The sequence below is a fragment of the Mustela lutreola genome, chromosome X, assembly GCF_030435805.1.
Source record: "Mustela lutreola isolate mMusLut2 chromosome X, mMusLut2.pri, whole genome shotgun sequence".
NCBI classification, from domain to species: domain Eukaryota; kingdom Metazoa; phylum Chordata; class Mammalia; order Carnivora; family Mustelidae; genus Mustela; species Mustela lutreola.
Window position 1 is genome coordinate 88,833,596 of NC_081308.1, and position 72,089 is coordinate 88,905,684.

The following is a 72,089-nucleotide window of genomic DNA, read 5'->3' on the forward strand; positions in this document are numbered from 1 at the left end:
GAATCTTTCCAGAAAGCCCCAACCAGCATCTTCAACCTCCATACCATTTGCCTATGTATAGTCACATGGGCACCCCTGTCTGAAAGGGAGGCTGAGAAATTACATTGTTTCCCATTTGAATACATAGCTACCCCCAACAAAACCAGGTTTTGTCACTTAGAATGAGGAGATAGGTTGTGTGATAGACAACTTGCAATCTCTGGCACTTTTTCCCACTTTTTTTTTCCTTATCTGTATCTTTACCTAGATTGTAAAATCTTGGAAGGTTTAGAGTATGTCACATTCATTTTGTATTTCTAGAGCCTAGCACAGTACAAGACACCCAGTGGTTTACTGTTTATTTCCTTCACTACAATATGAAGGTTTATTCTGTGTAATCTGCCTGGATAGAGAAGAGTCCATGTTTTACCAGAATAAACTTTTTGTGCTTTATGTAGACTTTATTATGTCCTCAATTATTTAAGAAAACAAATCTTCCTTATTTAAGGGCTAAGATTCTTGACAATCACAATACCTTCCATTTATCTTTAAATGTCTTATTGTTCCCTTCATATGAATAGCCAAATATTGTTTCTTAGCACCATCTATCCTATTTTTTAAAAGATTATTTATTTATTTATTTATTTGACAGACAGAGATCCAAGTAGGCAGAGAGGCAGGCAGAGAGAGAGGAAGGGAAGCAGTCTCCCTGCCAAGCAGAGAGCCTGATGTGGGGCTCGATCCCAGGACCCTGGGATTATGATCTGAGCTGAAGCCAGAGGCTTCACCAACTGAGCCACCTAGGCACCCCTCAAGGCCAGTGGTTCTAATTGAGGATGCACATCAGACTTAATGGAGTTCCATTAAAATATGGATTTTTGTACCTGTTCCAGACTTACTAAAACTCTTTATTTGATATTGTTCATATTCCATCAATATGTATTCTCCTGTATGTTTGGTATATTCATAGTATAGAATGTACATTATATCTCTGTATATTATATGCTATATCTTAAGTTTTTTTTCTTTTTAAAATTATTTATTTTAATGAGAGAGAGCATGACCAGGAGAGACAGAGGGAGAGGGCGAGAGAATCTGAAGCAGACTCCATGCTGCATGTGGACCCCAGTTCAGGGGCTCAGTCCCACAACCCTGAGATTACAACCTGAGCTGAAATCAAGAATCAGATACTTAACCAACTGTGCCACCCAAGAGCCTCAAGTTTTTTCCTTTATTAAAGTTATTTTCATTAATTTTTTATAAAGAGGTAATAGTCACCATCTTTATTGAAAATAGGCTCAGTAAAAAAAAAAAAAAAAAAAAAAAAAAAAAAGGAAAGAAAATAGGTTCAGTAATTATCCTTATAGATATTTTGGGAATTGGCTTTATTATTGGGATTGTCTCTGATATCCTATATTTGGGCCCATTGGTTTATCCTGTAGGAAAAAAGATCAGCAGATAATTTAATTCAAGAAAGGAAAAGAAGTTAGGGGTCTCTGATTTGAGAACTGAAACCCTAACTACTTTAGAGGAATTCTGGATTTCTTTTTTCCTCTCCTCAGCCCTCTTGATTTCATGTTTTATAAGAGGTCCAGAAAGTGGAGCAAGTCCTACATGCTGTGGTTCAGAGCATAGCAAGCAGTTTAGACAATACCACTGCAACGGCTGAATGGTAGTGCCTAATGATATTTCCACTTCCTCATCCCTGAAACACGTGACTATTACTTAATACAGCAAAAGAGTGAAAGTTACTATGGGAAACAAAAATGTGAATAAATTAAGGATTTTGAGAGAAGGACCTTATCCTGGATTATCTGGGTGGGCCCTAAGTCCAAAGACAAATGTCCTTATAAATCAGAGACTGGGTAATTGGGAGAACAACCTCATAGCTGACTTGACAGACTCTTTGGATTGGGACTGAGATCTATTCCCTTGGTTTAATATGGGCACTTGGCTCCTGGCTGAGAAGTGAATCACAAAGTGTGGTAAGTAATACACTTAAGCTTTGTTTTATCAGTTGGTTGTGTTGGTGATCTTTGGAGAGCTAATTTTATATATATTTATACATTTTATATATAAAATTTCATATATCTAGATGTAGATATAGATAGGTACAGATATGGATACATACACACACATATACATACATACACATCAATCACATGAAACAATTTACAGGGGTGTTAGAGCATTGGATCAAATCTAATATATTTCTTTTTTTTATCCAATAGTAACCCAAATGACAAAGACTGGTTAGCAGTTCTCAATCTTGTTCAGTCTCCAAAACCCTTTCACAGCCCATCAGCTCTCTGGGAGGTAAATTATGCTTCTGAAGAAGGCAGGTCACCCCAGGTTTCTTTCCAGCCCCAGACCCTCAGAGAAGGTAGGGAACTACTATATCCATGTTTTCAGAGAAATAGAAATTAGGAAAGATCTTGGTGGAGAATGAAAGGGAGGGATGAGTTGGGGAAATACATTCAAACTAGGTACACCCAAGGGACAAACCAAACAAATTAAAGTGGGGCAAGGAGGAAGGATGCACAATAGTCATCAACTCCTAGTGGCTAAAAGCTTGGTAAGATGTATCAGTACATTATTACCTTATATTTAAGTAAACGTTATACACACAGTGCACATACCCTGTTCATTGCTCTCAGTATCTAATTAGTGTTTCTCAATTGAGAAATATACTGGACGGACCTCTTCAAGGAAAAAACATTCTCTTAGACTCAAGCATTTGTGGAAATTCTTTTCATAATATTTCTTAAATGTAAACAAACATAAAACTAAATAGAAACTCTGCTGTTCATAAAGCTCTTATACAAATTTAACATCAAAGTAAATTTAGAAATTGTGCACAAATTTAAAATGTTAATTTAATGTGGTACATGATGTTTGCTGAGAGAAAACTGCTCTTAGAAACCTTAACAAACTACTGACTGGCCAGCATGTGTTCTTGGCTTTCCACATGCCTGTATGTGAGTCTTTTGAGGACCCTGCTACCCCATCAATTTCCTTTTTCCAAATTACCAATCTTCATCTGTATAGTAAGCCATGAAGTAGGGAGGTACACCTAATTTATTTCCTTACTAGCTCATGATAAAGTAGTATTGTTGCCAGCGTGTCAAAAACATGTCCTAACTATGTGGCAGCTGTTAGTTAGCATTGTCAACCAGATACTCCAGGATATGCTTAAAATTAAGTGTAAAAGTAAAACATACTTGTAAAAAACTCACAGACTCTGAGTACCTACATTATTATGCAGCTCTTGAGTATTATTAAAGGGGACTAAGCCACTGCCCATTCAGGCTCCCTGGGAATGGTGCATTGGGGACCAAAAGTCAAACCATCTACACCCTCACGTCGATGATTTTTAAATTAAATGAAAGAAGACAGGCACACTCAACAGTCAGGTAACCAAATAACTGAATCAAGACCATATATACATTTTAAAGAAGTGGTTGAGTTGTTTTCATTATACGTTAAAATGCAGAACATGGCACAGAGATTAAGACTGTTTGGGGCTTGTGTGTGACCCCTCCCCATTTCTCCAGCCTCCTTTCTCCTTCCCTCCTCCTGAGTTTTTTCACCTTTCTCCTTTTTTGCACCTAGTTTAGTTTTAGGTTTCCCTCAAAGTTCAATGTAATTAGTTTTTCCATAAAGCTAAATATATTTAGTGTTTTTATTAAGAGACTATGCCCTTATTATTTTATATGAAAATGTGCTTCCTTTTATAAAGTAGTAGCGGTTTAAAAAAATGGTCTTCATTTGGCAAAATAAGAAATTGGGAATCTTGTATTTTCCTCCAAATATTAAAAAATATTTTACAATTCCAAGATCTGCAACCACTTGTCTGGAAAGCAGAGAAGAGACAGGAGGATAGAATGGAATGTGACCTAGTAAGCTGACTTAAGTTAAACAAGCTATGCGCCATAATATTCTTTCTGCTGAAGCAATGGCAGGAATATGTAAGACTCATTTGGGAGTCAGGGAAGGCTTCACAGAGGAGGTAACATTAGAGCTGGGGCTTTAAGGATTAGCAGGGGAGAACCGGCAGGGCATTCCAAGCAGAATGCATAATGGAAGCTAGAGCACAGAGCACAAAAGAGCACTACGTGTCCAGCAGCTCTGAATAGCTTGGTGGCTGTTATGTAGAATTCTCAGGGTTATAAGATCAAGGGTGAAGCAGGGACTATCTTTTTTCTTACTTGGCCGATTTCCCTTACAGCTCATTGCACAGTGCTGGGCACACACTGCAGGGGCTCAATATAAATACTCACTGAATTGGGACAGGGTGGTCGAGTACGCTGGGAACCAGGGCATCTGGATTCTTTCTCACGCACTCGCAGTGTGACCTTGGCCAAGTCCCTTTTCTTAGGGCTGCCGCTTGCTGCTTATTAATCAGTCGTGGGTAAAAAAAGAGGTGGTTGGCCTAAAGCGCAGGGCCTTTCCAGCGCGAGGAACCCCAGATTCCACCCTTGGAGGGCAGGCGGGCGGCGGTTCAATTCCTCCTCCGCTCCAGCAGGGGGCACAGGGAGCGGCTTCCCACCGCCTTTCTTCCCCAAGCGGGCGCTGGCGGATTGCAGCAGTTGCGAGCGGCGAGCGCGGTGGGCGGGGCGGGCCGGGCGGCGGCGGCGGCGGCGCGGCGCGGCGCTGCGCTGCGCTGCGCTGACTGGGCTGGGCCGGGCAGCGGCGGCGACGGAGAGGGTTTCCGAGGCCACTGAGCCGCTGACGGGGTGGCCAGTCCGTTGCTGTGCCCTCTAGCAGCCTCTTAGCGCGGCCCGGCATTCCCTGGGCGGCATCTGGCCGCGGCGCTCAGCCTGTTAGCGAGCTACGGTGGGCACACCCCGGCTTGGCGGCGGACAGGTTAGAGTGGGGGAAGGGGCAGGCGCGGGAGCAGCCCTGGGCCACAGAGGGAGCCCAAAGCCAGGCCGTCTCCAGCCATGTCCGACGAGACGTCGGCCACCACTTCATACGAGAAGTTTCTAACCCCCGAGGAGCCCTTCCCGCTTCTGGGACCCCCTCGCGGAGTGGGCACCTGCCCGAGCGAGGAGCCAGGCTGCCTGGACATCAGCGACTTCGGCTGCCAGCTTTCCTCTTGTCATCGCACGGATCCACTCCACCGCTTCCACACCAACAGGTATGAACCGTCGCTGAGGGCAGGGGCGAAGTGCCCACACCCCTGCCTCAAAAGGGAGAACGCTGGGTCCCTCCCAAACGCTCCGCCTCGGGTCTGCGCTTCCATTCGTCCCCTCCCCCACCTTCTTCCGACCGGCGCTCCTTCCCTGGCTCCTTCCCTGTCCCCCTCCCTATTTTCACTCCAGCCCTCCGATTTTCCTTTTGGCCAGCATTTTACTTGCTCCCTTTTCCCCATTCATCTTTTGACCATAGCGACGCCTCCCTTACCCCTCCTGCCTCATCTGTGCCGGGAGAATCCCAAATCTGCACCCTCAGTTTTAAGATGCATCCGTGTTTCCATCCACCCGAGAAAGTTTAACGCCTTCCATTTTCCATATGCTCTAGAGATTTCGGATGACCATCTATGGTTCTTTTGAAAGATGGCACTTTGAAAGCTAGAATCTTCAGTTTCCTGATTTTTTAAAAAAAGATTTTATTTATTTATTTGACAGACAGAGATCACAAGTAGGCAGAGAGACAGGAAGAGAGAGAGGAGGAAGCAGGCTTTCTGCCGAGCAGAGAGCCTGAAGTGGGGCTCGATCCCAGGACCCTGGGATCATGACCTGAGCCGAAGGCAGAGGCTTTAACCCACTGAGCCACCCAGGCGCCCCCAGTTTCCTGATTTTTAATCTTCCTCACAGCCCAATTTCCATCCCAACCCCATTTTTTTTTTTTTTTTTTGTGAAGCTCCAGGAAACCAGACAGTCCTTTTTTTTTTCCTCCTCCTTATGAACTCTTTGCTTTATCGCTTTAGGCCATGCCAAAATCTGTAAGCTTAGATCTGGAAGGTTCCTTCATGTAGCTTATCCCTTGGTTTGCTCCCCCAGTGGAGGGATGGAGCTAAGCTTAGGATGGGCTTGCTTATACAAATTTACTCAGAGGGTGCATCTCCTAACTGATTTTATTGGAAACTAGAGTGTTCTGGAGAATTAAGAATCATGTAAGCATTTGAGTGTTACACCAAATGTGGGGGATGTGAAGATGTTGTACACATAGCCCCAACCTAGAATATAGGTGGATATTGGAGAGATATATACCAAGGCCTGGGAGGGTGTGTGGAGAACAAGGGAAGAGATGGGTTCAGCTATGGAAAATAATGGCATTGAATTAAGGAGTCTGGTTCTGATTTCTGATCCACAATATGAGCATGAACAAATCCTTCCACATTTTAATGTCTTTTGCATGCCCTTCCCCACCTCTTAAATCAGCCTACAGATTTACTGAGATTCTACCAGGTACAGGCAGTGTATAAGACATGATTCTTACCTAAAAGAAAGTTAGAGTCTGTAAACCAGGTGTTATAGTTAAATAGACAGAACAGCAGTATAACACATTTGAAAAGGAAGTGGTAGTAAATTTGTTACCACTCTTCCAAATCTTCATTGCAAAAATGAGGAAACTGAGGCCCAGAGAGGAAAGACTAAGTTCAGGGTCATAAAACTGAGTTAGGCACAGCCAAGATTACTTCTTTGGAGCCAGTGATGAAACTTGGAACAGAACTAATGGCTCAGATGTTATAAATGGTTGTTATAGTTTCTTCGACTGACTCACAGAAGCTTACTTAACCCATGATGTGTAATGAGTGTAATGTATTTATGAAATCAAGTGTGCTTAGGATTGTTTGCATTGGAAAACAGTATAAAATAATACTTTTGCAACTGTTATTTAAGTTTTGCAGCATTGGAGCAAGTCTTATACACAGGGAAGTGAAATGATTCCAGAATTAGCCTGCTCCTATGATGAGGGCAGGGTTGTGGGGAAAGAGGCTAAGGGTAAGCACTGCCAAAATTGGTGGGGTGATGAAGAGTGAAGCAAGGAGAAGAATATATTTCTTTTTTTTTTTAAGATTTTATTTATTTATTTGACAGAGAGAGATCACAAGTAGACGGAGAGGCAGGCAGAGAGAGAGAGAGAAGCAGGCTCCCTGCTGAGCAGAGAGCCCTATGAGGGCCTTGATCCCAGGACCCTGAGATCATGACCTGAGCTGAAGGCAGCGGCTCAACCCACTGAGCCACCCAGGCGCCCCGAGAAGAATATATTTCTTACAGCTTGTTCTGTTCCTTTTTCTCCTTCCCATTTTTTTCTCTTGTGTTTTTCTATTCCTTTTCTAAGACCAAGGTAAGGCCAAGGTTGTTTTCCAGAATGGGAAAGTTAAGATGGAGGAGGTTCCTGTTCAACTCAAGTTTTCCCAAGTCAAACATTTTGTCTGCTTTTTAAAAATCTCCATCTCCTACCCTAATTTTCTGAAGGCTTGGAATGGCACTAGAAGGTTTAATGTATTTTGCTTTGTACCCTTTTCAGCAGAGATTAGGGGAAGCAGAAGTAGCAATATTTACATCAGATGGATGTTTTTGCCCTAGGTTACCTTGCTTTTTAAATCTTTTCTCATTCTGGAATCTTCTTTCCTGTCCCTCCTCAAGATGGCATTTGAGAGGACAGTATACTACCAGTCAGTTCTTTTCAGGAAGAAGCAAACAGCTAAGTCATGTATGTACGCAAAGTTTAGTTTACAGAATTCTTTTATTTTGGATTTGCATGTGTCATATCTTTTCTTCACATCACCAGTTCAAGCAGCAATTTAAAAACCAGATCTCTATAGTTAAGTATTGATGTTCTGCTTAGGGTTTTGTCATTATAAAACACATTTTTTTGGAAATAAAAACCTTGTGAGTTGCTAGATACTTGGTTTACCTTTATCTTGCTTCTTCCTTGTTACCTGATAAGAAAACTGTGGAGCTTATTTAATGCCATTGATAAGAGCCTTATGATGATGGCAGTTTTGTGCCTGCTCGTTTACTGGACTCTGGGCTATATTTTAAATCTTTGTTAACCAAGGAATTCAGGGCGCTCCTAATTTATGAGCTCTAAGTTTGAATGTTTATAATGTTCATATCAGAGTCACCTGTGACTTAGGATGACCTATCATTACTCTAGGTTCTGTGGAAAGTTACATGAACACAGTCACCTTCCTAAGAATTCACACATTCCTAGGAGTATCTTTTAGGATTTTATGACCCAGTTGGGTTTGTCTGGAAGTTTGGTAGAACAACATAAATTTTGATAAACCAAGAAACTTATTTTTTAAAGATGTATTTATTTTGTGAAAGAGTGTACACATGCCAGAGGGGGGAAGGAGCAGAAGGAGAGAAGAGAGAAGCTCAAGCAGCCTCTGTGCTGAACCCGATGCAGGACTTGATCTCAACCTGAGATCATGACCTGAGCCAAAACCAAGAGTTGGACACCTAGCCAACTGAGCCACCCAGACGCCCCAATTATTTTTTTAATTTAAATGTTAATATGGAATATATGTGGTGTGTAAGACATTTTTGTTTGGTTTGGAACAGGATGTTTCTGATGTAATTAGGGTTTTCTTTTAGCATTTGTCGATGGAAACCTCCACCATTATCAAAAAAGGAAGTCATTTACTAAATTGAAAAAATTATGATCTTGGTAAGTGCTATAATTAAATTGTGAGATGAAGGAGGTTAATATGAACTACCAGATGTGTTATTCTCTTCATCTTTTAGTAATACATCAGTACTTTCACATTGAATAATTGTGAAAAGTGAAAGGACAGTGTCTCACTTTTTCTTATTTTATTAAAGGTTTTATTTATTTATTTGAGATAGCGAGAATGAGAGAGAGAGAGAGCATGAGAAGGGGCAGGGTCAGAGGGAGAAGCAGACTCCCTGCCAAGCAGAGAGTCTGATGTGGGGACTCACTGGGACTTCAGGATCATGACCTGAGCCGAAGGCAGTCGCTTAACCGATTGAGCCACCCAGGCATCTAGTGTCTCACTTTTGTACACCCTATTGGCAGGATAGGTTTCGTTGTTGTTGTTTGCCTTGTTTAGTTTTATCTTTTCCAAGAATAGAGATTTTTAGCTCTTTAGAAGCAGCGCACAGGAAAGGGAGAAATTGAAAATATGAGAGAGTGTGGGATGATAGGATATGGCTGGGATGAACTCAGAACATGAATGGAATATTTATTCTTAGAAATTACAGGGAATGTTTTTTACTTCCAAGACTATAGAGAGGCTAAGAGGGATGAATAATAATACCAAGACAATTGAGATCACTAGGAGGAGAGGTGAGAATTTGAGTATATATGATTTGTGCCATCTGCTCTGACTTGGGGCCTTGATGGCCTATTGTGCTCCAAAGTTGTAGCAGAGGTTAGGGGTGGCTATATGGGTATTTTGGCAGATAAAATTTGCAGATAAATGTTCTCGGCTTTACTTTTAAACTAAAATTTGGGCAGCAAGCCTAGTTATTGCATTAAACTCCATTTCAATAGGATTCTTTTCAACGTTTTTCTTTTTTAAAGTAGAAAGTCTCCTTTGTGAATAATTTTATAGTTATAGCTAGGATCTTAGCATCAGGTAGCTTTCTCCTACTGGAAAAAGATAGAAGGGCTTTGCAGATTTGAATAGTTCAGTGCTGAGCACATGCTCACAGTGGTCATTTATGACATATTTGAAACCAACAAAACAGTCTAAAAGAATCACTCTTAAATTTTTATTACAAAAGCTCACTTTAGAAAATTGGCATATGCAAGGGCATGTGGGTGGCTCAGTCATTAAGTGTCTGCCTTCAGCTCAGGTCATGATCCCAAGTCCTGGGATCAAGCCCCACATGGGGCTCCCTGCTCAGCAGGGAGTCATCTTCTCCCTCTTCCACTACCCCTGCTTCTTCCTTTTCTCACTATCTCTTTCTCCCTGTCAAGTAAATAAATAAGATCTTGAAAAAAAAGAAAATTGGCATATACAAAACTGCAAAGATCACTCATGACCCTTTCAGTAAAGATAACAACTACCAACATTTTGATGTTACTTTTAATGTTCTTTTTATGTTTATATATATAATTTTTAAAAATCAGGATCAGGTTATATATCATTTGTGACCAGGTTTTTACATTTATATTTTAAGTGTTTTTCTTTTAAAAAAATAGTCTGAAAATAAAATTTTTAATTTAAAATTTTTAAGGATTTTGGGGTGCCTGGGTGGCTCAGTCGTTTAAGCATCTGCCTTTGGCTCAGGTCATGATCCCAGGGTCCTGGCATCAAGCCCCATATCATGCTCCCTGCTCAGTGGGAAGCCTGCTTCTTACTCCTCCCACTCCCCCTGCTTTTGTTCCCTCTCTGGCCTTTTCCCTCTGTCAAATAAATAAATAAAATCCTTAAATTTTTTTTTTTTTTTGAGCGAGAGAACATGAGTTGGGGGCATGAGGGCTCAATCCCAGGACCCTGGGATCCTGACCAGAGCCAAAGGCAGATGCTTAACTGACTGAGCCACCCAGGTGCCCCTGAAAATATAATTTTTTAAAAAAGATTTTATTTATTCTAGAGAGTGCAAGAGAATGTGTGAGTGGGGGGAGAGGCAGAGGGAGAGAATCTCAAGCAATCTCCGCAGTGAGTGAGTGCACAGAACCCCACGGGGTGGGGTGGGGGGAATCGTCCATCTCAGAACCCTGAGATCATAGCCTGAGCCGAAATCAAGAGTCGAGCACCCAATTGACTGAGCCACCCAGGTGCCCCCTGAAAATAGAATTTTTAATGATTAAGAAACACCATTATTTAGATATGTTATTTAATTTCCCCATATTTTTTGGGGGGCATTTCTTTTCCTTTGTTGGCTGCTATAAATGATACTGTTTAGATATGTTTGGGCATACATTTTTTTCCCCAATTTCTATCTGGGGAAGTGATAGATTCCTGAAATGGCAATTACTGAGTCCAGAGGATAACTTTTTTTGAAGCTCTTGATACATACACACACACACACACACACACACACAGAGTACCAAATAATCTCACTGGCAGTGGATAAAAGTACTACCTGCTTTGTTTTTGTTCACATTGCCTTAAAGTCATAATAACAATATTTGGAATTTATAATAGAATTTTTAAAAATCTCTAGTAGCAAAAATATTATTTTTCTATTTTGTAAATGATTGGTTTGAATGATAGTATGAACCCAGTGTTCTTACCACTGTTAATTTAAAAAAAGGAAAAAGAAAAAGAAGCAAAAGTCTAAGAATATTCAGAATCCTGTTAAATCGTTATAAAGTCATGGACCTAGAAAACTGAGAAACATACCGATTTTCCTCTATATTAAGAGCACAAAACCAAGCAAATTCCTGTCTTGTCAGTGATCTAGTCTTTTGAAAAGGAAAGTCATTATTAGTCATGGAGGGAAGCACATTTCTACTGAATTTTTGCAAGCTCAGAAAAAAATTTTCATAAAAAAATTTACCTAACAGCTTTTCCTACCACATAACACAGTACTTGGCCCATGAGACACTAAATGTTTGTTGTCTGGGTGGATGAATAAAGATTGAAAAAGCTCACATGCAATTTGAAGACAAAAGAAAAAAAAATTGCACGGAATACAACATAGATGATGGTTTACTAGGTCTAGAAGAATGATTATCAATTTTTAGCTTTTATATTCTCTTATTGTACACTCTGAAAAAATTTGGTTAATTCCACTAGGTTTGTTGATTTTTTTTAAAAATATGAGGATACTGCCTGCCTAGGAAGCATGTGATCAAACTAGGTATTCTAAGATGTTAGATGAATTTTAGATTTTGCCTATTTAACAAAGCATATTGACATCTGTACTGATAGTTACTAAACCATAATAGTTTAGAGAGTGTGTGTCTGTGTGTGTTTTGATCCTTTAAAATATTCTACATTTAGCTCAAAGGAAAAAGTGCCATAAAAATGTCAAATTGCCTAAATTTTATAAATCAAGAACTTAGAAGTTACGATTAATAGTACAAAATAAGAGGGGGGGGAGTTAAAAAATGAAAAACATGGTTCAAAAAAATGGATTTAATGAGGATGAGAAACAACCTAGTAATAGGTAAGTAACAGGATTTTCTTCAGGAAGTCATTATTTCAATATCTTATCAGTATCAGATATACTAAATAATTATCTTAAGGATTAATTCCCTAATTAATTGCCTAAGCAGTGAAGCAATGAAGATTATCTTGTTAATAGTATGAAGCTAGTGGAAATTCACAAAAGAAAACAGATTTGTAGATTTCAAGACAAAAGTAAGCCTGCAACAAATACCACAAGCAAAGTGTTAATATTCTTAATACATCAAGAACTCATAAAATCAGAAAAGAAAACATTAACACATAGAAAAACACTAGGACAAAATAGCTGATAAACATTTAAAAATTTGATCTTGCCAGTAATTGAAGAAATAAAAGTTGATACAAAAAAATTGTTTTTTCCAGGACGCCTGGGTGGCTCAGTCAGTTAGGCGTCTGCCTTCCGCTCAGGTCATGATCCAGGGTCCTGGGATTGAGTCCTGCGTTGGGCTCCTTGCTCAGTAGGAAGCCTGCTTCTCCCCCAGCCCGTTCTCACTCTCTCTTTAACAAATAAATTAATAGGATCTTTTTAAAAAATGTTTTCTCCCCCTGTCAGATAGGTCAAACTTTAAAAGTTAAAATTGTACTGCTGTTAATGTTGTGGTGAAATGAGCATGTTTTATATACTGCTTCAGGGAGTGTAGTTGGTGCAATGTTTCAGAAGGGCATTTAACGAAGTATGAGAAGACCTTTAGAAGTGGTCATCTCCTTTGACTCAGTACTTTCAAGTAATCTATCCTGAAAGATAATATGTATTTTGATAAATAATTAGAAACAAAAAAGTTCATCTTGGTATTATATGTAATACCAAAAAAGATGGAAACAGCTTAAATATTATTGAAGGAATAAGATTAAGTAAATCATGAGACTTTTTAATTAGTGGAATGTTATATAGGCATCAAAATGTTTTCAAGTTAATAGTCATAGGGAAATGTTTAATATATAATATTAAGTGAAGAAAACAGGCTACTGAAATATGTGTATATGTGTGTGTGTTTGTGCATGCATGTGTGCAGAATGCTGATTCTATAAACGATATATATGCATATACCAAAATACTATGGATTAGTTATTGTTGGGTAATGGAATTGCTGGTTTATCACTCCTTTCTTATTCTAATGTCTTTGCAATGATCTTGTATAGCATTGATACATAAAAGTCATTTAAACATGCTTTGAACTTCTGTATACTTTTTGCTTTTCTCTTGCTCTGCTGTGGCTACCTTCTTCCTTTAGTAATAATAATAATATAACAACAACAACAACAACTAAGGTGTATTGAGCACTTTTTATTCTAAGACTTCTGTATGCATTCCTGTGTAATCTTCATAATAAGTCTTGAAGATGAGAACTCAGGCTTGAAGACACTGTGTTTTGCTTAAGATCAAGCAGCAGTCAAATGACAGCAAAAATTTGAAGTCAGTCTGACTTCAGAGTGTATTCATAATCATCATGCTATATGTGTTGTTTATAGATAAAGATGTTTTATTTTATTCTTAATTTAGACACAGTTTTCTTTTTTAAAAGATTTTATGTATTTGTCAGAGAGACAGAGAGAGAGAGTGCACAAGCAGGGGGAGAGGCAGGCAGAGGGAGAAGCAGACTCCCCATTGAGCCAGAAGGCTGATGCGGGACTCCATCCTAGGACCCTGGGATCATGACCTGAGCTGAAGGGACAATGCACCAACTGAGCCACCCAGGCAGCCCTAGATACAATTTTCTTTTAAAATATTTTATTACACAAATTTTTAGGCAAATACAAGAGTAAAGGGAATAGTGTAATGAACCTCATATATCCATCACCCAGCTTAACAGTTATTCACATATGGCAGTATGTTTTATAGCACTCTTCATTCTTTATTCCCCTTATTATTTTGTGAAAAATCCCAAATATATTTCATTCATAAATGTTTTAGTATACTTCTTTAAAAAATAAGGGCTCCTTTGAAAATAATCACAATATCATTGTCATACCTAAAAATATATTTACATTCTTCATAAATGTCTTGAATGTATCTCCTATTAATATCTTAAAATTGTGTGGATTCTGGAGTTCCTGTTGTGATTTCTTTTGTGTTGTGTTTTTAAGGTGGAATTTAACTTCTTGTGGAACAAGTGTTGCCAGCTCAGAATGCAGTGAGGAGCTATTTTCATCAGTTTCTGTTGGAGATCAAGATGATTGCTATTCTCTGTTAGATGATCAAGACTTCACTTCTTTTGATTTATTCCCTGAGGGGAGTGTCTGCAGTGATGTCTCTTCTTCTATTAGCACATACTGGGATTGGTCAGATAGTGAATTTGAATGGCAGGTAGGTTTGTTTTTTCCCCCTTGTATTACCATTATTACTCCATAAATAGAATAATGAATTTGTATTTTGATATTTTCATCCTGGCAACATTAAGAATTAGATGGAATATGTATCCTTTTTTTTGATAATGTACAATTTAGGCTTCTGATGCTACAGATACCCTTTTGTGGATTTTCATGTGATTTAATACTTGTATAATGTTCCCATTAGTTTATATCATCAGTACTTTTCTACACATGCATCCAAGCAACTGTGTTCTTCCTGCATTTATAGTAAATAGCCTTTGTGTCCTTATGGACACAATATCCTTGCATTAGGGTTATGTTCTATATATCTAAGATCACAAACCACTGTTACCATAAAAGCATAAGCTTTGGTTCTGTTGTCAGAAATATAATTTCTCATTTTGTAATCTCTTCATAGTAGAGCTGTTTTTTGCCCTACAATGTTTTGTGTGTGTGTAGCATATATGCCATGTAAAATGGCATTGTGGCAAATTGTTTGGAAATTCTGCCTTATAATGAGTGCAGTCTATCAGAAAATGGAAATCATGTTATTGCAACATCCATTTTCTGATTGTAAAAGACAGTAACATTTGAGGAAGCTTAACTTGCGTATAGCTAATGTTAATATTCAACAGATACTTGAATGCCTCCTATGTTTGAAAGCCATCCAAATCTTGGAAGTTAAATTCCAAAGAAGGAACCAAATATTATTTTATTTCAAACATTTTCTTACTAAAATAGGAAGACAGACTGGCATGAAGTTAAAAACAGTTCTCCAAGTCCCACTCTGCTCTGGTTACCACTGTTAAGAGCTTGTGCAGATACAAGTATGTTTGCACAGTGTTAAAAACACACAAATGGAATCATATTTCAGCCAGTTTGGCCCTTTGCTTTTTTACAACTAACATCTCATTCTTTTCAATAGCTGTATCACAATTTATTTAATCTATTCTCTAATAATGAATATTTAGATTGGTTTCAGTTTTTTCTTGTTATAAAAATGCAACACTGAAAATTAAGAGTTTTTAAAGAGGAAAACAAATCTAAAACACCTCTTTTTATATTTTATACTACTTCAGATATTTCTGTTTTATGTACGGTTGTAAATATGATTTGCATAAAAAATTAAAATATTTTTAGCTTTTAAAAAATTGAGATAAAATTTGCCATTTTGATAATTTTAAAGTGTATAGTTTAGTGATTTTTAATATATTCACAGTGTTGTACAGCCATCACAACTATCTAATTCAGGTACCTTTCCATCACTCTAAAAAGAAATCCATACCTGTTAGCAGATACTACCAATTCCCCCCTGCCTTCATCACCTCCATCACCTGGCATCCACTAATCTACTTTCTCTATGGGTGTGCATTTTTACATATCATATAAATGTACTCATATAATATGTGTCTGGCTTCTTTTACTTGGCATGTTTTCAAGGTTCATCCATGTTGTAGTGTGTCACAGTACTTCATTTCTGTCTTAGCTTAACCTCTATAGCAAATACTGTAGACTGGGTGGCTTAAACAACAAACATTTATTTCTCACAGCTCTAGAGGCTAAAAGTCCAAGGTCAGAATACCATAATGGTCAGATTCTGGTGAGGATCCTTTTCCTGGTTTGCATATGGCTGCTTTTTGTTTTATCTTCACATGGAGAGGGGAGAGAGAGCAAGCTGTGCTCTCTTCATCCCCTTATAATTATGGTCACCAATCCCATCATGGGGGGTCTACCCTCGTGTAAATGTAATTATCACCCAAATCCCTACCCCCAGATCCTCCAAACTGAGGATTAGGGCTTCAAGATAGGGATTTGGTGGTGGTGGTGGTGTAGGGAGGGTGCACACATTCAGTGCACACTAATTCCTTTTCATTGCTTAATAGAGATGGACACATCACATTTTGTTTATCCATTCATCTGCAGGTGGTTGGTTTCCAGTTTGCAGCTATTATGAATATACTGCTGTGAACATTCAGATATAAGTTTTTATATGGATGTATCTTTTTTATTATTGAAGTATAGTTGACATACTGTGGATGTATATTTGTAATTCTCTTGTACATACACTTAGGAGTGGAATTGCTGAGTCATGTGATAACTTTATGTTTAACTTTTTGAGGAACTTCCAAAGTGTCTTCCAAAGTGGCTATACCATTTTACATTTCTACCAGCAATGTATGAAACTTCTAATTTCTCCATGTCCTTGCCAGAACTTAGTATCGTGTCTTTTTTATGACAACCATGCTACTGTATATAAAGGGGTATTTCATTTTGGTTTTAATTTGCATTTCCCTAATGAGTAATGATGTTGAGCATCTTTTCATGTACTTATTTTTCATATGCTTGCTGGTGATTGGTGTTCTTTTTTGGAAAAATGTCTATTCAAATCCTTAGCCCATTTTTAATTTGTGCTGTCTTTTATTGTTGATTTGGAAGAGTTCTTTATATGTTATGGCTACTAGACCCTTATACATGATTCACAAAAGATCTTTCCTCTCCTGTGGGTTGTCTTTTTACTTGATACTGTCCTTTGACACACAAAAGGTTTTAATTTTAGTAATGTTCAGTTTATTTTTTCTTTCAGTTCTGTGCTTATGACGTCATATTTTAAAAAACCATTGCTTAATCCAAGGTCATACAGATTTTCACCTGTTTCCTTCTTACAGGTTTTTTTTTTTTTTTAAAGATTTTGTTTATTTATTTGTCAGAGAGCGAGTGAGCGAGAGCAAGCACAGGCAGACAGAGTGGAAGGCAGAGTCAGAGGGAGAAGCAGGCTCCCCGCGGAGCAAGGAGCCCGATGCGGGACTCGATCCCAGGACGCTGGGATCATGACCTGAGCCGAAGGCAGCTGCTCAACCAACTGAGCCACCCAGGCGTCCCTCCTTCTTACAGTTTTATAGTTTTAGTTTTTACACCTAGTCTTTGAACTGTTTTGAGTTATTTTTTGTATATGGGAGAAGATGGGGCTACAAATTCATTCTTTTGCATGTAGATATTCAGTTGTCCCAACATGATTTGTTGAAAAGACTATATTCATTGCTTATTGAATGGTCTTGGTACCCTTGTGGAAATGAATTGGTCATAGATGAGTAGGTTTATTCCTGGAGTGTCGATTCTGTCCCATTAATATGTATGTCTCTCCTTATGCCAGTACCATACTGTTTTAATTGCTCAAGCTTTGTAGTAAAGTTTGAAATCAGGAAGCATGAGGTTCTTTGTTCTTCTTTATTAAGATTGTTTTGGCTATTGGGGATCCCTTCTGCAATTCCACATGAGTATTAGAATCAGGCTGTCCATTTCTGCAAAAAGGGCCGTTAGAATTTTGGTAGGGATTGCATCAAATCTGTTATTTTTAGTGTCCAAGCCTTGTACTTCCTTGGTTCAATTTATTCCTACATATTTTATTCCTTTGATGCTGTAGAAAACAGAATTGTTTTCTTAATTTCATTTTTGCATTGTTCATTGCTAGTGTGTAGAAATAAAACTGATTTTTGTATATTGATTTTTTTTTTATCCTACCACTTTGCTGAACTCATTTGTTAGCTTAAATGATTATTTTTCTGTGTGGATTCTTTAGAGTTTCTGTGTTTTAAGTCTTGTCATCTGTGAATAGAGAGATAGGCTTTCTTCTTCCTTTCTAGTCTGGGTAGCTCTTTTTTTCCTTGCTTAGTTCCCCTGGCTAGATGACCAGTGCAGTGTTGAATAGAAGTTGCAGAAATGGGCATCCTTGTCTTTTCTGATCTTAAGAGAGAAGCATTTAGTTTTTCACCATTGAGCACAATGGTTGCTGTAGGTTTTTCATAAATGCCTTTCATCATATTAAGGAATTTCCCTTCTACTCCTAGTTTGTTCGTTATTTTTATCTGAAAGAACTATTTAGATTTTGTCACAATGCTTTTTCTGCATTTATTGAGATGATCATGATGTACTACATTGACTTTTGTATGTTGACCCACCCTATGTTCCTGGAATAAATCTGAATTGGTCATGTTCTATGTTCTTTTTAATATGTTGCTGCATTTCATTTGTTAGTATTTTGTTGAGAATTTTTGCATCTGCACTCATAAGGGATATTGGTCTGTAGCTTTTTTGTGATGTCTTTGTATTGCTTTGGCCTCATAGAATGGGTTAGGAAGTATTCCTTTCTCTTCTGGATAACGTACTGTAATACAGTTTTCTCATTTAACATATAAACTTTTTCATGACCTTCATAATAACTCTTTTAGTGACTGTATAATATTCTTGGTACTATTCCTGGCACTATACTATTCCTGGTGCCAGAAATTGTGAGACCATTCCCCTTTTACATCTGTTTCAAAATTTTTTCTACTATTGGTAACACAGCAATAAACATCTTTGTGTGGTTACCTTTTTATTCTGTGCCTCATTTTTTAAAGTGCACACTTTGTATTTAAAATCAGATTGTGCTGAGTGAAATAAGTCAAGCAGAGAGAGTCAATTATCATATGGGTTCACTTATTTGTGAAGCATAAGGAATGACATGGAGGACATTGGGAGATGGAGAGGAGAAGGGAGTTGGGGGAAATTGGAGGGGGAGATGAATCATGAGAGACTGTGAACTCTGAAAAACAATCTGAGGGTTTTGGAGGGGCGGGGAGTGGGAGGTTGGGTGAGCCTGGCGGTGGGTACTATGGAGGGCGCATATTGCATGGCGCACTGGGTGTGGTGCATAAACAATGAATTCTGGAACACTGAAAAGAAACTAAAAAAAAAATAAATAAAAATTAAAAATAAATAAAACAGAGTACTACAAAGATTTTTTTTTTAGTCCAAGATTATCCACACTTGGAAGTTATAATTAGGAATCAGATAATTGACCCTGATGGTTGCAATTTTTTTAAATAAACATATAATGCATTTTTATCCCCAGGGGTACAGGCCTGTGAAACACCAGGTTTACACACTTCACAGCACTCACCATAGCACATAACCCTCCCCAATGTCCATAACCCCACCTCCCTCTCCCTCCCTCCCTCCCCCCAGCAACCCTCAGTTTGTTTTGTGAGATTAAGAGTCACTTAAGGGAGTTGGGGGAAATTGGAAGGGGAGATGAACCATGAGAGACTATGGACTCTGAAAAACAATCTGAGGGTTTTGAAGGGGCGGGGGGTGGGAGGTTGGTGTACCAGGTGGTGGGTATTATAGAGGGCACGGATTGCATGAAGCACTGGGTGTGGTGCAAAAATAATGAATACTGTTATGCTGAAAATAAATTTTAAAAAATTAAAAATAAAATAGTAAAAAAAAAAGAGTCACTTATGGTTTGTCTCCCTCCCAATCCCATCTTGTTTCATTTATTCACAAAGATTCTTAATAAAGATAATTGGATGGAGTTCTGATAATTTTGAGAATTATTTTTTGATTATTTTCTTTGATTTAGAGTTATCTATAATATTACAAAGTGGCAGATTTTTTAAAATTTTAATTGCTGATTTCTTTACTCATTTCATGAATAGTTAGAGTGGAAAACTATCCCCAACCACTCACTATTAATGCACTTCACTGACTAGAACATTGGAATAAAAACGAGGCCTGCCTTAGTAATGTATTTCCCCACTTCTGAAAGTGGAGTGTGGGTACTCTGTTACCATGGATATTTGCTATTTAAATATTCTGAAAGGTTTAAAATGATCTGTCTTTGTGGGACCTTGTAATGATGTGCAGTAAATTATCCAAGAAGATAGTTACAAATTATGTGTTAGGATTAATATAGATTAAAATCGTTAACTATAACTTAAAAATTCCCAGTACCTCTGTTGTGATTAAAAACTACATTTAAATCTTTTTAACAAATGTTCCGGTTACTACTAAAGTAAATACAAAGGATTCATGGATTCTCTGGGAAGAGAAATACTAACTACTTGATAAAGCAGGATTTTAACCTTACAGTGAAGTAGAATCAAAGCATTTAGCTTTTTTAATAGTCTTTGCTTGCGGTTCTTTTATTATTAAAGCTCTATTTGACTAGTGTTAGAGCTTGAGAAATTATTTTACTGTTGAGCAGGGAATTATAGAAAATTTAAAGAGTGAGTAATTCAGCTGTCACACTTGAAACCTAAAGGTGCAACTTGAAACTACACATCAGTTGTTACAGAAATTAGCTTACTCATAAAATTTTGCTGCATACTGCAGAAGATATGGCACAGGTTTGATTTAATTTTCCCTACTTGTTACAATTACTGTTTATAATATATACTAAATATTATTGTCCATGAAAAATATGGAATAAGAATTATTAAGCATTTCTAGCTTGAGATATAAAATGGAAAATTGCTTGTCTAATAAATATACAGGAGCTCATACAGTTAATTCTGGTGTACATCTGCAGCTCTGATCCCATATCTCCAGTTGACTACTTGACATTTTCACTTGGATGACCTTATTATTTAATGTACCTATTATCTGGTGCCGAATCCTTGATCAGTAATGTAACTTCCAATTACAGTGTTTCCATGGAAAAAAATAGACTCCGCTTTGTGACATGTCTTACAGTGTAGTGAAAAATGAGTGTTCATTTTGAAGGACATTTGCACTTGATTCTTTCATTATCACTACAAACTTTCATTATTCAATTGTGTTCTTCGTTCATTCCAAACTACCTGCAAGGCAAGACATCCCAGCATAGTTGAAAGCACCAGGCTTGTGTTCCACTTTGGATACTGGCACTAGTCATATAACCCTCCATAGACATCATTTTTCCTTATTCGTAGAATGGGGGTGTTGGACTAGAAGATCTATAATATTGCCTCAGGTCTCTTGCTATAAAAAATTGAGGTCTTTTAAGTGCATTACCCTGTATGAGTTGTATAACTGAAATGTGGCCAGTTTTCTTCTGGTTTCAACAAATGGTCATCTGACTATCATCCATTCAGTTATCAAACAGTCTTGTCAGGGCATCTGGCTGTCTCAGTCAGAAGAGCATGTGACTCTTGATCCCAAGGTTGTGAGTTTGAGCACCATGTTGTGTGTTGAGATAACTTAAAAATAAAGTCTTATAAAAAGCCTTGTAAATCATTTTTCATTTGAAATTCTCCCTATTTATTCTCGTTTTTCTTCACATTTTTTGTTTATTTTAGTCTAAGTCTAGATCAAATAAGAACTTCCTGTCTGATTTCCAGTCTTTCCTTATTCTATTTTGTCCCTATACTGCTTTTTAACTCATCTTCCTCAAGACTAATTTCATCAAGTTATTTCTACTTAGAAAATGTTACTGGCCTACTTCTGCATATCATGTAACAGCTTGTTCATCCATTGAACTTTCAGTCCCCTAGCACTGATTTTCCATTTTAATTATATTAGTCTCCTTGTCCTTAACCTACTTTTTTAAAAAAAATTGTGGTTTTACCAAGTTATTCTCCTTACTTGAATGCTTTCTCCTTTTGCACATTCTGTGATTCTGAAAGTACCTTGTGAAATTTCAGCCACTTTAGCAATATATGACATTCTCTAATGGCTTATGCTACCTTTTATCAGGGTACAAAACAATGGAAAGAGATGGGAAAAGGAAAACATCTGTTAGTATTGAGTGTTGCCTTGTGCCACGCCTATCACCTCATTTAAATTTCTCAGCAATCCTTTGAGATCGGTGACATTAGCTATAACTCTGGGGCTCAAAGAAGCAAACTAACCTCCACAGGATCACATAGCTAGTGAGCAGCAGAACCGGGATTTGAACTCTGGCATCTTTTCACTTCTCCCTGAAAAAGAAATAGCCAAAGAACCACTAGTTGCCCTCTTTACCCCACCCCCACCCCCAACATACACATAAACAGAACCAAAGGCACAAATATAAGTGCTTAACATATACTCTGTTAACTAGCAGATGTTCACTAAAGATTTAGGTGGAAATTGTTCTTAAATTTTGAGAGTATACATATTTTGATAGTGCCATTACCTAATATATCAAAGGAGCTTGAAGTAGGGGAGGACTTTCATCTGATACAGACTGTTCCATTTTGTTTTAGGAACCCCAGGGAGCTCTTTAATGTAGTAGTGTTGTGATTTGAAGTCTTTGAAAAGGAAAATAGCAAAATATTTTCTTTTTTGACATTAAAGACAGAAAGATGGCCTTCATCTATGCATTCAGCAATCATGCTTTCATGACACTGACTATATATAATAGATTACATCAAGGCTAAGAGTGAATGAACAATTAAAGCAGTGTTAATGAGATTTTTAATGGAAGTCATACAAATTGTTGGTAGTCATTTATATACTTGGACTCATCAGTGACTGTTAAAATGAAAATGTGGTTTTTAACAGTAGTAGCTTAGACAGTTTCATTCTAAGCATTATGGTCACCTTGCATGGTGATCAGCCCCATTTTGTATCTTTGTTTGTTAGTCCCTTCTATATAATTGACTCCCCATTGCCTGGTCCCCTTGTAGCTCTTCTAAGCTTTAATCCTGCAGCTTTAACTCACAGCTAGATATTTCTCTTGATGACCTGTCATTTCAAACCTGGCATTTGTTGTTTGCTTTTTTTTTTTTTTTAAGATTTTATTTATTTATTTGACAGAGATCACAAGTAGGCAGAGAGGCAGTCAGAGAGAGGAGGAAGCAGGCTTCCCGCTGAGCAGAGAGCCTGATGTGGGGCTCGATCCCAGGACCCGGGGATCATGACCTGAGCTGAAGGCAGAGGCTTTAACCCACTGAGCCACCCAGGCGCTCCCTGTCGTTTTCTATTTTGTATAATTGTATGTTTGTGTTATAATATTATCTTCCCCAGTGGAGTATAAAGTTTTTATATAAGGACCATGACTTAAAATCCTTTGACTCCCCTGTACCTATTAATGAGTGCTCCAGGGAGAGTAGGAGACCAGATGTGTGTGACTGCAATAATCTTCATGGCTAAAGTAGCTTTTCTCTTTTGGTAACTTCAAAAGCCTAGTAATCATCTGGAGTTCAGATGCAATTGCACAGGACAACAACAACAAAAAGGTAGTATTTTGTACCTTATAAAAATGAAAGAATTATCTTTGAAAATTATGTACTCCTTGTAGAAGAAATTATGTTTCTGATGAATGACTTAAACTTATTTATTTTTAAAAGTTTATTTAAGTATCTCTCTACACCCAGTGTGGGCTGAAACTCACCACCCTGAGATCAAGTGTTGCATGTTCCTCCAACCAAGCCAGCCAGGTGTCCCTAAACACATTTATTGAAAATTAAACCCATTCTGACTTTTGGAGGTGATAAGATATGTTTTTTACCCTGATTGTGGTGATGGTTTTATGGTTGTATGCATATGTCCAAAGTTCTCAAATTATATATATTAGATATGTACTCTTCTTTGTATCACAACTCAAGATAGCTGTTAAAAAATGAAATCAATTCTAACGTTTTTTTAAGGGAATTTTTAAAAAAAATTAACAGAGATCACAAGTAGGCAGAGAGGCAGGCAGAGAGAGAGGAGGAAGCAGGCTCCCCACTGAGCAGAAACCGATGCAGGGCTCCATCCCAGGACCCCGGGACCCTGGGACCACGACCTGAACCAAAGGCAGAGGTCTCAAACCACTGAGCCACCCAGGCGTCCCATTCTAACTGGTTTGTATTAGGCAGTGTAAAATTTTAGCACATTTATTTGGTGTTCATCTCACTTTAAATAGATTTTCTGTGTATCAGACTTGCTTGCTTTTCTCCTTGGTCTACATGTTTTCTCAGAATTTTTCTAATAATTCTGATCTTTAAAGAGGTTTGCTCTGTATTAACAGCATATTTTAAATTATTTTAATTGCCTTGTTGTTGATACTGAGTTAAGCACAAGGGCCATGGTTTATTTGTCTTTATATTGACAATGTCTCCAGCATAGTGTTGGGCAAAGAGCCAGGTCATGGCAGATCACTCTCATCTCCTGAGATGGAGACCAGTGTTCCTCATTCATCATGCTGTGTGAGCCCTAGCCTCACACATGAATTAAAAACCCTAAGGGTGATTGGCTCTTAAGTTAGCATTTTATTAACAAGTCTTGATTATGATTTTCAGCTTTTGGAAAATATCTCATTGAATAAATGACTGTATACAAAGACTATGTTGATATTGCTGCTTTGTCTAAAATAGGAGCGAATCAGAATTAATGTCTTCTCTTTCTGTATTTGTCATTAAAAAGTCATTTTAATCAATATGAAATATGTTATAAGATTTAAAATGTATTTTTGAAAAATTTTGTTTTTCCTACCCCTTCTTATTTTTATAAAGTTACCAGGCAGTGACATTGCCAGTGGGAGTGATGTACTTTCTGATGTCATACCCAGTATTCCGAGTTCACCTTGCCTGCTTCCTAAAAAGAAAAATAAGCACCGGAATTTAGATGAACTTCCTTGGAGTGCAATGACAAACGATGAGCAGGTAGGGATCTTGATGTTCTTAATTGAAAGCATATATGTGGAGACTCTGGAAAGCTCAATGTATTGCCTATATAAAGCTACTGGGTAAATGTGGATTGCTTTGTACAATCTGAGTGGGGGCTTTAACTGTTTTGTAGGGAACAAATATCACATTAAGTGCTTTTGATATTTGAAACATATTATAAATGACGCACTAAAATATTAGAGGTTTTGGCACTGATCTTGTTTATTATAATTTTTCATCACATAGGTGGAATATATTGAGTATCTGAGTCGTAAAGTCAGTACAGAGATGGGTCTTCGGGAGCAACTTGATATTATAAAAATAATTGATCCTTCTGCTCAAATTTCCCCTACAGACAGTGAGTTTATTATTGAACTTAACTGTCTCACAGATGAAAAACTTAAGCAGGTATGTAAAGAAAATACAAATTTTACAGCTGTTAAGAAAATCATTATTTTATAGTATGTAGACTTGAATAATATTTTAAAATACACAAATAATTAAGGTCCAAATCACTGCTATGAAATGTAATATGGGAAAAAATGGTGGCAGTAATTGAGAGCACATGGTTGTAAGGTTCTAGGTGCATCTCACCTGGCAGTGCCTTTCTGGGATCATTTGGATCTAGAACCTTCTTTTTAGTTGTGTAGGCTTTGCAACTTAATTTTACCACTTAAGGGGTGGTTATGCTATTTATTTATTCTAATTCACCTTAAAAAACAAAGAGTGATTGACAGAATCAGAATACTGATTATTGAGGGCTATCTATACTTGAGTGAACATCTGAATTGGGGGATTTGAGTTGTCTTGTGGAGTAATTAAGGCTGGCTAGGGTAAAATGTAATTTTCCTTTTGCTATGCTGAAATATACATTTCTGGTGTCTTCTAAATAGTCTGTACTGCTCTTTTTTTTGGTACATAGTTGAATGAATACTTATGTTCTCATTTTTAAAAAGTTTTTTTGCATTTATCATCATTTATAAAACTTTTATTTCAGTATTTCTCTCAACAGATATACTATAATTTTCTACATTCCAGCTCATTTTTCAATAGTTTTGAAATTGGACCTTCCATTTGAAGACAAGTTACCATGGGCCCCTAGCTAAGATTTAGGAAACACCCTAATCTTAGATATAATCAGCAACTTACTTAAATCATATTGAGACCTTTAAAAAAATGCCAAATCTGATTTGTTTTAAGGTTAATTTCTCTGAGCGTTTTTTTTTTTAAAGATTTATTTATTTATTTGAGAGAGAGAGAGCAAGCAGTGGGTGGGGCAGTGGGAGGAGATAGAAACCAGCAGAGGGCATGCTCCGTGCAGAGCCCAACTCAAGACTTGATATCATGACCCTGAGATCACGACCTGAGCTAAATCCAAGAGTTGGACACTTAACTGACTGCCACCCAGGTGCCCCCAAGTGTTACTTTCTTATAATCCTAAATTCTGGAGGCCTACAGCTTTCCATTTGCTGATTATATTTTATATGTTTTAAAATAAAGCTCCATAATATATATTCTAGAATTCTGAACACTGTCAATTTTTCTGGTACTTGTTTCTACATTTCGAGATTTCTCTCATCCTTTATAGTCTACTTATGTATCTCTCTAGCACTTTTTTATTTGATTTATTTATTTAACAATATTAAGTATCTATTAAATATTAGGATACAAAACAGTTTAAAAATGATCCTTGTCTTCACAGAGCCTACAACTCAAGAAAAAGCCAAACAGATCAACCTTGTTTATAGTCCAGGTTCACAAGTCTGCATTCAATAAATGTTATTTTTATTTCTTTATAATTAGTTTTTTATTGTCACTATTATTTAAGCATCTATTACAAACCAAGTTCTTTTTTTGGTACATTCATCAAAAGCAAGAAATTAACATAGATACAGTACTATTAAATAATCTACAGACTGTATTTAGGTTACACCGGTTTTTCAGCTAATGTCTTTTTTTTAAGATTTTATTTGACAGACAGCTCACAAGCAGGCAGAGAGGCAGGCAGAGAGAGAGGAAGGAAAGCAGGCTCCTGCTGAGCAGAGAGCCCAATGCGGGGCTCTATCCCAGGACCCTGGGATCATGACCGGAACTGGAGGCAGAAGCTTTGACCCACTGAGCCACCCAGGCGCCCCTAAGCTAATGTCTTGTTTTATCCCAGGATCCAATCCAACATTTTTTTTACAGTTTTTATTGAAATCCCAGTTAGTTAACATACAGTGTAATATTAGTTTCAGGTGTATAGTTGAGTGATTCAAAACGTACATACAATACCCTGTGCTCCTCATAAGTGCCCTCCTTAATTCCCATCACCTATTTAACTCATCCCCTCACCCTTCTTCCCTCTGGTAACCATCAGTGTATTCTCTATAGTTAAGAATCTATTTCTTGGTTTTCCTCTCTCACTCTTATTCCCTATGCTCACTTATCTTGTTTCTTAAATTCCATGTATGAGTGAAATAATATGGTATTTGTCTTCCTCTGACTTATTTCACTTAGCATAATACTCTCTAGCTCCATTCCATGTCATTGCAAATGGCAAGATTTCATTCTTTTTGATGGCTGAGCAATACTCTATTATATATATACATACTCCATCTTCTTTATCCATTCATCAGTTGATGGACATTTAGGCTCTTTCCATAATTTGGCTGCTGCCGATAATGCTGGTTTAAACATGGTGGGGGAGCATGTATCCCTTCAAATTAGTATTTTCGTATTCTTTGGGTAAATACCTGGCAGCTCAATTGCTAGATCGTGGGGTAGCCCTATTTTTAGCTTTTGGTGGCACCTCCATACTGTTTTCCAGAATGGCTGCATCAGTCTGCATTCCCACCAACAGTGCAGGAGGGTTCCCCATTCTCCACATCCTCACCAACACTGGATGTTTCTTGTGTTGTTGATTTTAGCCATTCTAACAGGTGTGAGGTGCTACCTCTTTGTAGGTTTTTTGTAAGAGTTTTTTATTCATTTGAGGGAGAGAGTGAGCAAAGGAGAGAGAGAAAAAAAAAACACAGCAAGGGGGAGGAGCAGAGGGAGAAGTAGACTCCCCACTGAGCAGGGAGCCCAGATTGGTGCTCGATCCCAAGACTCCAGGATAATGACCTGAGCCGAAGGCACACCATTAACTGACTGAGCCACCCAGACGCTGTTCAATGTAGTTTTGATTTGCATTTCCCTGATGAGTACATCTGTAGCACTTCTGATGTCTTACATTATGTACAATATTCTTTTTGCCAGTATTTTGAGGGAGAATGTTGAGGAATGACACTGACCAGTTTTTGTGTGTTCCAAGGTCAGAAACTATATCAAGGAGCATAGCCCTCGCCAACGGCCTGCAAGAGAGGCCTGGAAGAGAAGCAACTTTAGTTGTGCAAGCACCAGTGGAGTGAGCGGGGCCAGTGCCAGTGCCAGCAGCAGCAGTGCCAGCATGGTCAGTTCTGCAAGCAGCAGTGGGTCCAGTGTTGGAAACTCTGCTTCAAACTCCAGTGCCAACATGAGTCGAGCACACAGTGACAGCAACTTGTCTGCAAGTGCAGCAGAGCGGATTCGGGATTCAAAAGTAAAATGTCTAATCAATACAAAACTTTACCTTTCAATATTAACATTAGTACTCCTTCGTATAAATTTCTTGAAGAGTTAAAATTATCTTGCTCTCTGAATGCCTGTGGGTTTTGGCTTTAATTGAACAAGCAGGATAGTCTGCTACTGGGTAAGACCCTTCCAGCTGAGTGCTTTGAAATACTGTTTTGACCCACAGCTGTATCACATACAGTTTTACCTGATTTTTGTGTCTGTTTTAAGTAAGATAAATTGATGGAAATAGTGAGTGAGTCTCAAGATTGCAGTATTGGCTGCAACTCACTACTGAGCGGATCTCACTATGTTGCTGATGTTGCTGTCTATTAGCTCCTAAGAATGTTCTGCAAGGCGCGCGCGCGTGTGTGTGTGTGTGTGTGTATTAAATGTTTTTTTAGTGTTTTAATCTCGCATGTTTGTTCTTAGATCTTTTAAAAATATAATAACACCTCTAATTTCTGTCTATTTACAGTTGAAGAATTCTTTGTAATACTTTTGGGCACATAAAAAAATAGGGAGGTTTAATAAGTGTTTTTAGAATGGTTTTGTGATGCTTAGGTAAGTTCAGTTCCTTGCAGTGGTGACAGTTTGGAGCCAATTTAAGGATAAAAAAGGTATCTCTATAACTCTTAACGGAACCCAGTGGGTGACTAGGAGATACACATTCCTTCCTCCCCTGGCTCTTACCAAAGTAGCAGAAACATAGCCAGCTTTGTTGGTTGCCAGGGGATTCCTCTGGATATGTGGTCATTCCTTTTTTCCATCAGTTTACCACTGACAAGGAATGGAGTACCCACTGGGTTTCTAATGGGCTTTTAAGATGGTATTTGCCTAATGTGGAAAAGACATGATTATTTCCCAGCCATTGTAAAATTGCTAGTGCTTTTAGATGAAAAACACCTTAAAAGTGTAAGCATTAGAGATATTGGCAATGTTCTCTACATTGGTATTCAGTATTGTTTATTATGTGTTCACTCTGCAGTTACACCAATGTACCTTAATTTTGAAAAAAAAAAAAAAAAGAAGCTTTGAAATGACTGATTATCCATAACTAGGCAAAATGATCAGGTTTCAGATCTTCCTAAGATTCACGGGTCAAATAGTATAAAAATAGAATCTTGAAGAATCTTTTTCCAGTCTAAGCCAATGGCTCACTTACTGGAACCAGGATCATCCTGCAGAGGAATTTGGACAGCTCCAGAGATTCTGAAAATACAGAATTTGATCCATAAACTATTCTGGGGTGGATATGCCAGAACTGAATCTTACTGATTTAGAAATTTTTATTTTGACAGAAGCGATCCAAGCAGCGGAAGTTACAGCAGAAGGCTTTACGCAAGAGGCAGCTGAAAGAGCAGAGGCAGGCTCGGAAGGAGAGGCTCAGTGGGCTCTTCCTTAATGAAGAAGTGCTGTCCTTGAAAGTGACTGAGGAAGACCACGAAGCAGATGTAGATGTTTTGATGTAATAAGGGTGAATTTATCAACGGTCTTTCTAAGTATTTAAGTATTCTACCCTTTTATTTGTTTACATGCATCTTGACCAAACTTTTGGTTAGGGCTGTGCTGATGTATTATTAATAATTTAGGCCAGTGGTTCTCAGCAGGTGGTCCCCGGAGCAGCAGCTTCAGCATCACCTGAGAAGTTGTTAGAAATGCATACTACCAGGCCCCATTTCAGATGCAGTGAATCAGAAACCATGGGGAAGGGGCGCCCAGCATTTTGTTTTAACAAGCACCAGGTTATTCTGCTGCACCTAGCTCTCATTTAAAGAACCACTAATTTAGTAAATGTCTTGACTATTTAGACTTTAGGGTGGTTTAAGTGGGCTTTTTCAAGAACTAGTACTTTTACAGTTTAGGAAATTTCAAGGTACTGCTGGCAAGTAGTTTATTATGTCAGTATAGGCACATACCTAGTGATCATAATTCAGTTTCTTTTTTAATGTTACAGTTCCTTTGTTTGCTTTTTCTAAAGGGCCATAGTATAATTCTCAATTCCTAGTGAAAATCTTTTTTTGAGGTTATGGGGATCGGGTGTGGATTGCTGTTTACAATAGTGCCTTCATTAGGTTTAGTTGTGTTTTCATTTGTTATTAACTTAAAGGTTTAATAACAGGCCCTAATGTCTTTTCTGTTAGGTTTGTTTGTTTTTCACTTTATGTAAATTTAGAATCCTATTGTAAGTGATGACTACTGAGGAAATAATGTTACTAGTAGTTGAACTTTAGACTTGATGCTATATTGATTAATATTCAAATGGAGAAAGCAAATAAAACCTATTCTGCTTTTCTGCTGCTTTTTGAAATTTTAGGCTGTGAAGCTGTCTCAAAGGCAGAAGCTATGTCTTTTCTTTTTGTAGGTCATTTTTTCCCCAGCACAGCTCTAATTTTTAAATATTTGGTATAACAGCTTCTGGCATGTGAACAGGTTAATGTTCAAAGTTAACTAAAGAAAATCCTTACAGTTCTCCTGAACTTCTCTATAAATCATTTAGAAATACACAGAGCAGTGAGATATAGAAAAGAAACTGTAGCTTGTTGGTTATTAATAGAAGTCTAATTTTAGATGTGAAATCATGGAGTTTCTTTAAATGTTTTCATGGAGAGTTTGTTATCATGAATATTAGAAGTAGTGTGATTCCTTTTCTTCTGCCACATGTTAAGTGTCTTTAAACATTCACATGGGTTAAAGAAGATGGAAACTGATACTACTGACAATCAAGCTCCTTTCTGACTTCCATGATTTTCTTTTTATTGTGGATAACTTGGGGAGGTAATCATGAGTCTGTAGCAGGAGTTGTAATCAATATTTTTTTAAACTCTAGAGTCAAAGGTTGATAGGATTTTTACTTTTTTTAACTTTATCACATCAAGGGACTCATTAAGAAAGAGGTGAATTTAAATTCTTAATTCTCAGTTGATATAAAGACTTAAGCTTTGCTTATAATCATGTGTTTTGAAAACTTGATTTTACTTTAGTTCTTGAAGGTTAAAGAATTGAAACTGAGGATGAAAACTGAATGAATTGCAGCTTTGCTGAGGTCTGTGGTATGGTAGATTTTGAAGAGTACTAAACTCGTGCTTTAAAATTTTACTAAAATGAAATTATGTGTATATGGAGTGCTCCCTCTGAATTTCGACTTACCCCTTCTTTGATGCTCCTGACCAGCCTTAGAGGGCCCAAAGGGAGCTTGAGGTCAGACCCCAGAATACTTTGAGGAGGGTGGAAAAGGGTCAACCTTGTGTTTTTCCCTTTCAAGTATAGGAGGAGTAAAAGAGAAGAGCAAATACAGCTGAATTTTCTGTCTGCTCTTAGCAAAAGCAAAATCTCAGAGAATGACTTGTCTGTTCTCTTTACCTACTCTTCCAGGAAAACGGGCCACTTTTGGAGACCATAGAGCAGCATTTATCTGTTAAATACTTGGAAACAATTGGAAGTAACCAGTAAAAGAAAATCCTAACAGGGTCATGATATAATAAGACCAATTTTTCCACTCCCAGCAATCACATAGTCTTATTACCTTAGATTTAACTTGTCACTATTAAACAAGTTTACCAAAGCACCACAAAGCCAATTTTAAAAGTTTACAAAGATTAGAGTGTTTATAGTAAAGTATGCCATGAAATTTTATGTAAATCTGGATACACTGTCTTTACAGTACTATAAATTAGAGATTGCCCATAAAGTTGGTTTAGAGGAAATTGAAAGTAATTCCTCTGATTAAAAGAAAAAAAGATAAAAACAACTTGGGTTTGCTTATGATGTGGAAGAGGAAGATTACAAAGTCTTTTGCCATCTCTTTCCCTATTAAAAAAAATAGCAGTAAAAGACAAAGTTCTCTTGTTTTTGTTAATGTGCTATTGCTGTGTTTTTTCTGTTTTAATATTTCATGTAGATAATTCAAGTTGGAATTCTTTCTTTCTTGGAATAAGTAGTAATTTATTCAGTCTGGTATATCTCTGAGTTTAAGACCAATCCAACTCAGTATTTTTTTCTTTTAAAATATAAATCTAAACTAATCAATTAATAAAAATGTGAGCCTTATTTGCTCTAGTGTCAGTTGTCATCTGTAGAGAATTGACACTGGAGCAAATAAGTTTCCCCACCCCTTTAAACATAGCCTTTATTAACTTAGGGCATGATAAAGTTCCCTCAAATTTTTCAAACAACATTTTATTAGTTTTTTTAGATTTTGTTTATTTGCTTAACAGAGAAAGACACAGGGAGAGAGGGAACACAAGCAGGGGAAGTGGGAGAGGAAGAAGCAGGCTTTCTGCCAAGCAGGGATCCTAATGCGAGGCTCAATCCCAGGACCCTGGGATGATGACCTGAGCCAAAGGCAGCCGCTTAACTACTGAGCCACCCAGGTGTCCCTATTAGAGATCTTATATGTAAATTTAATTATATCTCAGTAAAACTAGAAAAAAGGAGCTTTTAGAAGTCAGTGCCTATCACAAGTATGAACTTTGAGTTAAACAAAATGACATGTCTTTTTCTACAGTTTTGCAACTGAATTAAAGTAAGGCAGTGTAGTATAATATTTAGTAGGCTATAAAGGGCTAAATCATTCTGCCCTAACAAGAATGTAGAAAAGAATAACACTTTTTTTTTTTTCACGAGAGAGATTTGTTTCATTTTTTCTTAGGCTGGGGCAGTTGTGTCCATTTCCTTAGCCCTTTGGGTTAACTATAGATAAATAGTGCCGAATTAATCCCAGAAACTGACTTGTAATTTAATGACTTTATGAATTGGATGGACATCTCCTTATCTCCTTTTAATTAGCTCTTAAAAGTCCTAATTCCCTCTTAAAGGAGAAATTCCTAGAAACTACTGTATAAAGGTATCCAGATTCTGATGAGCTTTAAAAATTGTGAAATTTATCAGATAGCTTCATATTTAAGCCAAAAATGTTAGTACATGACAAGTATAGAAGTCTTAGTTCCAGATTCTTTAGCCTCTTGTGCCTTAAAGGTGAACTCTGTACTTTTTCTCAATATCAGGCTTTTCAAACTCGAAAATGATCTTAATATTATAATTTGTTTTATAAAATACCCATGCTGTTGGATATCAGTAAGCAAAAACAGTAAATTGAACCAATCAGTAGTAATAGTGTTTAACAAAACAATGATCTTTCTGATCTTAAGTTTCATTACATAACTTTATTTTTGGCCCAGCTAGGTCATTGAAGAATACTGAAAGTTATCTAAAGCAGAGCTTAAGGTATTTTCTCATTTTTTCCCCCTAAAAATGGTCATAAGCCAGAATACTTTTTTAAAGCTAGGTAATTCTTAGTATCTGGAAAGATAATTTTCAAGACAAAAGTACTTCAAGAACAGAGATTATATAGCAGCTTGATTTTCTTGTTATAACTTAGGGGATTCTTTGCATTCTTTTGTGTAATAGCTGGATCACTCCCCTCCCCTTTAACAAATTACCTTTTAGCTCTTTTATCTTCAAGAAATGTTTGCCTTGATTTGGGAGGGAATTATTTAAAGTCAGTTTATAGTTTGATACAGTTGATAGGAAAATTCCCAGTTGTATTCAAATATGGTATTGATATTGAGCACACTGACATTCAACATGTCTAAACTTAAAGGTAAATCTAATCCTTAAAAGGACTATTAGAAAATAAGTATTTGTATACACATGTATTGTGGTAACTTTGGATTCATTTTAAGTCTGACAAAGTAAGATATATTCTATCTTTACAATGAAATTATGCTAAGTGGGTAAGAAACATCTGAGAGACATTTAGACCTAGGCATCGCTGTCAGCATAGTATCTTGGAACATAGCTCCTTAGAATTCTAGCTTAATTCTCTTTTCTTTGGAAAATAGTTTACTTATTCCAAAGGCTTAGAAGGAACTCTGAAAATTACTCTAATTTACTATCTATTAATAGAGTGCAAAAGTTGCATGCTATAGCTACAGATCTGAGTTGATTCACTAAAATCTTATTTTCATATTTTTTTCTAATACTAAAATTATTTTAAGCCCCTTCAGAATTTTATTTTAAATTGAAATTACTCGTGTTTTAACATAGACCACATGATGGTAAGTTAATTTTTAATTTGACATTCATACTAAACTCGGAAAAACTGGTTTAGTCTTCTCTGATTTCAGTATATAGTATTTTTTCTTTATTGTCAAGTTTGTTACATCTGTGTGGTCAGTGGAGCCTGTGGAAATCTGTGTTCTTTTTTTGTGGTGAGGGCTAGGGGTAGAAAAGAGGAGAGTTGCTCTAATTATACATATGCATTTTGACTATATAAAGGTAGTTGTAGAATTAATATGTATAAATGACAAGTTAACACTTACTCTGACTTGTTCTAAGGAACAGTGGCCTGATGCCATGGCTTGTTTTCTGGAGCTGCTTGCTCTTCAATAGTAGCTGACCAGTTGGATTTAAGTTTGGACTTTGAAGTTAGGTTGTCTAGCTGAGGCTTTTAGGAATGGGTCAGACTATGTCTGTTCCTGTAGTGGATCAATTTAATTTCCTCTTTGAGTACTCTAATTTAGGTATAGTTATTATCCATTCTAAATCTTTGTGTTGGGAGTTTAAAAGGACTAGGAATACTGTCAAAAGCTATTAAAGATACACACAAGTAGATGTAAAACATTTCATTTCATGGCTGGTTAAAAATTTCACTTCTTTTTGTTTCAGAGGTTAGTTATGTAGCATCAGTATCATAACCAAAGCAAGTAGGAAGTTGACTGGTTTGGAGAATCTTCAAGTAGTCTTAAATACTGTAATGTATCAGATTGCTAACCAGGATTTTTTTCCTGTGTTTCTGCTAAATGTATTACTATATTAATGCACTTTTGTATATATAACTGTCTTCTGTACATTCTGTACTTACTATAGTGTATATAAAAGCTGTTTTTCCTGAAAGCTGTAAGGGAAAGACAATAGCTGTAACACAAGTCATTTCTATTTTGAGTTCCTTCTTGTACTTGAAAGTAGTAGTTCTGTAGTTAAATCTAAATGTGTATGTATGGTTGTAATTAAAACTGGCAATGTGGCAGAGCTGTCTTTTGAAGCTGAATATCAGACTGGACAGTGTTGTTTTGGGTATTAAAATCTCTTGTAATATTTTAATTGTTTCTTTTGATGTATGGTGAGTTTTTACAAACCACACTGCTGCTTACTACTTTATACTTAAGAATTCACTCCTTTACACGTTCTATCCCAGAACATTTATCAACAGAGAAGAATTAGGTATCCTCTCTTTTGCTCACAGTTTGGAAAAGGCTTCATAAACTTTTGTTTTGTTGAAAGCCACCATTTCCCAAATGTCATTGGCAAATCATTTTTTCTGTAGAGATCAGATTTCTAGAGAGATTAGCATTCATAGCAAGTGAAAATTAGGTGTAACTTTTGTTTACAAAAAATCATACCTATTTTCCTTATATATTAATTTAGAGTCTTTTTAGGTTATAATTATATAAAAGAAATGTCTGTGAGCAGTTTTATAGTTTCAGAAGCAACTCAACTTTCAACAACTTTATCTCTTGCCACTAGAGGGAGGTCTGTGGTTGCTCTCCTTCTGAAAATGTCTGCTGCTTTTGTTTTTAATTTCAGAGGTTGAAATGAACCTCATTTTCAAAATTCCTTTTGTGATATTAAATACTTTCATTGATTAGTGGAAGGTAAGTTAATTGAGCTTGTTTAATAAAGCAAATCTTATTCATGCTTTTCTGTAATCTTCAATTTTTAATAAATGTGAGTTAGCTATTAAGTGAAACGTGTGTGTTTTTCTACTCTTTGGTACTTTAGAGCTGTACTGTCCCCTGTGGTAGCCGCTAGTCACATGTGGCTATTTAAATGAATTGAATAAAATTTAAAATTTAGTTCCTTGGTCCCGTTAACAATACTTCAAGTGCCCAGTAGCCACATATGGCAAGAGGCTTCTATATTGGAAACCTCAGGATACAGAAAACCTCCACCATCACAGGAAATTCTACTGGACAGTATGATCCAGAGATTTAATGGTTTATGTAGAGTCCACCATCATCATCTGACCAGTGAACAGTAATCAGTGATTCAAAACTTCTGCCCACAGTTAACTGTTGTAGGTGATTGGTGGGAGGGGGTAAGCAAGGTGAGTTTCATTTTTTAACTTAATTAAAGCCACTACCAAAGTTGGGACTTTGGTGGTTTAATGCAGAAATTTCTCAAATACTGATTATTTCACTTGACTATGAATAAGGTTTCTTAAACACTCCATTTTTCAGAACTTAGAGTGTTTCTTTATTCTTGTGATGTGACAGCCTTAATAGGGTCACTGTTACTTGGGACTGACAACCCCCTGCCTTCTCCCAGTCAATTTGAATCTCATGGTTAAGTGGTATATTTATATTACATTATCTCTTTCTTAGTAATAGGTTGATAGATACTAGATTTAGGAACAATAATATTTCCCTTTGTGATGGGTAAATAATATTTTTAACATTCCAGTTTATTCATTTGATTGCCAGAATCTCATTATATGCTTTTTTGTTTTAAAAATAGCAGATAACTGAATTTATATATTTTCAGATTTGTCTTTTTTTTTAATCTATTTTTTTTATCAGGTAACACAGTAAAATGAATCCCCACATACCCATATCTACTTCCACTCTTCTCTTGTGGCCAGACTTCTTTCGTTTAACCTCCACCCCCAGACACCTTACCTGAACTACCAGTGATACTCAGGCTAACCCCAGGTAATATTTCAGTTTTAAATGTTTCAGTATCAGATTTTTAAAAGGACACTCCTATTTTTATATATAAATATGACCATATACTGTCACAAATAAAAATAACTCCTTAATATCAAATATTGGGTTTACTTGCTTGAAATAAAAACCATAACCATTAGTCTTTTTAATTTCAAAATCATTCTGCATTATACTAAGGTATAAGAAGTTTTATTATTGCTTGAGTAAGTCCCAATAGTATGTCTTAAGTACATTTTTATTGAATGTGAGATATCTATTGCTTTTAGATTAAAACAAAACCCAGCTGTTTTCCTTACTATTTTGTTAAGCCATGAAATAATTTGGGTAGCAGGAAGGGAGGGAAATAACTGTTAAAGATGAGTTGAACTATTATTTTGTCTCACCTACTTTTGGGTTCAAGAATGCTCTTTGTGGGGTACCTGGATGGCTCAGTCATTAAGCGTTTGCCTTCTGCTCAGGTCATGATCCCAGGGTCCTGGGATCAAGCCCCACATTGGGCTCCCTGCTCGAAGGGAGGCCTGCTTCTCCCTTTCCCACTTGCCCTGCTTGTGTCCCCTCTCTTGCTGTGTCTCTCCCTGTCAAATAAATAAATTAAATATTTTTAAAAAGTATACTCTTTGTTAGCCAAAATTGGCATACATGGTAAGGATCTGAATACCTACTCTTTTTTTTTTTTAATTTATTTTCAGTGTAACAGAATTCATTGTTTATGCACCACACCCACTGCTCCATGGAACACGTGCCTTCCATAATACCCACCACCTGGCTCCCCCAGTCTCCCAACTCCCACCCCTTCAAAACCCTCAGATTGTTTTTCAGAGTCTCTCATGGTTTACCTCCCCTTCCAATTTCCCCCAACTCCCTTCTCTCCATCTCCCCATGTCCTCCGTGTTATTTGTTATGCTCCACAAATAAGTGAAACCATATGATAATTGACTCTCTCTGCTTGACTTATTTCACTTAGCATAATCTCTTCTAGTCCCATCCATGTTGCTACAAAAGTTGGGTATTCATCCTTTCAGTTGGAGGCATAATACTCCATAGTGTATATGGACCACATCTTCCTTATCCTGAATACCTACTCTTAATTTTTATTTTTTTAATAATTTAATTTAAAAATTTTTATTTTTAAAAATTTAATAGATTTTATTTTTATTTAAATTCAGTTAACCAACATATAGTACATTATTAGTTTCAGATGTAGAGAACAGAAATTCATCAATTGCAATATAACACCCAGTGTTCATCACATCACATGCCCTCCTTAATGACATCACCCTGTTACTCCATACCCCTCACCCGCCTCCCCTCCTGCAACCCTCCGTTTCTTTCCCATAGTTAAGAGTCGTGGTTTGTCTCCCTGTCTGATTTCTCCCTGAATGGTTTTCATTCCCTTACCCCCCATGATCCTCTCCACTGATCCCTGTATTCTGCATATGAGTTAAGCATATAATTGCCTTTCTCTGATTGACTTATCTCTGCTCAGCGTAATACCCTGCAGTAACATCCATGTCTATGTAAACAGTAAGTCTTCATTCTTTCTGATGGCTGAGTAATAATTCCATTACACATACACACACATCACATTAATTTTATTTTTTTTAAATTTTATTTATTGAAGAGGGAAAGAGAGGGCATGAGAAGGGGGAGGGTCAGAGGGAGAAGCAGACTCTCTGCTAGGATCATGACCTGAGCCGAAGGCAGATACTTAACCAACTGAGCCACCCAAGCACCCATGCCACAACTTTATCTATTCATCTGTCGATAGACATCTTGGCTCTTTGATAGTTTGGCTATCGTGGACATTTTTGCTACAAACATTGGGGTGCCTGTGCCCCTTTGTATCACACTACATTTGTATCTGGGGTAAATACCTAGTAGTGCAATTGCTGGGTTGCAGGGTAGCTCTATTTTAAACTTCTTGAGGATCCTCCATGCTGTTTTACAGAGTAGCTGCACTAGCTTGCCTTCCCACCAATAGTAATAAAAGGGGTCCCTTTTTTCCACATCCCTGCCAGTATTTGTTATTTCCCGACTTGTTAATTTTAGCCATTCTGACTGCTGTGATGTGATATCTTACTGTGGTTTTGATTTGTATTTTCATGATGAAAAGTGGTATTAAGCATTTTTAATGGATCTGTTGGCTATTTGTATGTCTTCTTTGGAGAAATGTCTATTCATGTCTCCTGCATATTTCTTGACTGGATTATTTGTTTTTTGGGTGTTGAGTTTGATAAGTTCTTTATAGATCTTGGATACTAGCCCTTTATGTGATATGTCATTTGCAAATATCTTCTCACATTCCACAGGTTGCCTTTTAGTTTTGTTGACTATTTCCCGTTTGCTCTGCAGAAGGTTTTTATCTTGATGAAATCCCAATAATCCATTTTTGTTTTCGTTTCCCTTGCCTTTAGAGACACGTTTAGCAAGAAGTTGCTGCAGCCAAGGTTAAAGAGGTTGCTGCCTGTGTTCTTTAGGATTTTGATGGATTCCTATCTCACATTTTGGTATTTCCTCTATTTTGAATTTATTTTTGTGTGTGGTGTAAACAAATGGTCCAGTTTCATTCTTCTATATGTAGCTGTCCAATTTTCCCAACACAATTTGTTGAAGAGACTCTTTTTTCCATTGCATCTTCTTTCCTGCTATGTGGAATATCAGGGATCCATATCTGGGTTCTCTATTCTGTCCCATTGGTCTGTTTTTGTGCCAGTACCATATTGACTTGATGGTGACAGCTTTGTAATACAGCTTGAAGTCTGGAATTGTGATGTCCCAGCTTTGGTTTTGTTTTTCAACATTCCTTTGGCTATTCGGGGTCTTTTCTGGTTCCATAACAAAGTTTAGGATTATTTGTTCCAGCTCCATGAAAAATGTCGATGGTATTTTGATAGAAATTGCATTGAATGTGTAGATTGCTCTGGGTAGCATAGACATTTTAACAATATTTATTCTTCCAATCCATGAGCATGCAATGTTTTTCCATTTCTTTTTTTTTAAAGATTTTATTTATTTATTTGACAGGCAGAGACCCCAAGTAGGCAGAGAGGCAGGCAGAGAGAGAGAGAGAGAGAGAGAGAGGAGGAAGCAGTCTTCCCTGCAGAGCAGAGAGCCCGATGCGGGGCTCGATCCCAGGACTCTGGGATCATGACCTGAGCTGAAGTCAGAGGCTTTAACCCACTGAGCCACTCAGGCACCCCTGTTTTTCCATTTCTTTGTGTCTTCCTCAATTTCTTTTGTAAGTGTTCTGTAGTTTTTAGAGTACAGATCCTTTACCTCTTTGTTTAGGTTTATTCCTAGGTATCTTCTTGGTTTTTTTTTTTTTTTTTTTTTTGGAGCAGTTGTAAAAGGGATCAATTCCTTAATTTCTCTTTCTTCTTTCTCATTGTTAGTGTACAGAAATGCAACTGATTTCTGTGCATTGATTTTATAACCTGCCACGTGGCTGAATTCTTATATGAGTTCTAGCAATTTTAGGGTGGAGTCTTTTGGGTTTTTCATATAGAGTATCATGTCATCTGTGAAGAGTGAGAGTTTGACTTCTTTGCCAATTTGAATGCCTTTTATTTATTTTTGTTGTCTGATTGCTGAGGCTAGGCCTTCTATTACTATGTTGAACAACAATGGTGAGAGTGGACATTCTGTTGTATTTCTGACCTTAGGGGGAAAATTCTCAGTTTTTCCCCAGTGAGAATGATATTTGCTGTGGGATTTTCATATGTGGCTTTTATGATATTGAGGTATGTTCCCTCTATCCCTACAGTGCAGAGAGTTTAAATCAAGAAAGGATGCTGTACTTGGTCAATGCTTTCTCTTCCTCAGTTGAGAGGATCGTATGGTTCTTGTTCTTTCTTTTGTTAATGTGATGTATCACATTGATTTGTGGATGTTGAACCATCTATGCAGCCCAGGAATAAATCCCTCCTGGTCGTGGTGAATAACCTTTCAATGTACCGTTGGGTCATATTGGCTAGTATCTTGGTGAGAATTTTGGCATTCATGTTCATCAGGAGTATTGGTCTATAGTTCTCCTTTTTGGTGGGGTCTTTGGTTTTGGGATCAAGGTAATAGTGGCCTCATAGAACAAGTTTGGAAGTTTTCCTTCCCTTTCTATTTTTTGAAACAGCTTCAGAAGAATAGGTATTATCTCTTCTTTAAATGTTTGGTAGAAGGCTCCTGGGAAGCCATCCAGCCCTGGACTCTTGTTTGTTGGGAGATAGATTTTTCACTGCTGCTTCAATGTCCTTGCTGGTTATTGGTCTGTTCAGATTTTCTATTTCTCCCTATTGAAGTTTTGGTAGGTTCTAGGAATGCATCCATTTCTTCCAGGTTGCTTAATTTGTTGACATATAGTTGCTCATAATATGTTCATAAAATTGTATTTCTTTGGTGTCAATCATAATCTCTTTCATTCATGATTTTATTAATTTGGGTCCTTTCTCTTTTTGATAAGCCTGTCTAGGGGTTTATCGATCTTATTCTTCCAAAGAACCGGCTTCTAGTTTCATTGATCTGTTCTATTGTTCTTTTGGTTTCCATTTCATTGATTTCTGTCCTAATCTTTATTATTTTTCATCTGTTTGGTTTAGGCTCTATTTGCTCTGCTTTCTCCAGCTCCTTTAGGTATAAGGTTAGCTTGTATATTTGAGACTTCTAGTTTCTTGAGAAAAGCTTGTATTTCTATGTTCTTCCCTTTTAGGACCACCTCTGCTGCATCCCAAGTGTTTTGAACAGTTGTGTTTTCATTTTCATTTGTTTCCATTAATTTGTTTTTTATTCTTTAATTTCATGGTTGACCCATTCATTCTTTAGTAGGATGCTCTTTAGCTTCCAAGTATTTGAATTCCTTTCAAATTTCCTCTTGTGATTGAGTTCCAGTTGCGAAGCATTGTGGTCTGAAAAGTCTTTTGGTACTGGTTGAGACCTGATTTGTGACCCAGTAAGTGATCTGTTCTGAATATGTTCCATGTGCACTCAAGAAGTATGTGTAATCTGTTGTTTTTGATGGCATACTCTGTATATATCTGTGAAGTCTGTCTGGTCCAGTGTGTCATTGAAAGCCCTTGTTTCCTTGTTGATCCTCTGCTTAGACGATCTGTCCATTGATGTGAGTGGGGTATTAAAGTCCCCTACTATTATTGTATTATTATCAATGTGTCTCTTTAAGTTTGTTGTTTTGTTAATTTGTTATTGTTATTTATGCTTCCAAGTTAGGAGCATAAATATTTACAATTGTTAGATCTTCTTGTTGGATAAACCCTTTAAGTATGATATAATGTTCCTCTTCATCTCTTACTAGAGTCCTTGGTTTAAAATCTAATTTGTCTGATAGGAGGATTGCTACCCCAGCTTTCTTTTGATGTCCATTAGCATGATACATGGTTCTCCACCCCTCACTTTAAAGCTGGAGGTGTCTTTGGGTCTAAAATGAGTCTCTTGTATAAGCATATGAATGGGTCTTACTTTTTTATCTAGTCTGATTTATCCAGTCTGATATTCTGTGTCTTTTAATTGGAGCATTTAGCCCATTTACATCCAGAGTAACTATTGAAAGATATGAATTTAGTGCCATTGTATTACCTGTAATGTCCCTGTTTCTGTATATTGTCTCTACTCCTTTCTGGTCTATGTTACTTTTGGGCTCTCTCTTAGCTTACAGGGTCCCCTTTAATATTTTTTGCAGGACTGGTTTAGTGATCACGAATTGCTCAAGTTTCTGTTTGTCCTTGAATCTCTTTATCTCTCCTTCCATTCTGAAAGACAGCCTTGCTGGATAAAATATTCTTGGCTGCATGTTTTTCTCATTAGCACCCTGAATATATCATGTCAGCCCTTTCTGGCCTGCCAGGATTCTGTGGATAGGTCTGCTGCCAGTCTAATGTTTCTACCCTTTTAGGTTAAGGACTTCTTGAGCTGCTTTCAGGATTTTCTATTTATCTCAGAATTTGCAAGCTTCACTATTGTATGTCAGGGTGTTGATCTATTTTTGTTGACTTTTCATTCCCTGAAGACTTTCTGCACCACATTAGAGGATGAAAATAAAAATGGTGCCAGCCCTATCTCCAGCCCCAGAGCTGAAAGAACATGGCCCCCTCTCTTCAGTAATCCCTCCGGGAAAAGCAGGCTTCACTAGTATGTGAGCCAAACTCTGCAGACTCCTGAGGTGTGCACCTGAGAGACCCCTCCCGGGGGAGGGAGGAAGGTCATCAGGGGTCTTTGCTTGCAGGACCCCCACACAGAGAGTGGTCACCCAGTTGTGGGCTTGCCTGAACATGGGTGCACCTGCGCTGCCCCTCCCGGGGGAAGGTGGAGGGTTGTAGTCTTTCTGCGCTTTGAAGGGCCCCCACACAGAAAGCAGTTACCCATTGTGTCAGGATTCATGGTTTATGGCAAACAGAGCTGAGACCCCACTCCTGGCTTGCTGACTGTAGTTGGTTCCCCCTTTCCAATGCTTGGGAAATCTGCCAGCTCAGGCACCCCCATTCTTTCCGTGACCCTGGGGATCCTGAGACCACACTGTTCCAAGATTCTGCCTGCTTTGCCACCTGAGCACCTTTCAGGCATGGACATCTCTTACTGGACCATATTTCTAAAAGTTCCAATTTTTCCCTCTGGGGCTATATCACTTTCTGCTAGCCAACTTAGGCAGGCTCTCCCCTCCCCCCGCATTATCTTCCAGTATATACCCTTAGATTCACTTCTCCACACCTCCTACTTTGCAAAAAGTGGCCACTTTTCTATTTGTAGAATTCTGGTAATTCTTTTCTTACATCTCCTGTTGGAATCACAGCTATTGAGAATGATTTGATAAATACCTAGCTAAATTCAAAGGACCAGATGAAACTAAGTCCCCTATTCTTCCACTATCTCCCCCCACACACACACTATTTATAAAGAGTTTTGCAATGATGTTCTGGGGAGCATAATGAAAAATAGAGATTCTTATTTTACCCCTTAGAAATTAATTTCAGGAAAACTTTTTTAATAGCTATGATTCAGGCTATTGGTTCTGGTTTTCCATTTTAATTTACTGAAATTTAGGCTTTACAAGTTGTAGAATTTCAGAGCTTGAAGTGACTTTGGAGACCATTTAGCTTGGTGGCTCTTAAACTTGAGTGTGCATCCAAATCCCCTGGAGGGCTTGTTAAAACAGATTGCCAGGCCCCATTCCCAAGTTTCTGATTCAGTAAGTCTCAAATGGGGCCTGAGAATTTGCATTTTTATTGAGTTCCTAGGTGATGCTGGTGCTGCTGGTACAGTGAACACACGGAGAAGCATTGATGTAGTTCAATCCCTTTTCCTCTTGCCTCTATTTTTGCAAATGAGGAAATTTACACTAAATGGAAAGTGACTTCTTTGCCCAAAACTGGTTAATGATATAGCCAAATCAGAATCCAAATCTTGAGATGCCTTATTCACACTGGAAAAGTCCAGTGCTTTTCCATTGTGCTTTGTTTGTTTCATAGTAGTTGCCTCCAAATGCTTCCTTCCAAGTCTTTTCTGAACATTTGGGTTCTCTCTTTTTTTTAAAGATTTTAATTTATTCATTTGACAGAGATCACAAGTAGGCAGAAAGGCAGACAGAGAGGCAGGCAGAGAGAGAGGAGGAAGCAGGCTCCCCGCTGAGCAGAGAGCCCGATGCAGGGCTCGATCCCAGGACCCTGAGATCATGGCCTGAGCTGAAGGCAGAGGTCTAAGCCACTGAGCCACCCAGGTGCCCCCATTTGGGTTCTCTTGATACTGGTAAATCTTTATCTCCCTATATGAAGAGTTTCTCAGTTGGTGTCAGGATTAAAATTGCTGGCAATTCTTTTTTACGTGTCAATGTATTTTTTGAGGAGGGCTCCATATCTTTTATCAAGTTCTCAAATGAGTTTTCTTCCCCTTAATGGCTAAGATTCTGTCCTTTTAAGGCAATTTTGGTTTTTGGAAATAACCAAGTGTCATTTGGGAGGTTTATGTGTGTGAGAAACCTGGAAATTGCAACATTTGGTCAATGAGGTATGACTTTAAAAGTAAGGACTGGTTTTTCTCATGTGGCTTAAAAACTAGGGCTTTGATGTATATTAAAGAGTCCTAGAAATATTTTGGGCAATGGTTGGATTAGGTGTATGTTGATGACATGAAATGGAGGTGGTATTAATTTGGATGTATTAGCTCTGGCTTATTGATTAAAGGAGTCATTTTCTCATAATCATAACTTGCATTCTAGAGAAATATCTTCCACTAATGTTTTAGAAATATCAGGTTAGATTTCACAGACTTGTTCATTAAATCTGAGATAACAGAACTAGATGTTAATCTTAAAACTTGAAAGAGGTATAGACTTTTTGATATAGTGGTCATTAAGCCAGTCTCTTTATTTTGCAAGTGAGAAGCTTGAGGCCAAGAGAAGTGAAGTGATTCATTCAGGTCCTATAGCTGAATGATGACACATTAAGGACTAGAATCCAAGTCTCTTGAGCTGTATAGACTAGTGATTTTTCCACTATATCACACGCTTTATCAAAGCTCCTACGCTCTTACTTTTCACAGTGTTTCATGAAAAACACCTTGAGATTTTGGTATAGAGCAATAGGATAAAGTGTGGACCCCACACCAGCAAAATCCACATCACCTGAGAACTTGTAAGAGGTGCAAATTCTCGGGCTCCACGCCAGTACACGAGGAACTGAATTCTGCCAACAATTGTAAATGAGCTGGGAAGTGGTTCCTTCCCAGTAGAGCCCTGAGATGACTGCAGTCTTAGGCTAGATCCAAGGCTGAGCTCAAGCATCCAGCTAAGCCATGTCCAGATTCCTGCCCACAGTAATTGGGGGATAATAAATGTGCTGTTTTTGGCTAATAAATTTTGGGGTAATTTGTTAAGCAGCAATAGATAACTAATACATTACTTAATTAATGTGCAGTGAAATGACTTCCTGTTGCATCCTTCTCAGCCTCAGATGTTCCTTCCTCATTTATTTATTCAAAAATATTTGCTGGATGCCTACTATATGCTAGATACTGTGTTAAACACTAGGGGATAATTGATAAATAAGTAGGCACAGTCTCTGACCTTACATCATGTGCATTCTGCATTGATTTTCAAATTCTCATAGAAGAGGAAACCAAGGGATGCCTGGGTGGCTCAGTCAGTAAAACATCTGCCTTTGGCTCAGGTCATGATCTCAGGGTCCTGGGATCCAGTCCCATCTAAGTTCCTTGCTCAACAGGGATACTGCTGCTGCTTCTCCTTCTGCCCCTCTGCAACTCATGCTTTCTCTTTCTCTCCCCTGCCTCAAATAAATACATAAAATCTTTTTTATGAGAACAAGATGCATTTCATTAAAGGAAAACTATTTTTTTTTAATGTAGGCGCCAGGCCCAGCCAGGAGCTTAACACAGGGTTTGGACCATGACCCTGAACCCTGAGATCAAGATGTGGACCATATACACTATGGAGTGTTATGCCTCCATCAGAAAGGATGAATACCCAACTTTTGTAGCAACATGGATGGGACTGGAAGAGATTAGGCTGAGTGAAATAAGTCAAGCAGAGAGAGTCAATTATCATATGGTTTCACTTATTTGTGGAGCATAACAAATAGCATGGAGGTCATGGGGAGATAGGAGAAGGGAGTTGGGGGAAATTGGAAGGGAAGGTGAACCATGAGAGACTATGGACTCTGAAAAACAATCTGAGGGTTTTGAAGGGGCGGAGGGTGGGAGGTCAGGGTACCAGGTGGTGGGTATTATAGAGGGCACAGATTGCATGGAGCACTGGGTGTGGTGCAAAAATAATGAATACTGTTATGCTGAAAATAAATTAAAAAAAAAAAAGATGTGAGCTGAGATCAAGAGCCAGCCACCTAACTGACTAAGTCACCCAGGTACCCTAAAGAAAAGCCATTTTCTTTTCTTTCTTTTTTTTTTTTTAAAGATTTTTATTTATTTATTTGACAGACAGATCACAAGTAGGCAGAGAGAGAGGAGGAAGCAGGCTCCCCACTGAGCAGAGAGCGTGATGTAGGACCACGACCTGAGCCGAAGGCAGAGGCCCCAACCCACTGAGCCACCCAGGCGCCCCAGAAAAGCTATTTTTAATGCCAAGAATATAGGAACGAAATAATCTAAAGAACCGTTTCTACATTGTCATTTTGCTATAGACCAATTAAAACTTCATTATAAACTAGTATAGGTCACGTTCAGGCATTTCTGAAGTCCAAGTTCTAGTGCATTTTACATCAACCCGAATTCCTCTCAAATAGGTTGTATTACTCTTTCTAAGCACTACTAAAATGCTTATTGTACCTTTATTTTGCTTGTATGCTATTCTGCCTTACACCTAGGGAGGTTTATTTGTTTTCCCCACTGGTTCTCATTTTCATTTTACAACGCCAAGGTTTTTTGCACATGTTCGAAGAACTTTGTTAATTTAATATTAGTAATAGCTGTGTTAATCTGAGATTAATGGAGATTTCATTCAAACTGAGTTATTTTAAAAAACTAATAAGTCCCATTATTCTTTATTTTCTCTTGTTTTAAAATAGTATTTATTGAAAAATCAAATACTGTTTGTTTCTTTGTAAATCCCTGTTCCTTTCAAAATGATTTAGATTGTGATAGTGCTACTTATTAAAGTTACAACTTCTAGTCATTGTAAAATAAAGCAAGGCCATTTGCAGGCTGATGAAATGAAGATGATTCATGACTAGTTCTCTTGGTACTATATTAACCAAAATTTACCTGTAGTTTATTTCATTTTATATATTTGTACAATACCCTGAGTGGTTAAAAAAAAAAAAAAGCCAAAATATAAGGTAGTCGTTGCTTTAGATGATTTCACACAACTTTCTGAATACTCAGATGCTTGTGTCTGCTTATAGCCCGAATAAAATCATTAACTTATAAATGTAGAGCTTCTAACTGCCTTGCAAGGGCAAAATAGTCACTCAGAGAACCTAGTAACATTGATTTGTCATTAATCATTTTACTTGATGACTCATCTATGATCACAGTACAAGAAAAATGTCGTTTACTTAGTAGTATTAACCCCATTTATCTCATGTACATTCAGAATATTGCCTTATCATCAGTGCAATATGAGTATATCTAAGTAAGACTGTTATTAAAAAGATTTATCTCTACAGGGAGTATGACCAGTTAAAAACCTATCAAAATAATTCAAATTGAGTAAATACATTATTATAAAATTTAAAACATCATTGTTTGTAGCAAAGGAGTTTGACACCTAACTTTTCCCAAATTTTTGGAAGAAATATGTTTTTCAGTTAAAAATTTCAAATTCTTGGGGATGGCATTGGGCTATCTGCTCAGCAGGGAACCTGCTTCTCCCTCTCCTTCTCAGCTTCCCCTGCTTGTGCTTTCTCTCTCTCTCTCAGTCAAATAGATAAATAAAATCTTTAAAAAAAAGAATTCAGAGACAGAATCTTTTTGTCTCTTTTTTTTATTGTTAGCTTTGTTTTTTAAATTCTACATATGAGTGAAATCATATGGTATTTATCTTTCTCTGACTTAAGTATTATACTCTCTAGGTCCATCCACGTTGTTGTAAATGGCAAGATCTCATTGTTTTTTATGATGGAATAATATTCCATTCTACTGTATGTTTGTGTGTGTATACATAGGTATATATATATATATATATATATATATATATATATATATATATATATATATATATATATAAAAAATATATGCCAATTCTTCTTTATCCATTCATCTATCAGTGGATGCTTGGGTCACTTCAATATCTTGGTTATTGTAAATAATGCTACAGTAAACATAGGGCTGCATATATCTTTTGAAATTAGTGCATTTGTTTTCTTTGGGTAAATACCCAGTAGCAGAATTACTGGGTCATATGGTAATTCTATTTTTAATTTTTCGAGGAACTGCCATACTATTTTCCACAGTGGCTACACCATTTGCATTCCTACCAACAGTGTATAAGAGTTCCTTTTTCTCCGGCACCTGGGTGGCTCAGTGTGTTAAGCTGCTGCCTTCAGCTGGGGTCGTGATCTCAGGGTCCTGGGATCGAGTTCCGCATCAGGCTCTCTGCTCGGCAGGGAGCCTACTTCCCTCTCACTCTCTGCCTGCCTCTCTACCTACTTGTGATCTCTGTTAAACAAATAAATAAAATCTTTAAATAAAAGAGTTCCTTTTTCTCAACACCCTTGTCAGCACCTATTATTTCTTGTTTTTGATTTTAGCCATTTTGAGAGGTGTTAAGGTGATTATTTCATTGTGGTTTTGATTTGCATTTCCTTGATGGTTACTGATGTTGAGCATCTTTCATGTGTCTTTAGGCCATCTGTTATGTCTTCTTTCGAGAAACATTTATTCAGGTTTTCTACCCATTTCTAATTAGATTAATTTTGGTGTCAAATTGTATAAATTCTTTATATATTTTGGGTACTAACCCCTTATTGGAGATATCATTTGCAAATATCTTCTGCCATTCAGTAGTTGCCTTTTTGTTTTGTTGATGGTTTCCTTCAATGTGCAAAAGATTTTGGGGAGGTGGGCAGGGGATGGATAGGTGAAATAGATAAAGGGGTTCAAGAGTACACTTAATCTTGATGAACACTGAGTAATGTATAGAATTGTTGAATCATTATATTGTATACCTGAAACTAATGTACAATTATTTTACTTCAATAAAAAGGAGAAAAAGACAAAAAAAATTATTCAGAGCCACAACAGAATAAAACAAAAGACCACAGACTGCAAAGAATAATAAAAATAGTAGAAATGGATGAACTAGAAAGCAAAGCTATACTAGATAGAATCATCTATGACATCATCCCTGAAACCTTTCTTTAACTCACAACTTAAACAAAAAAAAAAAAAAAAAAAAAAACTCAATCTATCTGTGAACCTTGTTGCCTCTACCTGCAAAATTTGTCCAGACAAATCTAACCACGTCTCACCACCACCATTGCTACTATTGAGGTCCATGCTGCTGTCACATCACTTGTCTAAACTAGGAGGCAGATCTGATACCTGTGAAAGCAAAGAAGGAAGGAAGGAGGATTGGGGAGGAAGGGTCTCAGATTGCAGTGCAGCTTTGAAATAATCTTGGCCAGCTGAATATGGAGTTCTGCAAAGATTATCTTGTGCTGGTCATATCATGCTCCATCATAGGCTGAATCCTGCCTGGGAAGCACATGGCCTCAATTCAAAAACAGCAGGCTCTACAGGAGCCTGTAAATGGGAGCTTTCAGATAATGACACTCCTTGGGACAGATTCTCTCTGAAAAGGAGAACTGAGTAGTGTGCTTTCATGTCTATCACAGTACTATTTCTCTTAGATGGTATCAGGATGAGACTTAGGACGCAGTACAGGGCTCAGCAAGCCAGGACTTATAGGCCAAATTGAGTCTGCCACCTGCTTTTGTAAATAAAGTTTTATTAAAACTTAACCACACACATTTGTTTCTTGTTCATGGCTGCTTTTACACTGCAATGGCAGAGATGGGTAATTATGATAAGACTATATTGCCTATAAATCCTAACAAATTGCCCTTTACAGAAAGTATTTGCAGACCCCTAACTTAGTATATATTTAGCAAGGCACAATGGAGTCTTCGAAATTTTATAAGTTGGTCATCTTTCAGGAAGAGTAAGACATATGCACAAATACTTTTGCTAGGGATGTCTTACAATTTCTGTTCTTCATACTACATGTATACTCTTTGGGTGTGTAGAATAAGGAGGGATTTAAGAAGGGCAGTTCTGTGTTGTTATTTAAGCTTTTAAATGTTTATTCTGGTTGCTCTATGCAGACTGTATTTTTTTAAAAAAATTTATTTGACAGAGAGAGATCACATATAGGCAGAGAGGCAGGCAGAGAGAGAGAGAGAAAGAGAGAGAGAGAGAGAGAAGGAAGCAGGCTCCCCGCTGAGCAGAGAGCCAGATGCGGGACTCGATCCCAGGACCCTGAGATCATGATCTGAGCTGAAGGCAGAGGCTTTAACTCACTGAGCCACCCAGGCGCCCCTGCAGACTATATTATTAAAACATAAAGATAAAAGCAGGGATACCTGCCAGGAAGCAACTGTTGTAGTCTAGGCAAGAAATTATGGTAGTTTGGGCTAGGATGATAGTGGTAGAAAGAGAAGGATGACATTTCCTGAGATGAAAACTGGGGAGGGATCAAGTAGTGTTTACAATGAAAAGTTTTGCTTTGGGGGCACCTGTGTGGCTCAGTTGGTTAGGGGTCTGCCTTTGGCTTAAGTCATGATCCCAGGGTCCTGGGATAGAGCGCCAAGTCTCCCTGCTCAACAGGGAGCCTGTTTCTCTTTCTCCCTCTGCTGTTCCCCCTGCTTGTCCTCTCTCTCTCTCTGTGTCAAATAAATAAAACCTTTAAAAAATGATCGTGTCTATTTTTTTAAAAAGAGTTTTACTTCTGACATGTTGAATTTGAGGTATCTAAATGGAAATATCAAATAAAATGTTGGATAAATGAAGCTAAAGTTCAGAGACGGTCTGGTTGATGATGAGAATTTGGGAAATGGTACTTAGGTAGTATTCCAAGCTAGGACTGGATGGAATCATATAGGGAGAGGGTATATGTAGAGAGCTGTTTCTTACAAACAAGCTTGAGACACCAACATTTAGATGTTGGAGAGAGGAAGATAAGTCAGGAGAGTAGTCTAGTATAGTGTTTCTACAAACAGGCAGTGGATGACCATGTGGAATGCTGCTGAGACCAAGATGAGGTAGGAAAATGGACAACGGACTTTGGAAGCATAGAGATCACTGGTGACCTAAAAAGTAGGTAGGATTTTTTTTTAATGCTCAGGAGCTGAAGCTAGAACGAAATGGGTATAAAAATGGGTATAAAAGAGAATAGGAAGTAAGGAAATAAAGATAGCCAATGTAAACAACTGTTTTGTTCCTTTACTATGAAAGGGAGTGGAGAAATGGGAGTTAGTTGGAGGAGATTTGGGGTCCAAGGAAATACTAGGGCCTGCTTGAAGGTTTTTAAGCAGGGTGGTGACCCCTTTGTGGTTTAGGAAGACTAATCATCCTTATCTTCTGCTGCAGAGTAGATCTCACAGGGAGAGATCCAGATAGGCAACAATTACAGTCTCAACTAAGGTAATGGTAATGAGAAAGGAAAGGGGTGTGAGAAATGGGTAATGGTAATGAGAAAGGAAAAGTCTCTATTGTGTAGAATTTTTTTTAAATTTTTTATTTTTTTATAAACATATATTTTTATCCCCAGGGGTACAGGTCTGTGAATCACCAGGTTTACACACTTCACAGCACTCACCAAAGCACATACCCTCCCCAATGTCCATAACCCCACTCCCCTTCTCCCAACCCCCCCCACCCCAGCAACCCTCAAGATTTCATTTCTTTTGATGGCTGCATAGTATTCCATTGTGTATATATACCACATCTTCTTTATCCATTCATCTGTTGATGGACATCTAGGTTCTTTCCATAGTTTGGCTATTGTGGACATTGCTGCTATAAACATTTGGGTGCATGTGCCCCTTCGGATCACTACGTTTGTATCTTTAGGGTAAATACCCAGTAGTGCAATTGTGTAGAATTTTTATCTTGACTTATTTCTTCAGAGATTTATATATATTAGCCACACTTACCTTGATGCATTTCTTTCTCAAATATAGAAGTCACTTAGATTTTTGTCTTTTCCTATGATACTTGAATTAGCACTAAATGTTTAGACATGGAATGAAACTAATAGAACTAGTCAGTTCTAATCATGCACCACGCAGGCTGTTACATTGCCCTTTGTTTTGTTATTTATACCCTGGAATCAGAGAGACTGGGTTACTATTGTTGTCCCTCCTACTTTTAGCTATGTGATCCCGAGAAAATCATCTGGATTATTGTGGGGACTATTTGAGGTAATATTTTGTTTTTAAACTTTTAATCAGGATTTCCATTCTGGCAATGATGAACTAAAACAATCCTCCTGTTGAGGAAAATCATGAAAAGTGTGTGTGTGTGTGTGTGTGTGTGTGTATAAAATATTCTTGCTTCAAAGCAATGAAGAGTTTCAGAAATCAAGATCTAAAGGTCCCAGAAAATGCAATAAGTCAGAGAGGTAAGTCTGGCATTTGGAGGCAATTTTTCCTATAAGGCTTCTGTTCATTCCCGAAAATACTGCTGAATGACTGAGAAGCCAAGCAGTGCTTTAACAGTTTCAAGGGACAAGGGGGTACAAAAGCTGCATTCCAGGGTTCACCAGGAGAAGAGGGCCTGGCAACTCCACCCAAAACTCTTAGTTGGCACTTCAAAAGGCTACATCCTAGGAGTAACAGAAAACTAGATACAGACCAACCTTTGCAAGATTTGAAGCCTAACTTCCAATAATCTCAGTCCCTGAAACTGGATTAGGATTATACTAGATGGCTAGAGACTAGCCACTTCCAAGAAGGCTCTCTTCTTGCAGGGAAACTTCATTCTAGGTTTCAATTATCTTTTGTAATTGTTCATATGATGTTTACCATTCATTCAAAAGTAACCTTGTAGGGGCGCCTGGGTGGCTCAGTGGGTTAAGCTGCTGCCTTCGGCTCAGGTCATGATCTCAGGGTCCTGGGATCGAGTCCCGCATCGGGCTCTCTGCTCGGCGGGGAGCCTGCTTCCCTCTCTCTTCTCTCTGCCTGCCTCTCCATCTACTTGTGATTTCTCTCTGTCAAATAAATAAATAAAATCTTTAAAAAAAAAAAAAAGTAACCTTGTATAAGAGAAAACAAAATACTGTGAACAAAAACCAAGAAAAGCAACAGACAATAGAAACAGGCTCATAGACACTTCATATAATGGAATTACCAGGCACAGACTTTAAAATAACTATCCTTGGGGCACCTGGCTGGCTCAGTTGATGAAGCATGTGGCTCTTGATCTCAGAGTTGTAAGTTCAAACCCCACTTGGGGTGTAGAGATTACTTAAAATCTTTAAAAACAATAACTATCATTAATGTTACAGGAGATAAGTGACAAAATTCAGAATTTAGGAAAAAGACTAGAAATCGAGCAAGAGACTTGAACAGGTACTTCACAAAATCTTCACATGGCCAATGAGCATATGAAAAGGTACTCTACCTCATCTGTAATTAGGAAAATATAAATTAAAATGATGAGACTACTATGTACTCTTCCAAATAGGTAAAATTAAATAACTGACAAAACCAAGTGTTGGTGAAGGAGGTGGAGAAATAGGAACTCCCATGCACTGCTTGTGAAAGGGTATTTTCATGCAACCATTTTATTTTTTAAAAAAATATTTATTTATTTGACACATAGAGAGAGAGAAAGAGAGAGAGAGAGCATAAGCAGGGGGAGGGGCAGAGAGAGAAGCAGACTCCCCCACTGAGCAGGGAAAAAAATTTTTTTTTAGTTTATTGATTTTCTTTTTTATTCATTTATTTATTTATTTTGGATTCTTTAATTTTTTTAAGCTTTATTTTATTTTTTCAGTGTTCTAAGATTCATTGTTTATGCATTACACCCAGTGCTCCATGCAATACATGCGCTCCTTAATACCCACCACCAGGCTCACCCAACCCCCACCCCCTCCCTTCTAAAAAACCCTCAGTTTGTTTCTCAGAGTCCACAGTCTCTCATGGTTCATCTCCCCCTCCAATTTCCCCCAACCTACTTCTCCTCTCCTTCTCCCAATGTCCTCCGTGTTATTCCTTATGAGGAGGGAAAAATTACAAATGTGATATCTTTGGATAATAGTATACTATACCATGTTGTGTGCATATAACTACATGGATCAATCTCACATTTACAATGTAGAACAAAATAATTAGATACAAAAAGAGCACCTATTGTATGGTTCTGTTTACATGAAGTTCAGAAACTAGCAAAGTAATCTGCAGTTAAAAGTGAAGGTGATGGGGGCCTCCTGGGTGTTTCAGTCAGTTAAGTCTCTGCCTTCAGCTTAGGTCAGGCTCCCAAGATGAGGATCCAGCCCCTGTGGGCTCTCTGCTCAGTGGGGAGCCTGCTTCTCCCTCTGCCTGCAGCTCCCCTTGCTTGTGTGCACTCTCTCTCTGTCAAATAAATAAAAATCTTTAAAAAACTGAAGGTGACGGTAGTCTTTGGAGAAAGAGGGAGTAGTGTAATAGGGAGAGGGCATGGAGCAGCATCTGGCTGCTGATGAGGTGCTATTTCTTGACCTGTGTAGTATTTATACATTTATAGTGACTGTGAAAATATGTTGAGCTGTACATTTACTTCCTGTGCACCTTGCTGTATGTGTTATACTTTATAATAAAAAGTTAAATCTCTATAACAACATTTTTGATTTCTAACCTTTCACTCATTGTTCATTTTGACGCTCTAGAACATATCCTGTTGAGCTCTCACAACTTGCTCATCTCCTCTATTAAGCCTTTCCTAACTCTTCTACACAGAATTATAGACTCCTTTCTTTGGGTACTTACTATAATGTAATACTTGTAATAATATATTAATCTTATGTGTTTGTTATCTCCTATTACAAAGTTGTAAACCCCTTCAGGGCAAAGATTATTCATTTTTTAATGTCCAAACTGAGTGGAATACCTAGTACCACGGGCATTTAATACATATTTGTTGAAAGGAGCCTGTGTAGTGCAGTAGGTTAAGCCCTCAACTCTTGGTTTCAGCTCAGGTCATGATCTCATGGGTCCTGAGATCATGGGGCTCTGTGCTTAGTGCAGAGTGAGCTCGAGTTTCTCTCTCCCTCTCCCTCTGCTCCTCACTGCACCCTCCCAAGCTCATATGCTTGCTCGATCTCTTTCTCTGAAATAAATAAATAAAAATCTTAAAAAAAATACATATTTTTTGGAAGAATGAGTTGCAAATATTACCAGTCCCATTACACATATGGAAACCAGTACTCAGAAAGGTAAATTATCCTGCCCAAGGTCACACAGCTAGCTTTGCACCCAGATCTATCTTATTCTAACGCTAGTGCTTTTCTTCTCTGCAGTGGCAGGTTACATTTGTTAGTTTACTTAATATTTTTTTTAAAGATTTTATTTATTTATGATAGAGACAGCGAGAGAGGAAACACAAGCATGGGGGAACTGGAGAGGGAGAAGCAGGCTCCCTGTGGATGTGGTGTTCGATCCCAGGATGCCAGGATCATGACCTGAGCTAAAGACAGATGCCTAATGACTGAGTAACCCAGGTGCCTCAGCTTACTTAATCTTTACTACATCTTCATGATCTCAGTACTAGGAACATCCTCATTTTATAGATGAAGGAATTGAAGCTCAGAGGAGTGCAGTAATCTCTTCAAGATCATACCCCTGGGAAGTAGTCAAGCTGTGATTCAAATTTAGGTGTCCCCAATTCTTAAAGCCCTTGCTTTTTAACATTACATCATAATACACTTGTGATGTGCCTCATAACACATTTAGAGTACACAGTACTTCATAATCATTTAGATTACTTCCTGTCAAAGCAGAGTACAAATATAGCATTGCCCTTTCAAGATTTGGTGTCCAGAAAGCTCCTATTCTATCATTTTCCTTTTTTTAAGGAGGTTTGAATTTGGGCTAATTATGTAATCTCCTCTCCAAAACTCTATTTCTTCATCTCTAAAATGGTGTTAATAATAGTACTTACCTCATAAGGCTGTTGTACAGATTAGTGCCTGACAAAAGAATTATTATTATATCATTATTATTGATGATGTTGCTTAAATTCCAAATTTATAAAAAGGGAAAGAGAAGCATGAGAGGGTAAGGTATTTATCTGTTCTAGGTTATGTTCTCCAACAAGATTTTACTTGAAGAAAAAGTGCACTTGTGGAACATGACTTGATTTTGCTCTAGTTTGTTCTTTTAGGATAAACTGTTGAACACTATTTTCATCATTTCTTCCTACTCAGTAATCAAACATTTTTTTCTCACCGCTTTTTGGATCACATACATTCTCATCCTAGCACCTGTGGCTTTGCAGCCTACCACTATTTCATATTCCCTCCAAAGCTTCTCATTCTTCCAATGATAGTACTCATTGTTCCCCTACCTGGTCCCTGGGCTATGAGCTGGCTGCCCCCCTCCAGCCACCAGTCAACTCAGGCCACTGATCCTTCTACTCTAGTTTCCTTACCTGGAAAGCTGGTTTCCTTTCTTATCCATGGCCATGCCCTTTAAGACCTGGCCAAAGATTCCTATCTTCCAGGTGTCTCACTCATTTATTCAACAAATATGATCTAAGTGGCTACTTATTGGGGGTATTGAAATAAAAGAGACAGCCAAGACCTGCTCTCTTTCCTGGAGCTTACATTCTAGGGGATGAGGGAGAAAGGGAGGGAGTAGGGAGGGAAGGAGGGAGAGAGGGAGAGAAACAGGGAGAAAGGAAATAGGATCATTTCAGGTACTCAAAAGCACCATGAAGAAGATAAAATCAGGCAATGTGATGGACAGTGATCAGTGAATGGGTCACTTAGAACTGGGGAAGAGCAAGAAGGGAAAATTTAAGCTTTCCTGGCAAAGGGACACACTAGCCAAAGAGATAGCACAACACAGTACTGCATACAAAATAGGTGCTTTGCAGGTTCCCGTTGAACACATAAGGATAGTTGCCTATTACCATCACTTTTTTAGGTTAAAATGTAGGGGATGGTATGTGCTATATGGTGAATGCTAAAATGATGACTTTTTCTTTTTTTAAAAAAGATTTTATTTATTTATTTGACAGAGGTGTGGGGGAGAGCAAGCACAAGCAGGGGAAATGGTAGACAGGGAAGAAGCAGGCTCTGCGCTGAGCAAGGAGCCAGATGTGGGGCTTGATCCCAGGACTCCAGGATCGCAATCTGAGCCAAAAGCAGCTGCTTAACCAACTGAGCCACCCTGACGCCCTGATGACTCTTGGTTTAGGCAAAAACACTTCATGGTTAAAAAAAAAAAAATAACCCTTTCCATATAAGCACCATAACTGATCACAATAGATTTAACTTAATACCCACCAAGACAAGAGAAGGGAGGACTGCTAAGACCCCCAAGTAGGTCTGGCTGGCCACCAGACACTTTTGCTAACCAAGTCTCACAGCTCTGCCAAGGTCCAGCTGGATTCCTAGAGGCATAATCATATGCACAATGCATTTTACAGGGACTCCCATTACCTAGGGATGACATGCTCTTTAGACCAGGGGTTTCAGGCTAAACAAGAACACTACCCAGTGGCACCCAGTGATTTCCCAAGGGGGGTTTTTCCAGGGAGCGACATAGAAAATGAGTCCCTTTTTTGAGTTAGTTGTCAATTTGATGTCAGCAGAATCGCTCCAGTTCTTTTTATCCTATGTTTCCACCTTTCAGTAGTTCCCTCTTCTTTCTACCAATCTGCTGCAGGATTGAAATTCAATCATAGGGTCATTCCTGCATTTAAGATTTATTTCCTAGAAACAAACTAAGGGTTGCTGTAGTGGAGGGGGGCGGGAGTGATGGGGTGGATGGGTTATGGATATTGGGAATGGTATGTGCTATATGGTGAATGCTATGACTTGTATAAGACTGATGATTCACAGACCTGTACCCCTGAAACAAATAATACATTATATGTTAATAATAAAATAAAATAAAAATAAAAAAACATCACAGACCTGTACCCCTGGGGATAAAAATATATGTTTATAAAAAATAAAAAATAAAAAAAGATTTATTTCCTAGAATCCCTGTTAAAAGAACATATAGTCCTAGGAAGAGGAGCATGGCATTCCATTACTTTCTCTCTTTTTTTTTCTTAAATGTTTTTTATTTATTTATTTGACAGACAGAGATCACAAGTAGGCAGAGAGGCAGGCAGGCGGTGGGGGAAGCAGTCTCCTTCCTGAGCAGAAAGCCCGACGTGGGGCTCGATCCCAGGACCCTGATATCATGACCTGAGCTGAAGGCAGAGGTTTTAACCCACGGAGCCACCCAGGCGCCCCCTATTACTTTCTCTTAATACAGTACTATAACTTGATCAAATTGTGCTCAGATTATACAACTTGGGCATGGAACCAGACTTCCCAGTAATCTTTGAAATGCAGAGTCAGAAAAAGCAGCAACATTTCTGCCACTATTTAAGCTCTGCCTTTCATGACTGAGGGGGAGAAGAAGAGTAGGAAGTAAAAAAGAGCAAGATAAGCAACTGTTTTCTTTGACATTACCACCTTTTTATTCTATAGACTCCTTCATGTTCTCATTACCCTTCCTTCCATCCCAACAAACGTGCAATTGAGAGTCACTTAGAAAAAGAAAAAAGTCAGATACCCAGGCTCCTTCCCTGAAGATTACGATCTAGCAGGTCTAGGTAGGAGCTAGGAATCTATATTCTAACACACCAAGCCACTCTGATCCTTGTTCCTCAGACCATGCTGAGAACTCCTCATTTAAGGTCATACAAATAACTGGAGGACTGTTAGGCCTGAAGTCTGGATGAACCTTCTCTAACAAAATACACCAAATTGGGTACTCACTGGTCAGAGCAATGATTTCAACAACTTGGCAACCATTTTGAGAAAGAGCACAGTCAGTCCTGTCAGGGCAGGAGACTGGGAGGAAAGTGAGACAAAAAAGCTGTCACAAGACAATGGCACATATATAAAAAGGGGAGATGTGGGGGCACCTGTGTGGCTCAGTCGGTTAAAGCCTCTGCTTTCGGCTCGGGTCATGATCCCAGGGTCCTGGGATCGAGCCCCGCATTGGGCTTTCTGCTCCGAGGGGAGCCTGCTTCCTCCTCTCTCTCTCTCTCTGCCTGCCTGTCTGCCTACTTGTGATCTCTGTCTGAAAAATAAATAAATAAACCTTAAAAAAGCGGGGGGAGACGTGTACGCAAGGATGGTTGTCAGTCTCACAGGGGCTCTTCCTGCCCAGAGTTAAAGGAGCAAAGGCACACCTGAGCAGGTGCAGATACTAAAGTGGGGCTATGGAGCAGAAAAGACTGGAGGGGTGCTGGGGTTAGAGGGGTGGGATCATGGAGCTAAAAAGGGCAGGACTAGAGTGTGAACCTATGACCCTCTCATCCCAAAATTTCATACTTTGAAACCCTCACAGTAAGTCACATCTTTGCTGAAACTGTTGCCTCTTTCTGTCATCTCTGCTTGAGGAAATCCTGCTCACTTCAAATGCAGCCCCTTCTGTGAACCTGATTTCATGCCCCTTATCTCTAACAGATATCAGCCCTCCTGTTGCTATGAGATGGGGAATATGGGAGAACCAGGCTTTGGATGGGTCAGAGGAGTGAATTTAGACTTTCAACCACACAGCCACTGTGTTTGGGAGGAGGGGATTTGAGTGGAGGTGAGAATACCTCCCTGAACAGGAAAGGGCCTTTTGTGCCTAGAGACCAAGGACCATAGACCACTCTCTGAGCATGTGCAGTTGAAAGAGTGTTGTTACATGACACAGTAGCTGGAGAACTGTGTGTCTGAGGACAGGTAGCAAGAATACCAGAAAGGCAAAATCATGTCAGAAACATGTTATAAAGGTGTACTGGTGATTCGAACTCCCAGATAGTGTTGATTGATGCTTCCAGTAGAGCCTAGGAACCTGCCTTTTAAAGAAGGGCCTCAGATATTTCTGATGAAAGTGGTCTATGGAACACTCTGAAAGGGACTCAAAGTAAGGTGATCTGGGTTACCTTGGCTGCACATCACGTGAGACTTTAAAAACTAACAATGGCCGAGCCCCAATGAAGACCACTGAAATCAGAATCTCTGGGGAATGGACCCAGGGAACAGATTTTAAAACTCTTCAGGTGATTCAAATATGTAGCCAAGGTTGATAAGCTGTGATCTGAGCGATAGCAGGTCCTTTCCCTTGCGACCAGGGAGAAGTGTAAAGAATCTGAGAGGTCGAAAATAAATACATTAAAAAGACAAGTATATCTCACTGTGATTTTGTCTTTAATAAACCACATATATTCTGGCTAATTTTTAAGCGTTTTTTTTTAAGATTTATTTATTTATTTGACAGACAGAGATCACAAGCAGGCAGAGAGGCAGGCAGAGAGAGAGGGAGAAGAAGGCTCTCCACCAAGCAGAGAGCCCAATTCGGGGCTCTATTCTAGGACCCTGGGATCATGACCTGAGCTGAAGGCAGAGGCTTTAACCCACTGAGCCACCCAGGCGCCCCAAGCATTATTTTTTAATTGCTCTTCTATTTGAGGAACTCTGAGCAGAATTCAGTTCAATTCAAGAAATATGTATTAGTTGGCAACCTTGGATGCTCTTTGGACCCTGCAGTAACTAGGAAGATGATGATACTAGTAAGGACTTTTTCTCGTGTGCTAAATTACATGCTGCAAAGCTTTCTACTCACGCTTTCTCATTTAGTCTTCATTGCAATCCTATGAGGTAGGTAATTTTATTGTTCCCATTTTACAGATACTTACATTGAGGCACAGAGAAGTTAAGCAATTAGCTCTGATCACACGGTTATAAGCTACAGAGCTAGGATTTGAACACTGGCAACAAGACACCTGAACTTCACTCTTCAATGTAATAGTTACTAACCATATGGGACTATAGAGCACTTGAACTGTAGCTAGTCCAAATTAAGAGGTCCTGTAAACTTAAAACACACACCTGATTTCAAGAAGGTTGTAAAATATCTCAATAATATGTCTATATTGCCACATGTTGAAATGCTAATATTTTAATATGAATTAAAATATATGATTACAATTAATTTTACTTGTGTTTTTTACTTTTTAAATACAGCTCCTGGAGAAATAAAAATCACATATGTGGTTCACATATTTTCATTGCTCAGATCTGCTCCAGTGGCTGCATGGTCAACCATGACTTTTGCTTGAACCAGAGATTAAGCAGATGTTTCACATTGTCAAGAAGCTTGCAGTTTGAGTAGGTAGGATGTAAGAATCAAATATTTCCTTCTAAAAGCATATTGTAATCAAAGGTTATGAAAGAGACTTTCTAGTGTGTTCTGTGTCAGGGGGAACACTTAGCCTGGTCCTTAGATTAATAGTGAGGGTATTATTAATAGTGAGGTATGAGAAAAAGGGAAAACATTGGTCCATTTAGAAAAAGTCTAGTGGTCTAGTTTGGGGAATATGGTAACAGCAAGGAAGTAGAAGAGATTGCATAATTAAGCAAAGACCAATTCTAACGGGCCTTAAATACCAGACCAAGGAGTTGGGACTTTATGTTGTTCGTTCTAGGGAGCCATTGATAAGTTTCAAGGGAAAATGCCATAAAATGACCTGGTTTTAGGAACGTTACCCTTCCAGCTATATGGAGTGGAGCTGGGGTTGGAGTGGAGATGAGGTCAGAGCAGAGAAATTGCAGTGGGGAAGAGTTAAGAGGCTTGTGACAATAATTCAGGGGAGAGGGATGCCTGGGTGGCTCAGTCAGTTAAGTGACTGCCTTCGGCTTGGCTCATGATCTCAGAGTTCAGGTCCTGCAAGGAGCTCCCTGTTCAGTGAGTAGTCTGCTGTTCTCTCTGCCCCTCTCCCTGCTTGTGCACTCTCTCTCTTTCTCTATCTCTCTCTCTTAAGTAAGTAAGTAAGTAGTAAATAAATAAATAAATAAAATAATTCCTGGTAGAACCGATGAGCACCTGAACTTGATTGTTGGCTGTAAGAATTAGGAAAGCCTGGGTTTAATTTGGACAATACTACTGAAGTAGAATTACTAGATCAAGCAGTAGGTTAGTGCAAATCCTAGTGAATGAGTCAAGTATGATTCAGTAAATGCAAACAAGTGGGGTTCCCCAGCTTTAAGGACTGACAAAGCAGGTCAGATGGATTGGGGCTCCTGGGGCTCTAGACATAATGTGATTTAAATGGCTAACCTTAGGGTCCATGCTGGTCCAAAGACAAGTGAAGGGGGAAGAAGAAAGGAAATGCTTCAATCTTTGGGACCTGGGGAAGCCTCTTCCCTCATTGGCTTTAATTCTCTGATCTGAAAAGGGGAGATTGAACCAGATGATCCTTAAGTGTCCTTGGAAGACCAATATTCATTCTAAGATCTATGTTGATATTAGAGAATGTCAATAGGGCAAATAAATTTACCTTAGTTATCAGCCCGACTTTGTTTTTGAGATCTGTTTCTATTAGATGCATTTCCCCCCTTGAGCCTATGATCAACTCTTTCCAAAGTTTTCTATCATGACAAATTTATAGATGCTAAATCTGATGAAAAAGAGGGGAAACAAGAGAGAAATTGTGAAAGACTTAAAGATCATATCAATATTTAGTTGCCAATGACTGATACAGAGGGAAAATATACAACTTAACTGTAAGGAGTTACCAAACCAAAAGTGATTAGCATAAGTTTAAAGCTTTCAGGAATTTCCTTCTTATTGAATCTAAATAGAATAATGCAATGATATATTATCATGTAAATGATAATAATGCTCAATTTAAATTACTTCCAGCAAGTGCCATTTTTCAGGTCTTGTTAGACATCATGCTGCTCTTTCAACTGCACTTTGCATGTACAAAGCAAATTAATGTGGATAGAAACAGTTGTAATTTAGGATAATTTACCAGTGTATCTTTCACTGCATACAATTGCTTTGACTTAAATGGTGTTAATTGCATATATAATGTGGTCTATGGTTTTCTACACAGATAGCTCTGCTGAAAAAAAGGAAGATGACCCCAACAGCAGATGCCACTCTATCAGACTCCTTCAGAAGTTGAGGAGAGAAGGTACAGGCCAAGAAGGTGGAGAAGCAGAAGCAAATATTATTTCAGCAGGGAATGATTTACAAAATGCCTCTTTCTCTGGGAATTTCACAGTTCTCAATAGGGAACCAGTCCTTATCAAAATCGTCACATGGGCAGCCAGAGCAAAGGGAGGGAGCTTACAGCAGTATTTATCCAATGGAGTCTAGGAACCGCCTGTGTCAGGATCAGGGGTTGAGGGAAACTTTTTTTTAAAGATTTTTATTTATTTATTTGACAGGAAGAGACCACAACCAGACAGAGAGGCAGGCAGAGAGAGAGGAGGAAACAGTCTTCCCTGCAGAGCAGAGAGCCTGATGTGGGGCTCGATCCCAGGACCCTGAGATCATGACCTGAGCCGAAGACAGAGGCTTTAACCCACTGAGCCACCCAGGGGCCCTGGGGGAAACTTTTTTAAAACACGGATACTCTGACTCCCAGACTCCATTCCAAATCTACTTAATTAGAATTTTTGGAGGTGGGGTCTAAGAATATGAACTTTAATAAGCTCCCAGGTGACTTGCATGTATTTGAGAATTTGAGAACTATTCTTACTACAGCAGAAATCCTTGAGTTGCATATTGTGTCATGTGTCATGCTTTGCACAGTGATGCTTAGTAAATTATTGCAGAATAAGCAATACTATTAAGTGATTGTCCTCTACATTACTTGCCCAAAGCCAAGTTTTCATTTCCTCCTTTGTTAGTTCTTCAATATTCTTGAACAAAATCAGAATGATAGACTGAGAAGACTGGGCATAGACAGAGAACATTACCTCCTTTACAGAGAAAACTGAGATAACAGGTTCAACTCCCCCAACTTCCTTCTTGTATTTTTCTCATTTTTTTCTTCAGATTTTTAAAAAATTTATTTTTTAAAAATATTTCATTTATTTTTTTGAAAGAGAAAGAGTGAGTGGAGGGAGGGCCAGAGGGAAAGAATCTTTAAGCAGACACCACACTGAGCATGGAGCCTAACATGGTGCTCAATCCCACAACCCATGAGATCATGACCTGAGCCTAAACCAAGAGTAAGATGCTCAACTGACTGAACTACCCAGGCAACCTTGATTTTATTTTTAAGTAATCGCCACATCCAACATAGCACTCTAACTCACAATCCTGAGATCAAGAGTCACATGCTCTATTGACTGAGCCAGCCAGGTGCTCCACATTGTTCCCATTCTTTTTTTATTTTAAGATTTTATTCATTTATTTCAGAGAGAGAGGGCACAAGCAGGGTGGGGGGGGGGCAAGAGGGAGAAGCAGATTCTCCACTGAGCAGGGATTCTGATGGGGGACTCCATTTCAGGACCCTGGGATCATGACCTGAGCTGAAGGCAGATGCTTAATCCAGTGAGCCACCCAGGCACTCCCTTGTTCCTATTCTTAAGTGGAATACATTCAGATTATTACCATTGCAATAGTAACTGGAGATTTTTCATAGCTGCTCTTTCACAGATTAAGGAAATTTCTCTCTATTTCTAGATTGTCCAGTGTTTTTTTTTTTAATTCAGAAATGGAAGTTGAGTTTTGTCAAATGCTTTTTCTGCATCTACTGAAACGATCAAATGGTTTTGCTTTTTTAATGTTAATAGAGTAATTACACAGATTTTTGAGTGCTTAAACATTGTGTTTTAGAAACTCAAGAAAGATTCCAAACGTTGGCATGAAATATTCTCAACCAGAGAAAATGACCTTGCTGTGGGCCTACCTTATTTTGTGAGATCATCTCAAAAGTTAAGGATTTTTTCATTTGTTTTGTTGTTGGTGGTGATTTTTTTTAATGAGTAACATTCCTTGCAATTTTTAAAGATTTATCTATTTATTTGAGAGAGAGAGAGAGAGAGAGAGAGAGAGAATGCACAAGCATGAGGAAGTGTAGAGGGAGAGGGAAAGAATCCCAAGCAGATTGAATGTACTTGGGGCTCAATCCTACAACCCCCAAGATCATGACCTGAGCCCAAATCAAGAGTCTGAAGTTTAACCAACTGAGCCACCTAGGAGCCACCCCCAACCTCTTATATTAACGACTAAAAAGGTAACATGAAACATAAATTATTTTTTTATATATAAGACATAAATTCTTTGGGGAATTATTTATTATATATCTTGTAATGTATGCCTGTTGTATTTCTATTCTGTAATTCTATTTAAAGAGTGATATTGTCATACCCATTTTGTGTTAGGCAGCTTTATTTGTCTGTGCTGCAGGAGGCAGGTGATCTTAGGACCAAAAGAAATGACCTTTTTGTAAATTAATCCATTACTAGACCCCAAGTACCATCCCTGTTTACTAAGTATATAAGGAGATAACATTGCAATTTATTTATTTGCTTTATCTTGTGCTTGTAGGTGACACCCAGCTTTTAGCCAAAGAGGTGATAAAGTGATAGACATACCAGATTGCCTGCTCTTAGAAAGTTTACTATAATTATGTATTGTCCGGCTATACAGTAGTTGATGTCTGTCTGTTCACTTTATTTAATGGCTCCTCACTTTCCTGCTTTGTGGGGCCTCAATTTTAGGCTAAGAAATAAAAGTAGCTGTAAAAATAGCTTCAGAGTAACTCCTCCCACTGAAAAAAAGACTCCCGTTGAGAACTTATTTTTTAAATTAATCTGGCTTACTTCTCTTATTATTCTCCATCCCTCTCCTCAACTCTCCTGTTTTTTTTTTTTTTTTTTTTTAAAGATTTTATTTATTTGATAGAGAGAAATCACAAGTAGACGGAGAGGCAGACAGAGAGAGAGAGGGGAAGCAGGCTCCCTGCTGAGCAGAGAGCCCGACGCGGGACTCGACCCCAGGACCCTGAGATCATGACCCGAGCCGAAGGCAGCGGCTTAACCCACTGAGCCACCCAGGCGCCCCAACTCTCCTGTTTATTTAATGTATGTGCCAAGGATATTTGGCAATGAATTGCGATAAATACCCAGAATTTCTGACTATGAAAATCGTATTCAAATTCTTTAACTATTTCTATTTTCCTTGATTGGTGGAAACATCCCAGAACACTTAGTAGTAAGGAGCAAAGGAGGGAAAGTGACATTTTTTCCTCAGCTGGGATGATTTTTCTTTCTTTTTTTTTTTTTTGGTGGGGTAGGAGTGCTAAGCCACAAGGGTGAATAGGTAGAAGGAAGACATAATTAAATACTAGTAGTATTATAAAAAGATAGATTATTACTGTATACTCAGGGGCACCTGGCTGGCTCAGTTGGTAGAGCATGTGACTTTTTTTTTTAAGATTCTATTTATTTATTTGACACAGAAAGGAGATCACAAGTAGTCAGAGAGGCAGGCAGAAAGAGAGGGGGGAGAAGGCTCCCCAGTGAGCAGAGAGCCTGACATGGGGCTCAATCTCAGGACCTGAGATCATGACCTGAGCCGAAGGCAGAGGTTTTAACCCACTGAGCCACCAGGACCCCCGAGCATGTGACTCTTAATCTCAGGGTTGTGAGTTTGAGGACCCAGGTTGGGTGTAGAGATTACTTAAAAAATAAAATCTTTTAATTAATCTGTATATTCAGATGGCTTAAATTTTTCTATTATAGAATTAGTTTTATACTTCAGGAACTTCTTAAAAGGAAATACCCCTGGGGATAAAAATATATGTTTATAAAAAATAAAAAATTTTAAAAAAGCAACCTGCAAAAAAAAAAGTACAATAAATTCACTTGATTTCAAAAAAAAAAAAAAAAAAGGAAATACTAGCAATGCAATAATAAGTGTGTGGCAAGATCATTTGAAAAGTACCTAGAGAACTGTCAGAAAATACACTAAGGGTAGAGGGTATGTACCTGCTTTATTTTTGGAGGCAGGTGGGAGGTAGGAGGCAAAGGAAGATATTGCCATCTGTAATTAGTATAATATCACCTGTTTTTTCTTCCTTCTTCTATCAGTAAAGTTTTTCTGAGTAACAATCCAAGCACAAAATCTCAGTGGGGTGCATTAATAAGTATTTATATCTTATATATAATTTAGGGGTTGTCTGATCTAGGCAGCTGATTTGGGACACTATGCTTCAAGCTAGAGGTCTGACCGGGGTTGGCTCATTGCTGCTGGTTGGTCCTTATCTGCTCCAAGTGTGTTCATTCTGGGAGTCTGGCTGTCCAGGGCAGGCTGTTCTTCTGGCTGTGGTAGAGGCACAAGAAGTAAGTGGACAAAGGTTCTGTATAAATACATCTCCAAAGACAATATACAAATCATCAATAAAGACATAAAAAGTTGGGTACCTGGGTGGCTCAGTTGTAAAGTGTCTGCCTTCAGCTCCAGTAATGATCCCAAGGTCCTGGGATCAAGGCCCACATCAGGCTCCCTGCTCAGCAGGAACCCTGCTTCTCCTTCTCCTACTCCCCCTGCTTGTGTTCCCTCTCTGGCTGTCTCTTTCTCTGTGTTAAATAAATAACTAAAATCTAAAAAAAAAAAAGACATAAGAAGTTGCTCATCAATAGTAATTAGGGAAATGCAAATTAAAATCACAGTGAGATGCTACCTCACACACACTAGAATTGCCAAAATCAACAAGTTAAATAAAAACAAGTGTGGGTCCAATGTGTCATTCAATGCTCTTGTTTCTTTATTGATTTTCTGCTTGGGTGATCTATTACTGAGAGTGGTATTTTTTTTTTTTTTGAGAGTGGTATTTTAAGATCTCCTACAATTAATGTATTCATAGCAATATGACTCTTCATCTTGATTAACAGCTGTCTTACATAGTTGGCTGCTCCCATACTGGGGGCATAAATATTTACAATTGTTAGATCTTCTTGGTGGATAGACCCTTTAAGAATGATGTAGTGTCCTTCTTTATCTCTGACTACAGTCTTTAGTTTGAAATCTAATTTATCTGATATGAGAATCACTACCCCAGCTTTCTTTTGAGGCCCATTGGCATGAAAGATGTTTCTCCAACCCTTCGCTTTCAGTCTGGATGTATCCTTCAGTTCAAAATAGGTCTCTTGTAGACAACATATGGATGGGTCCTGTCATTTTATCCAATCTGCAACCCTGTGCCATTTTATGGGAGCATTTAGGCCATTCACGTTGAGAATGAAGATTGAAAGATACGTTTTATTGTCATCATGTTGCCTGTGAAGTCCTTGTTTATATAGATTATCTCTGTAAATTTCTGTTCTATGACACTCTGAGATCAGGAACATGACAAGGATGGCCACTCTCACTACTGTTATTCAACATAGTACTAGAAGTCCTACCAACAGCAATCAGACAACAAAAAGAAATAAAAGGTATTCAAATTGGCAATGAAGAAGTCAAACTCTCTCTCTTCGCAGATCACATGATACTTTACATGGAAAACCCAAAAGACTCCACCCCCAAACTACTAGAACTCATATAGCAATTCAGTAATGTGGCAGGATACAAAATCAATGTACAGAAATCAGTTGCTTTCTTATACACTAACAATGAAAATATAGAAAGGGAAATTAAAGAATTGATTCCATTTACTATAGCACCGAGAACCATAAGATACCTGGGAATAAACCTAACCAAAGAGGAAAAGGATATGTACTTGAGGAACTACAGAACACTTATGAAAGAAATTGAAGAAGACACAAAAAGATGGAAGAGCATTCCATACTCATGAATCAGAAGAATAAACATTGTTAAAATGTCTATACTGCCTAGAGCTATCTATACTTTCAATGCCATCCTGATCAAAATTCCACTGGCATTTTTCAAAGAGCTGAAACAAACAATCCTAAAATTTGTTTGGAACCAGAAGAGATCCTGAATTGCTAAGGAAATGTTGAAAAAGAAAAACAAAACTGGGGGCATCAAGTTGCCTGATTTCAAGCTTTATTACAAAGCTGTGATCACCAAGACAGCATGTTACTGGCACAAAAACAGACATATAGACCAGTGGAACAGAGTAGAGAGCCCAGATATATACCCTCAACTCTATGGTCAAATAATCTTTGACAAAGCAGGAAAGAATACACAGTGGAAAAAAGTCTCTTCAATAAATGGTGCTGAGAAAATTGGAGAGCTATGTGTAGAAGAATGAAACTTGACCATTCTCTTACACCATACACAAAGATAAACTTGAAATGGATAAAAGACCTAAATGTGAGGCAGGAATCTATCAAAATCCTAGAGGAGAACATGGGCAGTAAACTCTTTGACATCGTTCACAGCAACTTCTTTCAAGAAATGTTTCCAAAGGCAAAGGAAACAAAAGTGAAAATGAACTTTTGGGACTTCATCAAGATCAAAAGCTTCTGCACAGCAAAGGAAACAGTCAACAAAATAAAGAGGCAACCCATGGAACGGGAGAAGAAATTCGCAAATGGCACTACAAAGGGCTGATATCCAAGATCTCCTAAAGAACTCCTCAAACTCAACTCACACAAAACAGATAAGCACCTCAAAAAATAGGCTGAGACATGAACAGACATTTCTCAAAAAAAGACATACAAATGGCTAACAGACACATGAAAAAGTGTTCATCATCACTAGGTATCAGGGAGATTCAAATCCAAATCACACTGAGATACCATCTTACACCAGTTAGAATGGCCAAAATTAACAAGACAGTAAACAACATGTGTTGGAGAGGATGTGGAGAAAGGAGAACCCTCTTACACTCTTGGTGGGAATGCAAGTTGGTGTAGCCACTTTGGAAAACAGTGTGGAGATTCCTTAAGAAATTAATAATAGAGCTACCTCATGACCCAGCAAATGCACAATTGGGTATCTACTGCAAAGATACAGATGCAGTGAAAAGAAGGGCATCTGTACCCCAATGTTCATAGCAGCAATGGTCACAGTTGCCAAGCTGTGGAAAGAACCAAGATGCCCTTCAATGGACGAATGGATAAAGAAGATATGGTCCATATATACAATGGAGTATTATGTCTCCATCAAAAAGGATGAATACCCAACATTTGGGATGGGACTGGAAGAGATTATGCGGAATGAAATAAGTCAAGCAGAGAGAGTCAGTTATCATAAGGGTTCACTTACTTGCGGAGCATAAGGAATAACACAGAGGACACTGGGAGATGGAGAGGAAAAGTGAATTGGGGGAAATCAGAGGGGGAGATGAACTATGAGAGACTGGTCTCTGAGAAACAAACTGAGGGTTTTGGAAGGGAGGGAGGTGGGGGGTTGGGTGAGTCTGATGGTGGGTATTAAGGAGGGCATGTATTGCATGGAGCACTGAGTGTGGTGCATAAACAATGAATTCTGGAACACTGAAAAGAAATAAAAACTAAACCGAAAGAAAAAAAAACAAGTATAGGTGAGGATATGAAGCAATGGTGCTTTGCTGGTGAGAATGTAAAATGGTGCAGCCACTTTAGAAAACATTTTGGCATTTCCTCAAATGGTTAAACAGATTTTTTTCCCACATTTATTTTTTTATTTCTTCTTTTTTTTGTAATTTAAAAAAATAACATATAATGTATTATTAGCCCCAGGGGTACAGGTCTGTGAATAGTCAGGCTTACACACTTCACAGCTCTCACCATAGCACATACCCTCCCTAATATCCATAACCCAACCACCTCTCCCTATCCCCCTCCTCCCGGAAACCCTGTTTGTTTTGTGAGATTAAGAGTCTCTTACGGGGTTAAACAGAATTATTACATGATCTGGCAATTCCATTACTGGATATATACCCAAGAGACTTGAAAACCTCTGTCCACAGACAATCTTATACACAAATGTTCCTAGAAGCATTATTTATTATAGTTGTGGAAATGTGGAAACAACCCAGATGTCTGTCAACTGATGAATGGGTAAATAAATATGGGCTATACACACAATGAAATATTACTTAAGCATAAATGGGAATGAAGAACTAATTCACATTACAACATGGATGAACTTATGCTAAGTCCAAGAAGCCTGTTGCAAAGGACCGCATATTGTATAATTCCATTTATTCGGCATGTCCAGAGTAGGCAAATCCATAGAGGCAGAAAGTAGACTAACAGTGGCCAGGGTCTGGGGAAGATGGATGGGGAGAATGGGGAATGAATGCTAAAGGTTACAGGATTTCTTTCTGGAGTGTTGAAAATATTCTAAAATTGATTATAGGAATCATTGCACAACTATGTTTTGCCAAATATCATTAAATTAATTGAACCGTATACTTTACATGGGTGAATTATACATTATGTGAATTACATCTCAATAAAGAGAAACATACATTGCCTTTTAAAGTCTAGGCTCTGAACTGACACACTATCACTTCTATCTACATTCCACTGGCCAAAGAAAGTCATATGCCCAAGGTCAAGGGGTATAGAAGTACACTTGCCCTTTACTTGGAGGAACTGCAAAATCATATGGCAAAGGACATGGATGCAACGTGGAGTAAAGAATTTGTGTCAATAATTTAATCTACTACACTTCCCTAACCTTTACTCCTTTTCTTCTTATTCAT

The 72,089-nt window shown here is 38.1% G+C and overlaps 1 protein-coding gene across 2 annotated transcripts; it reads left to right on the forward strand.

Moving 5' to 3' along the window:
* The first annotated feature begins 4,626 nt into the window (after nt 1–4,626).
* FAM199X (family with sequence similarity 199, X-linked) lies at nt 4,627–36,040 on the forward strand. Of its 2 annotated transcripts, none has more exons than XM_059157262.1 (6): nt 4,627–5,119; nt 14,129–14,348; nt 24,571–24,720; nt 24,970–25,131; nt 28,019–28,285; nt 29,598–36,040. In XM_059157262.1, the coding sequence occupies exons 1-6, from the start codon at nt 4,923–4,925 to the stop codon at nt 29,766–29,768; spliced, it is 1,167 nt and encodes a 388-aa protein (XP_059013245.1). In that variant the 5' UTR covers nt 4,627–4,922; the 3' UTR covers nt 29,769–36,040. The 2 variants fall into 2 exon arrangements, with proteins under 2 accessions (XP_059013245.1, XP_059013246.1); XM_059157263.1 differs by having other exon boundaries at nt 28,019–28,156.
* The last annotated feature ends 36,049 nt before the right edge of the window (nt 36,041–72,089 follow it).

What these genes read in the sequence shown, in the direction of transcription:
- FAM199X (XM_059157262.1), top strand. Translation starts at nt 4,923, where the DNA reads ATGTCCGACGAGACGTCGGCCACCACTTCATACGAGAAGTTTCTAACC. An exon ending in CACCGCTTCCACACCAACAG is followed by an intron (nt 5,120 to 14,128) that starts GTATGAACCGTC and finishes TGTGTTTTTAAG; the next exon opens with GTGGAATTTAACTTCTTGTG. An exon ending in CAGATGAAAAACTTAAGCAG is followed by an intron (nt 25,132 to 28,018) that starts GTATGTAAAGAA and finishes GTGTGTTCCAAG; the next exon opens with GTCAGAAACTATATCAAGGA.